This window comes from Camelus ferus, chromosome 14 (assembly GCF_009834535.1).
Source record: "Camelus ferus isolate YT-003-E chromosome 14, BCGSAC_Cfer_1.0, whole genome shotgun sequence".
Taxonomy (NCBI): Eukaryota; Metazoa; Chordata; class Mammalia; order Artiodactyla; family Camelidae; genus Camelus; species Camelus ferus.
The window spans coordinates 64,568,146-64,640,234 of record NC_045709.1 but is presented as its reverse complement, the minus strand read 5'-3'; positions in this window follow the sequence as shown (position 1 = coordinate 64,640,234).

Genomic DNA, 72,089 nt, shown 5'->3' with positions numbered 1-72,089 from the left:
GTTAAATAGGCCTTCATCACATCCTCTTTATTGTTTAAATAATTAATTGATTTCTTTATCTCCAGTCTCCTATATTCTATCCTCTGCTGTGCTTTCAGAGAGACAAAAAAAATCTGTGTGTAAAGTATATATTGAAAATATACAGTTGCAACTGTGTCATAACAATAGTAAATGTTTCTTTACCAATAATTTCTCACTAGGCTTTGGATAAAGCCCAAATTCTCTCCTTTTCATGGTACATATGAGCTCAGCTCTGCTTGCCTACCTTCCTAGCCTTCCCTTCTGCCATCCCCACCCCCACATTGAGCTGCTTCATGGCATGCTAATGTTTTTCCTCTGTTCTTTTTCTTAGGCTGCTTTAAAATAAATTAAATGCCTCCTCTGTTTCTTGTCCAACTGGACAAATTCTAAATATGTTTTAGTACTCAGAACAAAAGTAATTTCATTGAAGAATTATCTACTCCTCTCTTGATTTGGACAAAAAGTTAAATATGATTTCATCTATGCCCAGTATAATATCTTGCACATATGTCTTTTATTACTTAGTATTTTGTATGAAACTTTGCTTATTTATCTGTTCCCATGCTGACCTCTGAGTACCATGAGTATGAATCTTTGTTCCAGTAGCATCTGTATAATGTCACACATATGTCATATGGCAGTGAACATTTGATGAATGAGTGGATGAATAGCTTAAAAAGGTATATGTCAGATTTTCATTTCATTTAGGTGGCTTTTTTCTGGTTAGAGAACTAACCATTTCTGTTCATAATATACTTTAAAAGTAATGAGAAATTTATTTATCAGACCCTTGACTAGAGAAAAATCTTTGAAAGTGTGCTGTTTTGAAAGAGGGAAATGTTTGCTGAGAATAAGAAATAGAGATTATGGTTTTAAGTTACTATATTCTTTCCTGTCCTCAATACTGTTCCTTCAAAATTATTCATATGTTTTGTATTTGGAGGCCAACTAGGTAGATGCCAACAGACCATGCTCACCTCAGATACGGCAAGTGTTATTTCAAAGGATACGGTAGAAGCCAGGTTATCCTGGAGGACATTCTCTGTTGCCAGACAATCCCAAATTGCTCCTTATATTTCATGGCCTTTAAATATGCAAAGTTACTGATCTCTTTAAGGAAGATTTTGAGTCCTCAAAATATTATGCTGTGGATGCAATGAAAAACTCAACTTCATTTAAAAGTTTCTTGTGGCTGCTCAGTCCCTTTGGTCTTGCCTTTAAAACCTCATACATTTCAAAGTCTAGAAGGAACAAATGCAGGAGGCTGAAATCAGGAAAGTCTGATGCAGGGACAACTAATATGTGTCCAGAGAGAACAGCTTCTCTCACCTATGCCTTTGTCAGAGGTTTCTGGTTGATCTCAGTGCTCTTTCATTTTGGGTGCAGACTCACATTCCAAGTTCTTCATAACTGACATCTTTAGCAGCCACCATTGATCAATCTCCAGTGGAAAATAGGAGGAACCCCTTTGTCGTCCAGAAAATTATAGAGAGCTAATCATTCCTTCCTATAGCACTGAATTGTGTAATTTACAGCTTGTAGTCACTAGAGTCACATGGCAGGCAGCACAGACTGTCCAAAGATTTCTGATTCTGAATCAGGACTTCCTGGTTTCCATCCTAGCCTGTGACAGATTGTGTGGCCTTGACATTACTTAACTTCACCTGCAGCATTGGGAAAAATAATAACATCTACCTCATAGAGTTGCTGGGGGAACTTTATGAGTTAATATTTCTAAATAGAAGACAATTATTTCTTAGAGTAAGCACTGAATAAATGCTTGTTAAGTAAGATTAACAGCCCTAAACCTCTCTAAGTTGTGACTCTCCTGAAGACAGTCTTCCTTGGACTGAAAAACTAGTCAAGGTGATGGATTTTTTTCTCTGTATTATAGAGCCCATGTAAATTTATATCTTGTAAATATACTTTAAAATCTTTTTGAAAATTGAATTCCAGAGAAATGTCATCAATTGGCAGAAGTCCAGATATTTCAGTGAAAATGATTAAACGACTGAAGAAACTAATATTTAAAAATGGCACTTGAAAGCTAAATATTTTTGCAAAGAGCTGCATTCAGTGGGTAAATGGACAAGGAAAGTGTGGTGAAGTTGAACTAAGGAAAACACTTCAAATGTCAGGAAAGAAGTACAACTAAGTAATTTATTGGGCTATGTAGTTGAACTCACTCAAGCAGGATAGAATCTTCCAGCATTTAGATGTGTCATAATACTTATGGTATAGGAGCAATTTAGAAGAAAGATATTTTTCTTGTTGTTATCATGTGTCCCCCATATTAGGTGTTAAATAAGTGAATATTTTGGGGGTTCAGCATCTGAGTTCATATATGGGCTTAGAGCAAAAGTAGATTGAAAAAACTTAGCACTTTGAAAAGGGATTACTTTTTTTTTTCTAATTCAATTTGGTTAAGTTTTGGGGCTTTTAGGAATCTAGGTATCTAAAGAAGTTATCATAGTAGTTATAAGAATTAAAAATGTATATTTTAAAATTCAAGATAAGAATAGAGGCAGTATAGAAGGAACAGCTAAGAAAATGAATTGTAGACATTCTGTATATTCTCAACCTTCCAGAAATCCAAGAAAATCATTAAATAAGATAGTATGGAAACTTTTTCAGTAATAGAAATGTTGAGGCTTTGGTCCATGTATAGGATGAGAATTTGAATTTTTTTTTTCAGTGTCACTTTAGGGTGCTGAAGCTTATTTAACTGCTAATGCACCATTAAAGATTATGCCTCTTTAGAATATAATCTTATCCCTATTATAGATTTTCTTGATATGTACTATGGCCTTTGGGAGCACTTGTTTTAACAAATAAACACATGCTTCAGAAAGTACATTTTATGATTGATTTTAAGACAGGGCCAAATGTCCTTGACCAAGGTTTATCTTGAATTACAAATGTACATTTGTCATTATTTTTATTAATGGTAGCATTAGCCTTTGTAAATGGGTTATTTTAATGGATTTATTATAGTCTTTAAATGTTAGGAGTTTTAAATCCTTTAAATTTATTGGCTCTGCTTCTAACTGTGAGTGAAATCTTCTTTCAGAAGAGAATTAACGCTTCAGCTTACTGAAAAATTTAGAATATTATACATTATTGCCCTAACTGAAAACAACAAGCTGGGTCCCTGTGTTAGTTCAGATCCTTTGAGAAACAGTTGCCACAGCAGCACTGGACATGTAAGAGATTTCTTATGGGAAACACTTGTGAGGCAAAATGGGGAGAGAACTAGGAGAGGCTGAGAGAACATTAGACTGTGATGCAGATGTGACCCTATGAGGGAGAGAAGTAAAGAAGGAAGGGCAGGTATAAGAGTCTCAGACTGCAGTGCTGTTCAGACAGTGTTCAGCAAGGCAAAGGGGGAGTCCACAGGCCAAAACCTCCCACTGGAAGAGCCCTCCATATCTCGGGAGTAGGTCTGATTTTGTATGCTTACCTTTTTCCATCACTGGCTGGGAGCATCACTGGAAAGGTGGCCTTAGTGCAAAAGCAACGGATTTCAGAACGTAGTAGCTAAAGCTGTAGACCAGCTACATTCCCTACAGGGGAGATCTTTCATGGTCACCGTCATCTTCCAGGCTGAAACATCTCTCTATTGCCAGGGGAGCATTAGACTTATTATTTATGTCTATTTCCACCTCATCCTTTTGAAATTAGGACAACTAACATTTAATAATCTATTATTTTCAGGCACTTTTGTGTATTTAATCCTTGCTCAACTTTACAGTAGGTATAAATACACCCATACTAACGACAAGAAATTGAAGCTTAGGGATCCTGCCCTCTTTGAATAATACCTCTGGTTCTTAGCTTTCGTTTTTTTATTATAGCTTTTCTGAGAGTGGTATTTCTGAGAATTGCTTTCTCTTATCAAGGAAATGATCTCTGCTAATGTGACAATAGGTGTTAATGGGCACACTCCATTTCCTGACAAAAGGTTCTTTTATGTCTGAAAGGCTTTTGTACAGGAGAGGTACATCCACGGTTATTTGTTCTTTGTTTAATGCTCAGTGCATTAAACACACAAATATAATAAACAAAACATTTAAAACCATTTGTAGCTTTAAAAATGGATTATATGTTTTAAATACTACTAAAAGTAAACCATAATTATGAAATTATTGCAACTGATTCTTATATTTTAAACAGAAGGCAAAGGACACACAAACACAATTATCACTAAACCAATTATTTCATTTACATTCAAACCAATTCTGTGATTTAATAAATTTTTGATTAGTTCTTTATTTGCATAGCTTTCAAACATCATAGCTACAGTTACTTTGATATCTTTGAAAGATTTTAGTGATATTACTTTGATATAATTCCAGAATTGTAGTTACCTTACTTGACTTAAAAGAATAAAGGATACCTTCTCTAAATAGTCAGCTTTGGGGTTCTTGGTTATGACTTGGATCTGCCTTGCTTCTCCCAAGGTGACCCAAAACTGAACCATTGATTTTCAATAGAGCTTCATCTTATATTGCTAAATTTTCACCATTAGGTCAATAATACTTTTTTTTCTTTATTTTTAGGTTTTAGTTGTTTGCAAACTGCTATCTCCTTTGTTTCATGATTATGATATGCTGACCTTATTAAAAACATATGTGTAGCTTATCAATTTTTCTGCCATTTAGTTTCTTTAATTTCATAGAATATTAAGGATTGAGTCAGTTGGCCTAGCCCTTGTTTATAGTACATTTATTTTATTACTCACCTTGGAACACATGGTTGAAGTCTACTTTGTCATTGGCCTGAGTCTGTTGAGTGCTCATTTTTTTTTCTTTAATCTCTCTGGGATGTATGACCAAAAGAACTGATCAGTCTTTCTCATTCTTGGTGAATTCCTACCCTTTCCAAGACTATTATTTATTCACTATTACTTTTCCTTTTCTGTGGGGATAAAACCTGCCATTTCCATAAACAAAGGATGCTGTGGCCATAAAGCCATCAGCCACTGAAGCCAGCCCTGATGGTGTACCCTGAGGGGAATTCAGGATGGAGGAAAATAATACTTGCCCTAGATAGTTAAGATGCATACCAAATGAATGATTTCAATAAGCTCAGACTCTTCCCAAACACAGAAAAGTAGTAAAATCACGAAGTTGAGATGTCTGTTTTTGTGTTTAGCAGTAGTCTTTCGATGTTTGACTGCATTTTTTAGCAAAACTTCCTATATATCCTGGGTCCTCCCTTACCTCTTTGGAACACTCCCTCAGAACTACCTGAGAGGCTGTATCTTGGGCTATAGTCCTCAGTAAGTCTGCTGAATAAAATATACTTAACAACTTTATGTTGTCCTTTTTTTTTTCAGTCAACATCTGCTTGTGCAAAGAGAAGCAAGTCTATAATTTAGAAACAGATAATTAACAGAATACATATATCAAAATGCACCCAAACACAAATTTCCTCTCCTTATTAAGTTCATCCAAACTTACTCGCCCTTTTTTCTACAACTATTTATCTGTGCAATTTATATTAACTTCTCTCATTTGAACCTCACCATGTACTAATGTACTAATGTCATTTTGCAGATTCATCTTGTCCCAGAACTTGTACCAGAAGGTAAAAGTAGTTATTACTTGGCCAGAGGAATAATTTTTATGTTGATTGAGTTTCTTTCACAGCCATGACTCATTCTAGTCACTAGCATCTCTAGGATATTCTAAACTTGTCATGGAATCACTTACCCCCCACAGAACTCTTGTTTCTTTTAGTGGAGAATATTATTAGAGGACAAATCCACAAAAGAAGGTACACATGAGAGTTAATGAAAACCAAAAGTGATGTTTCTGCTACTATTGAGCCAATTTTAGTGACAGAGCTCGAAAAAGTATCCCTATTTATGGTTACGAGTTTTATTGATCTTTCAATTTAACTTGTTAATCACAGTCTGCATTTTTCATAGTTTTTTTTTAATTCACACTTGATTCTTGTCCTCTTGGGAAAGGTAGTTGCATTTTTTTAAAGCCTTCTGCCTTAAAACAAAGGCATAATTCTGATATAAGGAATTTCAGCAACAGTGCTTCACACACACTTCATGAGTTAAACATCAACTTCATTCACTGTAGATAATAATTTCAGTATCACTGCAGACTTAATGTACAAGAAGGAATAGATTCCTATCCCCCCATGAACATGCCATATTGGTAGTACCACTTCATTCATGTGACCTCATGCTATTAAGCCAGCACAGTAGGGATCTTAAATATAAAGAAATTTCAAAATCCCTGGATGTTGAAGGAATAGACATTCTTTATTTTGGAGTCTCGAAAATTGTCAGTGCTTGCACATGAACCTGCCTTCTGCCTCTTATTAGTTTTGTTTCTTGGTGAACAATGCAGGATGGAAGTAGACGATGGAGTGTAAGAATGTGAAGACATTTCTAGCTAGAATCCATCAAAGGATATCAGGGACAGTACAGAGATATATCCTAACTGCAGATGATGGATTAATAAGGGGCTAAATAATTGAGTGGAGAGGAGTTGGAAAGAAGGAATTAAAGGTTAGGTAGACAAGAAAGAATAAAAAGAGCAGTAATATGGCTTTATATTCTCTCAAAGCTGAATCACAAATTTGTAATGAATAAATAACTAAAAAACTGGGATGGTTTCTATAAATACTCTTTCTAGCACTAGAGCTAAAACCTACTTAATTAAGGACCATGTATTTCTTCTATAATACAATTACATATACAAGCAGTTCCTGACTCTCAGAGATTTGACATTCTTAAAACCTACATTTTTATACATCAAACATGTAAAACTCTTTTTTTATTGTATGCTGAATCTGGACATTTATATGGCAGCAGGAAAAAGAACATTTTGAGATATTGTGAGGTGCTACTGCTTGCCAATCATCAGTTTAGTCTTATATGTGGATGTTTTAATGATGGCCATTCTGACTGGGGTGAGGTGATAACTCATTGTGGTTTTGATTTACATTTATCTAATAATTAGCAATATTGAGTACCTTTCTATGTGCTTAATGGCCATCTGGATTCTTCTTTGGAGAAATGTCTATTTGGGTCTTTTGCTCATTTGTTGCTGTTGTTGTAGTTATTGAGTTGTATGAATTGTTTGCATATTCTGGAAATTAAGCCCTTGTTGGTTATATTGTTTGCAAATATTTTCTCCCAATCTGTAGGTTGTCTTTTCATTTTGTTTATGGTTTCTTTTGCTGTGCAAAAGCTTATAAACTTGATTAGGTTCCATTTGTTAATTTTTGCTTTTATTTCTATTACCTTAGGAGTCTGACCTAAGAAAATATTGCTTTATGTCAGAGAATGCTTTGCCTATGTTCTCTTCTAGGAGATTTATGATCTCATGTCTTATATTTAAGTCTTTAAGCCATTTTGAGTTTATTTTTGTGTATGGTGTGAGGGAGTGTTCTAACTTCGTTGATTTACATGCAGCTGTCCAGTTTTCTCAACACCACTTGCTGAAGAGATTGTCTTTTCTTTGTTATATATTCTTGCCTCCTTTGTTAAAGATTAATTGACTGTAAGTGTGTGGGTTTATTTCTGGGCTGTTTATTTTGTTCCATTGGTCTATATGACTGCTTTTGTGCCAGAACCATGCTGCTTTGATTACTGTAGCTTTGTAGTATTGTTTGAAATCTTGAAGGGTTATTCCTCTAGCTTTCTCTACAAATAACAAATGTTGGAGAAGGTTGGAGAAAAGAGAACCCTCCTAGACTATTGGTGGGTATGTAATTTGGTACAGCCACTAAGGAAAACAGTATGGAGGTTCCTTAAAAAAAATAAAAATAGAGTTACCATAAGATCCAGCAATTCCACTTCTGGGCATATATCCAGAGAAAACTCTAATTCAAAAAGATACATGCATCCCAAAGTTCATAGCAGCACTATTTACAATAGCCTAGACATGAAAGCAACCTAAATGTCCATCAACAGATGAATGGATAAAGAAGATGTGGTATATATATATGCAGTGGAATACTACTCAGCCATAAAAAGAATGGAATAATGCCATTTACAGCAACACGGGTGATCTTAGAGATTATCATACTAAGTGAAGTAAGTCAGAAAGGGAGAAAAATACCATAAGATATCATTTATATGTGGAATCTTAAAAAGTGATACAGTTTACAAAACAGAAACAGACTTACAGATATAGAAAACAAATTTATGATTATCAAAGGGAAAAGGGTGGGGGAGGGATAAATTAGGAATTTTGGATTAGTAGATACAAACTACTATATATAAAATAGATAAACAAGGTCCTACTGTATAGCACTGGGAACTATATTCAATATCCTGTAATAAACCATAACAAAAAATATGATAAAGAATATATATGTATATGCATAACTGAATCACTTTGCTATATACCAGAAACTAACACAACATTGTAAATCAACTATACTTCAACAACAACAAAAAAAATCTTAATTCATTACTAAAAACAAGCAAAAAGCCAGTTTAGTCTTTAAGAATCATTATAATCTTGCCCAGGTGGCAGTGTTTACACTATTGTTTGAACTTTAAACTGGATTTACCTTTCTTTAGGTTGGAAAAAGGAAAACAAAACTGACAGTGATAGTCCTCTTAAGAATAGGCCTCATATGTGGACTACAATTGAGAGAAGACAGGTTGTCATCAGCTGCTGAAAGAGCAGCAAGTCTGTACCCTCCATGAAAGCTCAGGGTCATAAATTAAGAAAGAAAAAGGTGATGTGAAAAACGTGAACAAGATGCCACAAGTATATTGCCAATAGTCTGAATAAAATAAATATTTAAGTAGGGATTTCATAATTTTTTTTAGTTCTTTGGGACTAGAATGTCTTTTTTAACATGGGGACTAGTGATTGAACTTATATATACCTTTTTAAAGGTGCTTTTATTATATTATTTCTGAAAGCAGACAATGACCCATACTTGAAAGGGAACTTATAAACTAGTAGTCCCAAGAAAATAAGCCTTTTATCACATTTTCTGGCACATAGAATGTGCTCAGTTAATATTTGTTGGAAAAATAAGTGAATGAGTTTGCACCATAATTTCTCCTGCTAAACACTGCAAATTAAAAAGTCAAGTAACAAGCTAAACTGGGAACTATGTTTACTGCTCTCTAGCCCAGAGATTCTGAGCCTGTTGTCTGACGGTGTTGTTATAGTTTTAGTTCTGACTCTCCATGTTGCAGGGCCTCAATTCTCCTCTGAACCATTATTTGCCAGGACAGCTATAGTTGATGCTACATTTTTTCCTATATTGAGTCTTATCATATATTCAGTTTGCATTAGAAAAATAGAAACAATTACATGAAAAACCAGGCATTTCTCCCCTTTAGGAGAGAATCTGAATAAGCCTCTAACCTTATTTGTCATTTTAGCTATAGAGGTGAGAAGTTATATTCCTTTAAGACATAAATCTGTTCATAACTGACACCACTTGAGGTAAATAACAGGAGGCAATGGAAAACAATTTAAAAAGACAAGTTTCTTAGGGAGCCCTTCTCTTTGGAGGACTCTGAGAAGTGGAAAAAAAGCCATTCTTGTAATTTTCCTTTTTCTTATTTTAGAAATTTTTACATATTTGGGTTAGACACACCCAGAGATGAAATGCACTCCTGATTATTTATTAGCATGAGCAGTGAAAACATAAGACCTTGTTAAATTTTTGTATTTTAGTAGTGGCAACAAAATCAAGCAATGCTTGTTTCAAATATATTTATAGAGAGGTGGTAATTTAATGGAATTAAATTTGTGTTTGTCTCCAGGGACAAATTATTTCCAATCTCCATTTCTTTTTTCCTTTTTTTCCCCAGGAAATAACTTTCTGTGAAAAGGTTTGGATTTATATATACCAAAGTAGCAACAAGTCCATCTACTCTGCAAGCCCTGTGTTAGTTAATGACAGTTCCTTCCTGATGAGAGCTGGAGGAGAGAGAAATTATTTAGTGTGTTGGGAGAAACTTAGTCATAATTTAACTATCTGGTGATTGAAACTATCTGGTAAGAAACATGACTCAATTTCTAGACATGTTATAAAGATAATTTCACTTATTTCCTTGTTCTATTATAAATTATCTTTTATTTAGTTGTATCAACAACCTACCTACTTACGCGTTTTTGTAGAATATCAAAACTGACTTGTTTGCTTCAAGCATAAAAGTAAGTTGAAAAATGAGAAGAAACTAAGGAACAGAAACTGCCTCAGATAGTTTAAGTGATTTAAAGACTCACAGGAATTTCATGGCCGAGTTCAGTTTATTTGACTCTCAGGCTGACGTAACACCACACTGCAGAGGACAGTGTCACAAAAACATGTAGGAGGGTGAAAGAGAGAGTGACGTTTTATGTTTTACTTTTTTGATTCACTAGGAATGTCTCCTCAAGACAAAACAGAAGAGACATAAACAGCATGGGCTTTGGAGAAGGACAGACCTGGCTTGGTACAGGGTAAACTAGAATTTTAGCCTCAGTGCTGTAATCTATTTTGCAAGCTGGTAAAATTATTTTATCCTGAGATTTTTGTAGAGCTTTATTCAAAAGTTGAGTTATTTATTCAACAAATCCTCATGAACACCTACTATTTGCAAGACATTGCACCAATAATCACAAGTAGAATATTCTAAATATGAGTGAAGCAAAAATCTCTGTACAGAATCACCACATCTGGTACGCTTTTTTGTTTTTCAAAGTTAAATCCATATTTAACTGGTTGCCCATATAATCATTAGTGAAAGAAATAACGTGATTTGAAGCCAACAAATGTATTTAAAATAAAGAGAAATTAGGAATATAGAAGTTAGTAGCAAAAGTTTTGAATTATTTAAAACAATGATTAAACAGATTAAAACTGAACAAAGTACTTTTATATTTGATCATGCAAAATTGGATATGTCTAAACCACAATATTTTGTCTTATCGACAATCCGGATCATATTTACTAGGAGGACTCTAAGTAGGCAAGTAAAGGGGATTATTTGAAAATTAATGCATGCAATGCCAGAGGAGATGTTTTTATAAAAAGCAACATTGTTTTGATTTGAAGTCTAAAGTTTTCCATAAAGTAGAGTTTGCAATAAGTGCTTTTGGGTGTTAAATTCAACACATTATGCTATTACAGTGAAAAATCACTTACTTATTTTAGAAATTCTTCCTTCATTTAAATGTGTCATTATTAAAGTCCCTTGGTACATATTCAAATATTTAGAGGGAAAAATAATCTGCAGTGCACCTGGTTGTATATAATTGTCCTTGATTCTAATAGTGAAATTAGCAGAATTGCTCTTCAAAGATGTTCACATTATAGTCACTGATCTTCTTGCTATTAATAGTTTTAAACAGCTATATAGCATTTTTATGGTGGCCTGTTTAAAATATATATATATATATTTGAAAGTTACATATTTTTTACATATGAATTGAGAGAGACTTGTAGAATTATACACTCACCTCTATCCTCCCTAATTAAGCATCATTGTATACACCATACAAAGCTCTTTCTCACTATAAAGTTATAGCAACCTCTGAGGCAAATACACTTTTGTTTCAGTCAAAGTTAATGTGCAAAGACATACTGGAAATAATATAGTTAAGATTCTGATATATTCCACTTGCCTCTGGGAAAAATTCCAGTCAAGATGGCTACTTACACACACCTCCCAGTAGCTGGCCAGTTTTCTCATCTCTGTTTTACCTCTGAACTGAATGATGGTAGTGTGTGATGGAGGTGTGGCAGGAACAGGATGGATAACAAATTAGATGAGGCAGGTGGCAACCAAATTAATATGTAAAGTAGGTGTGAGGAATAGGGAGCATCTGATATCACCTCTTGATTTGTCCACAGGATCCTGATAGTAATGTGTTCTCACAACACCCAGTTTTTTTTTTTTCTGAGATGTAATTGAGATATAATATTACGTCAGTTTAGGTACTGATTTGAGACATTTATATATTGCAAAAAGATCACCACCATAGCATTAACTAACACTGTCATCATGTAACCTAGTTACCATTTTTTTTTTGGTGACAACATTTAAGATTTAGTCTCCTAGCAACTTTCAAGTCTATAATACAGTATTATTAACTTTAATCTCCATGCTGTACATTAGATCCCCCAAATTTATTCATCTTCTGACTGGAAGCTTAAATCCTTTGATCAATATATCTCCATTTCCAAACAACCTAAATGTCCAGTGATGGATGAATGGATAAATAAGTTGTGGTATATATTTACACAATGGAATACTATTCAGCCACAAAAAATGACAACATAATGCCATTTGCAGCAACATGGATGCCCCTGGAGAATGTCATTCTCAGTGAAGTTAGCCAGAAAGAGAAAGAAAAATGCCGTATGATATTACTCATATGTGGACTCTAAAAAAAAGAAAGAGACAAATGAACTTAAATATAAAACAAACAGACTCACTGACATAGAATACAAACTTTTGGTTGCCAGAGGGAGGGGGGTGGGTAGGGACAGATTAGGAGTTCAAGATGCATAGATACTGACAGGTATATATAGAAAAGATAAACAAGTTTATACTGTATAGCACAGGGAAATGTATTCAAGATCTTGTAGTAGCTCACTGTGAAAAAGAATATGAAAATGAATATATGTATATTCATGTATGACTGAAAAATTGTGCTGTACACCAGAAATTGACACAACATTGTAAACTGACTATAACTCAATAAAAAATTGATATCTCCATTTCCCATACTCCTTAGCTGCTGGTAACCACCACTGTAGCCACCACTCAAACCTATTTCTATGAGTTTGATTTTTCAAGATTCCACATATAAGTGATACATACAAGTATTTGCCTTTCTTTTTCTGATTTCATTCACTTAGCATAAGGCCCTCAATTTTTATCCATGTTGTTGCAAATGGCAAATTTCCTTCTTTCTCATGACTGAATAACACTCTCATGTGTGTGTATATTCATACATCTTCTACATTCATTCGTCTATTGGTGGATACTTAGGTTGTTTCCACATCTTGGCAATTTTGCATAATAATCAGGGAAGTGTAGATATTTCTCCCTGATAGTGAATTCATTTCCTTGGGGTATGAGTGGGATTGCTTTTAAAATGTCCATAGTACCTAAATCCATCTGTGATTCAATGTAATCCTTATCAAAATTCCAATGGTATTTTCCACAGAAATAGAAAGAAAGCAGTCCTAAAATCTGTGTGGAGCCACAAAAGATCCCAAAAGAGCCAAAGCAATCCTGAGAAAGAACAAAGCTAGAGGCATCACACTTCCTGATTGTGAACTATACTACAAGTGATAGTAATAAAAACAGCAAGGTACTGACATAAAAATAGGCACAGAGACAAATGGACCAGAATCAAGAGCCCAGAAATAAACACTGCATATACAATCAGCTAATATTTCACAAGGGAGTCAAGAATATTCAATGAGGAAAGGATAGTCTCTTCAATAAATTGTGTTGAAGGAAAAGTGGATAACCTATTTTATACCACTCACAAAAATTAACTTGAAATGAATTAAAGAATTAAACATAAAACCTGAAACCATAAACCATATGGAGAAAAACTCCTTGACATTGCTCCTAGCAATTTTTTTTTAATATGACTAAAAGCACAAGCAACAAAAGCAAAAATAAACAAGTGATAACCTCATCAAATTAGAAAGCTTCTGCACAGCAGAGGAAACACCAACAAAAGAAAAATGCAACCTATGGAATAGGAAAAAGGTATTTCCAAATCATATATCTGATTAAAGATTAATATCCAAAATATATAAGGAACTCCCACAACTCAATAACAACAACAACAACAACAACAACAACAACAACAACAACAACAACAAAACAATTTGATTAGAAAGTGGTAGAGGGAATGTATAGACATTTTTTCAAAGAAGACATACAAATGATCAACTGGTATATGAAAAGATATTCAATATCCCTAATCATCAGGGAAATGCAGATCCAAACCATGATGAAGTACCACCTCGCATCTCTTAGAATGGCTAGCATTGAAAAGACAAGACATAACAAGTGTTGGTAAGGATGTGAAGAAAGGGAACCTTTGTGCACCATTGGGAATGAAAATTGATATGGCCACTATGGGATACAGTATGTTCCTCAGAAAAGTTTTAAAAAGCACCCCATCTTAATTGCTGTAAAAAGAACAATGATTTGTCAACACTGTTTTATCCCTTAAAAATTTTGTCCTTTAACTTGATAGCTCTTATCAAACTATTTCACCCATATTAAACTTTTCTTGATAGTTAGATGTAACACAAGGAACTCCAATAACTGCAAGAAACCAAAAGAACCAGAGGATCATCTGGTTATGTCTGTTATTTCAACTAACTTGTTATTTGACAGTTCAGTTCACCAACCAGACTTGGCTTCTAATGATCTATTTAGGTATTAACTAGGTTTATTGCTGTGAGGAAATCATTCAGTTTCTTTTGGCCTCATTTTCTATTCTGTTAAATGATAATTTTATATTTTAGTTCATAAATTTTTATAAATGCTCTCAAGATCTCAGATTATATGGATGCTTTTTCTCCTTGCAAGTTTCCAAGAACCTTCTCTCATTAGCCCAGACTTTTTAAAGACTATTCTTGGGTTAATGGCATTGGACCTCCAGTTAATTTTTTTTTTTTTAAATATAGAAGTCTGGAGATTAACCAGTAGGTGAAGAGTGGAACTATTTTAAATAGGCCCACAATATTAAGAGAGATTTAAAAATAATATTCCAGGTGCTTGGGAGACATATCTGTATTTGGGAAACAACTGAACTGTTATAATTTGTGCCATATATTTGGCAGACCCAAGTGATGTCACAGCAGCCTTGCTTCACTGATAGGGCTGTAGAGAATTCTCTGGAGAGTTCTGTGAAATCAGCTCAGCTGCTCCTAGGGCCCTCTAGTATTCAAGTAAATTCACATCCTGTCATTTTAAAAAAGGCAAAAAAGGCAAGTATATTCCCCACATGACTGAGCTAGTTTAAATATCAACCCAGGCTTGAAAAAGAAATCAATTATATGACCCCAGCTTTAAGGATGGAGAAATAGATGGATAGCTGGTAATTTAACATCTGAGGAGACTAAATGTGTTGGAGCTGATTTAAAATCAACTAAGGCAGCAGGGACAGATGGCTTCAACTTCACATTTTATGTTTTTAAAGGAAAAAATATTCTATGTCTACATGAAACATTTTCATTTTCTTTTCAAAATGCAGAGCTACTTTGTATGATATGATGACACATTCCAGAACAGCATAGACATGTTAGCCCCCAAGAAATGAAAATTAGTTCTTTATCCATGGGGAAAATACAGGTCCAGTAGCCACAAGTCAAACCTTCCCCAAGTCCCATTAATGTCCTTCAAAACAAACTTGAAGAAGGAAAGGGGCATTTCACTTTTGTGACAATTTAAATCAAACCTTCACTTCTAGAATGGTCAGCAAGAACCAGGTGAGGAAGAATTTGAGTCTGTGTGTGTGTGTGTGAGAGAGAGTATGATGGGTGTTTTCTAAAAGAGATCATAGTTGTGGTTACCAGAGATGGGGGATGGGGTGGAGAAATTGGATGAAGGCAGTTAAAAGGCACAAATTTCCAGTTATAAGATAAATAAGTACTAGGGATATAATGTACAACATGATAAATATAATTAACACTTTTGTATATTATATATGAGAGTTTTTAAGAGGCTAAATCCTAAGAGTGCTCATCACAAAAAAAGACATTTGTTTGCTGTTTTTAAAATTTTGTATCTATGTGGGATGATGGATGTACACTAAGCTCATTGTGATAATCATTTCATGATGTTTTCAAGTCAAATCATTATGCTGTACACCTTAAACTTATACAGTGCTGTATTCCAATTATATCTCAATAAAACTAGAAGAAAAAAATTTAAAAAATAAGTGAAATATTTTAGGGAGAAAAAAATTTACTTGGAAATATACAGATCTCCCCCAGGGATTCTCTGTCCTCAGCAGAGGGTCCTGGCTCTCCTACAGCTTTGCCCAAACATCAAATCTCACTTCCTTGTCTACAATTTGTATTCTATTTTATCATGTCACCTCATTCCAAAGAATGAATCCTTATGTTTTTGAGCATTCCAAAAAATGTGGCTTTTTATTATCTTAGAGTTTGTGTTAAGAGGATTTGTTTGGCAGTGTTCAAATCTTAAGCCAAATTAGTGCAATTTATTTCAATGCACCAATTTCATGGTTCATGAATTCGTTGTTATTATTGCTAACTTTCACTCTAATTTTGTCTGGAAAATGAACAGTAAGTAATATCTGACAAAAACCACATAGAAACTAAAAGCCCCATAGGATGAAAGTGGAAATTTATATACTTTGACTAAATGGACAAACAATGAGTTTATATAATAAGGAAGGTTTTTAATTAGAACAAAATGAAACATTTTTGTAAATGAAAAGTAATTCAAATTAATTGGCAGCACTGAGCCAGTTGCTTATGGTAGAAAATTGTCTTATCTTGTAATGGCAATTTCAGCACAGAGACTGGGGAAAAACATTTTAAACCTATCTCCAGTCTGTTTGTAATATTAACTTATCTATAAAAGAGACATTATTTTCTTTAAAAAATTTACTTCAATTGCATCTATTCTAAACTAAAAATGCTCATGTAAATCTAATTAGTTATAGCTACATATCATTTTGCAATTTATATTTTGCAATTATGTATAATTTTTTATGGTTGGCATTAGTTACTGCCTCATAAGTAGATTTGTTTTCCAAAAGAATCTTGTGTTATGATAGACTGACAAAGAAAGTGAAGAATAAAAAAACTTCTCTTATGTAAAAATAGAAATTTACAAAATGAATTAATTATAGAAATAACTTAGCATACTATTAATTATTTAAAATGCCCCAATTTTTCCTAGTATGATTATATTTGAAATGTTTTAAGAAATATTTGATATTTTAGTATTACTTTTGAAAAGAACAATTTAATATTAAATGCTGCTGACTAGCCCTTATTTTTGCCTTCTATTTAATCTACATATTAAAAAAGATTTTTTTAACATCATTCTCTCTGTCTTCAACTCTCTTCTTTCCCTTAAGTTACCACTGTCCCCTTAATTGAAAAGTCAAAATGATGCTTTGGGTTCTTATATTATGTGCCAATTAAGTCTTTTTTTTAAATTTGAATTTCACATAAACAGTTATTTTAATATTTATAAAATTTATATAATTTTAAAGGTTACTCTCCATTTACAGTTATTACAAAATATTGGCTATATTCCCCATGTTGTATAACACATTTTAAGCCTGTCTGAAACGCTTCGCCTCCCTTGACAATTTCATCAACGACTCTTTCCATTCTCTCTAAATGACCTCTTCAATTTCATTTGTTTCTTTCTCTCTATTCATTCTTTAGAGCTGACCTCCCCTAAGTTTGACTTTTATTTGTCGTATCATATATGCTCCCTAAGCAATCTTATCTGCACTCGTGGTTTCAAGTATAGCCTGTAAATAGGAAATTCTCAAGTTGGTATTATGGTCTTCAGAGCACCTCCTTTTTTTTTCTTGATTCTGTAGTAGAACATTCCATTGGAACATTCCACATAGAAATCTCATTCTTCACACGCCTGAAAGTAAATTGCTTCTTTCCCATAAATCTGTTTCTCTTCTTTATTCCGTATCCTTGCCAGTGAGACCCTTATCCTCTTAGCCCTTTCCCCCAAACCCCATCTTACCACAGTATCATTATCCACCAAGCTGTTGGAGCCAAAAATTAAGGCAGCATCTTCTCTTTCCTTAGTTAACTAAATCAGTAAAGACTACCTTGGGAAAATAATCTAAATATTTCCACTTCTCTCCAGCTTCATAACTACTACTGTGGAACTTAAAGTCCAGAGCTTGGGACCAGTTGAGACATAAAATATAGGAGCTAATTCAGTGGGAATACAAATTCTTTATTACTACTAAACAGGTTGAAAATCTTGGCTTAGCTATGGAGCTAAAATTAGTATCTCTAAAGTTTCCCCCAAATTTAAGATTTGCACAAATAATTTGAGTTTAAGTCTCTCTCACATCTTCCTCATCTTCCTCCCACTTTTAAAGGAGGGAATGGAGAAAAATAGAGGGATAGAGATAGAGAGAGATCAAGTATGTACACATAGCTTTTTATAACATTATGTCAACTCCTCTGCAAGGGCAGAAGTTAGTATTGTTCAGCTTGGCCTTTTTAGACAATGCCTGTATATACTGACACATGATAAATATATGTTGAATGAATAAAAATGAATATATAAAATTTCCTACATTTCTTTCCCTGGCCCTAATTGTTTGCTGATCTTTATGCTCTCATTACATTTCTTTCATATCCCTATTAAAATATTTTTCTTTCTATATGACTGTAATTTCCTTTTTCACTTGTACAGCTCCCCAACTGTTGTGAATTGAATATTGTGCCCCACCAAATTCATAGTTAAAGCCTCAACTACCCCCAATGTGATGATATGAGCAAGGAAGGCCTTTAAAAGATAATTAAATTTAGATGAAACCATGAGGGGGTGGCCCTCATAATGGAATTAGTGCCCTTATAAGAAGAGACCAGAGAGCTGGTTCTCTCCCTCTCTGCCATGTGCAGATACGGCAAGAAGATGGCCACTGGCAAACCAGGAGAAGGGCTCTCACAATCTGCCAGCACCTTGATCTTGGACTTCTCAAAGCCCAGAATGGTGTGAATTCAATGTTTGTTTAAACCATCAGGTCTGTGGTACTTTGTTATGGTAGTCTGGATGGACCAAGACATCGACTACACTGTAAAGCTACATTAAAGTGAAATCAGTGTCTACTCATCTCGCTTTGCTGGAGGACTGCGCAGGTCTTCACATTCACCCATTCTCTCACTGTCTTCTTCCTCATTTAAAAAAGTGTTTACTAAGTGCCTGCTCTGTTACGGGAAATACTTTACACTCTGAAATACAGAAGTAGCTAAGGAACAGTCTCTGCTTTTGGCAAGCATGTCAATTGATAGAGGAATTAGTCTGCAAGTAAATAAGTGTAAAAAATCTTGTGCTATGAGAGAAGATTGTGGATGACACCACAAAGCAGGGAATGTGTTGACTTTGTGCCTGTTGAGGTTAAAAAAAATAAATAGCATTTGCTAAATAGTTTGCTTTCATTAGTGGCTTATTATCATAACAAAAATGTATCTTAATTTTACATGTGAAAATATATTGAGTAACTGCATGTAAATCTTTATACTTACTAATTCTAACTTCTGCCCAAGTTAAGTACTATTATTCTGATATCTAACTCGTTTGTCTTAACTTTTTGAATGAAATAAAAAAAAACAGTAATTTAACATTTTATGTCTTATTCTGTGTCTCATGTGGTTGTACTGTCTTCTCCACAGCACTCATTTTACTTGAAAAAAGAAACCATATCTTGGCAGAAAAATTCCTAAAATGACAAGTGATTTGATATTTTACTCAATTTCAGTCTATAAAATTATTTAAATTCAAAATGCCTTTGGACTAGATATTAGTTAGTGCTCTTTCAAATCTGAGATTCTATGACTCTAAGCTATACAAAGAAACTTTTAGACCAGTTGGATATCATGTAGTAGGAAATGGGGAACTGATTTTTTTCTTTCAGCATTTTTGTTTCTCATTTCTTACAGTTATTTTGTCCCTTGCATATTGGCCTCTTTCCAGTTGAAATAAAGGCTGCCTGCTCAACAGTGATCATATCAAAAGTGTACACATTGTGTTTTCCCTTATGACTTCCCAGCTGTAGAAGCATGTGAACTCCCTGTTTGGTGAACATTGCTACCAACACACTGTAAACACTTTTTGAACCAGGCTGTAGTCACCTCCTTTAGACTATTTCTCAAGAAGGTTAGCAGCATCGATTATAACCTACATCCTTAGGAGTGCTATTTTTGGTGGTGATGGCACAGGCATTTTTGACCCTGCTTTTGGATGAGAGAGGATGAGGAACAGGGTTGGAAGCCTGTATGAAATTATAGGGTATGACATATAGGGTATAACAAAACTCTACTGGGTGTTGCTGCTACTGGGGATAATGGTTCCTGATCAGCAGCAGCCAGTGGGGCACTGTGATATTGGTATTCATCACCTAGACTAGGAGCCTGGCACTTATTAACTCTCTGGCTCCAGGCTGAGCAATTCCAGAGTTGTTCTTCATTATTCTTCTCCATCTCTTGTGGCACAGAGCTAAAAAACTCTTCAGATTTGGGTTTTTTAAATTAAATTACCTAAGTTAGAATGAGGATTAGTTATGAACCACTGGGACCATCAGTCTTTTTTTTATTTAATCATGTCTAACCATCATATTGTATTTGCTTCTAGTAGCTGGCCTTATAAATCTTAATTAAAGGCTTTCCCAGACACTGAGTTTAAGCTGTCACCCATTATAGGTTCATTGAAATGTCCATGTCCATTAAAAGCTTATCTAAATGCAGCATCTGTTACCTTTGCAGGGCATGCTGCATTTCTCTCTACAAGTGTCATTAATGTGGGGAAGGTGGATCTCTGCTGGCAGCATAATGTTCCCTGATGGGTGGTGGTAAGCAGCAATGACTGGCTTTTTCCTCTCCACAGCCTTAATTTTACCTTACAAAATCTTGAAACGGTGGTTTGCTAGATACAGGATGTCTAGAAGAGGTCAAACAAGGCAAACTTTGGTTCTCATTCCACATCATGAAAAAGATGAAATACTCATGATATTTTTCTTACTTCATTCACATTTTAAGAAGCAGCCTAAAATAAAAAAGTTTAATTTATTGGCATGATCCAGTTAAAAGTTTGCAAATTTAGGAAAAAAAGCATACCTAAATTCTCAAACAAAAGGAATGTGTGTTGACTCTAAATTGTGCTTCTGATATTTTCTTGTAGAATCAGATGTAACTTAAACCCAGTATGTCTGCCTTGGCTTTATTGCATGATGTTTTAGGTATTTGCTTTCTATAACTGGATTAGACTAGGAAATGAACTTGAGAAGGTGAGAATTTCAGATGATGATCTAAAAGTATGACTAAGTGAGAGATTTAAAAGTAGAGAGCTGAAAATTATGTAAAATAAGCCTTCAGAATACTGCAGCATCAAATATTACCATTGCAGTGACACCAATCAAAAATATTGTCAAGCTCTTTAGTCACGGGGAATAAAAGAATCAAATAGGGTACTCAGATGTAGATCAGTGACACATTCCAGCACTAAACAATTTAGATACTATTCAAGTTTTGCAGTTGCTGCCAAACAGGTCACCATAAAGGTTAAAACATTTACTAGTTGTGACACTTTGTCTTAACCTTATTAATCCTTCAGAGGCCCTAGAGGAAGTAGCTAATGACTGAGAACAAGTTATAATTATTATGGATGTGTTTCATCTAGTTGCAATCCCTTCTCAGTTATTCAAGGAGCTTTTTTCAAGTAAAACCTTTCAGATCCTCTTGTGTATCATTCATCCGTAAGAGTGTTGGCACTATTTCTGCTGATTGCAAGGGGGCAGAAGGTCAGTATCAAATTCTCCTCTCATTTTCTGTCCACCTATAATCAGAAGCCCTTTCAGGGCAGGACTTTCTTGTTTACTTACTTCACCTACATCCTTAGTACATGGCACAGGTCTCTACACAGAGGGATTTGTAAATGCAATTGGTGGAAATATTTTTGAGGACACATTTTGTGAGTGAGGGAGTTAGTAAAAAATCTTTTTTATTCTTTGGAAAGACTATGATTAGGCTTAAAGGTACATTACCTAATCTAATACACCTATATTTTAGCAATGCTTTTAACAGTAAGAAAGCAACAATATTTCTCTGTAATCATGTTGCTTATGCTTGTAGAAAATAAATTGTATTGTTACTCTTAAATTTCAGAGCAATTTCTACTACATTTTAGTAACTGTTTCAATTTTTTTTCAAAAAAAATTTTAAAGAGGTCTTTACATAATGCTGGGAGAGATGTTTATACAGAGGCAGTGAATTCATGCAATGTTTTATACCATCTTCATGTAGTAGATATATATTAGGTTTATTTAAAGAATAATTACTATGTAAATAACACTGTTACCTCATTCATTTATTCATTCATTCAATCAACAAGCATTCATTCTAAGCTCTGGGTGTAGCAGTGAATAAAATTGCTTCTTTTCCTCATAGAGTTAATATGCTCATGGGTAGGAAATATGTAACCAAAATAAACAAAATATATAGAATATAAATTATGGTAGTGTCTGAGGAAAATACAAAGCAGGTAAGGGTGATAGGGAGCTTCATGTAGAGATGCAGTAACCTTAGATAAGGTAGTCAAAGAAGGCTTTATTGAGAAGATGACATTTGATTCAAGAGCTGAAAGAGGTGAAGAATCTCACTGTTCAGCAATCTGGGGACTGAGCATCCTGGGCTGTAGATCAGGAAGCTTTGAGAGGTAAGAGCTGTTTGACAACCAGCATAGGCCAGTGTGGCTGGAGCTGAGAAGGGGGAGAGTAGATGAAGATAAGTTCAGATATGTAAGGAGAGTGGTTGTGTAATGTTATTCATTTCAAAAACTTTTTTCTTTTATTCCAAGTGAGGTGAGAAGCCACTGGATGGTTTTGAATATAGGTTACATATGCTGCAAATACAGTAGATTTTAAGAATTTAGAGTGGCTGAATACTGTAGTTTATTAAAGAAATCAAGAGGGTTATTAAAAAATGGAAGAATGTTTAGAAAAATACTTTATTCTTTGGAATTCTTAGGAATGATGATTTATTATTAATATCCCCTGGTATTACTATCAGAAATAGATTATACAGAATTTCTTATATTTTATGCAAAATTTAGATGTAATATAAATGTAAAGGAATGCCATACATAGGTAATATTGCTATATTGTTCCTTTATTTTAATAGGCATGATGTGGATCAAAATATGGAGGATCCTAAATGGTGTGCAGCAGACTCTCTCTGAAACAGGTGACTCTCACAGTCTCAGGTAGAAGCCCGTTTTCTTTTCTGGGTGGTTGTATAGACATTAGCACCAACAATACCCTTTAAAAAGGATTGCTAATGACATTTGACAGGAGCAACTGAAAAGTATAGGCAATAGTCAAACCAGAAGTTTTCCTTTTGGAGGAAAGAACTTTAGAATCATAGGAATCTATAGTCTTCTATTCACTAAGTTTGTGACAATGAACAAGTTCCTTAACTTCCTTGAACTATAGTTTTCTCCTTTCTAAAATGGAAATAAGAATTTATTTCATTATGTTGTAAAGATTCAATAAAAAATATCTATGGATCTCCCTACACAGTGTTAGCACTGTGAAGGAAACAATAGATTTCAATTTATTTCCTCTTTTCATTCTAACCATCTTTTAAAAATTTGTATTTAAAAATGTATTTTTTTATTCAAGTATAATTAACATACAACATTCCATTAGTTTCAAGTGTACAATGTAATGATCCAACATTTATATACATTGGGCACTGGTGACACAGTCTATGTCTCATCTGTGACTATAAAAAAAGTTATAGATTTTTTTTCTTGTGATGAGAGCAATTATCATAATTGTAATAAAATTTTATTGACTATAGTCACAATACTGTAAATTATATCTTCATGACTTCTTTACTTTAAAACAGGAAGTTTATAACTCCTGATTCCCTTCACCTATTTCAACCACCTCAACCCCCCTCCCATCTAGCAATGCCCAATTTATTCTCTGTATCTATAAATTTCATTTTGTTAATTTGTTTTGTCTTTTAAATTCTACATATAAGTGAAATAATTTGGCATTTGTCTTTCTCTTTCTGACTTATTTCACTTAGCATAATACCCTCTAGATCCATCTATGCCGTCCCAAAGGACAAGATCTCATTCTTTATTATGACTGAATAGTATTCCATTATATACATTACCACATCTTCTTTATCCATTCATCCATTGATGGACACTAAGGTTGTCTCTATATCTTGAATATTGTAAATAATGCTGAAATGAAAATAGGGGTGCATGTATCTTTTTGAATTAATATTTTCATTTTCTTCAGATAAATATCCAGAAACAGGACTGCTAAACTGTATGGTAGTTCTATTTTTATTTTTTGAGGAACCTTCATACTGTTTCCATAGTAGCTGTACCAATTTACATTCACACCAACAGTGCACAAGTATTCCTTTTTCTCCATATCTTTACCAACACTTGTTATTTGCTGTCTATTTGAAAATAGCCATTCTCATTGTGAAATGATTATAAATCAATAAAAAATGTTAAAAAAAAAGAAAATAGCCATTCTGACATGGTGTGAGGTGATATCACATTGTGGTTTTGATTTGCATTTTCCTGATGAGTAGTGATGTTAAGCATCTTTTCATGTACCTGTTGGCCATCTGTATGTCTCCTTTGAAAAATATCTATTTAGATCCTCTACCCATTTTTAAATCATATTATTTGTTTTATTGTTACTGAGTTGTTTGAGTCCTTAATATATTTTGGATATTAACCCCTTGCTAGACATTTGATTTGCAAATATCTTCTCCCATTAAGTAGGTGGCCTTTTTATTTTGTTGATGGTTTCCTTTGCTTTATAGAAACTTTTTAGTTTGAAGTACTGTTTCTTTATCTTTCCCTTTGTTACCATTGCCTTTGGAGTCATACTAAAAAAAAAAATCACCAATTGTGATGTCAAGGAACTTACTGCTTGTTTTCTTCTAGGAGTTTTATGGTTTCTGGTTTTAATTCAAGTCCCTAATCAATTTTGAGGTTTTTTTTTTTTTAATATATGGTCTCAGGTAGCTGTCTAGTTTCACTGTTTTGCATGTGGCTGTCCAGTTTTTCCAACATTTACTGAATAGACTGTTCTTTCTCCATTGTATATTCTTTTTTTAAAATTATATTGACTGATAGTTTACAATTTTGTGTCAATTTCTGGTGTACAGCACAATTTTTCAGTCATACATGAATATACATGTATTCATTTTGATATTTATTTTCATCTGTGAGCTACTACAAGATCATGTATGTATTTCCTTGTGCCATACAGTATAAACTTGTGTATCTATTCTATAGATACCTGTCAGTAACTACAAATCTTGAACTCCTAGTCTGTGCCTTCCCACCTGGCTCCCCCTGGCAACCACAAGTTTGTATTCTATGTCTGTGAGTCTGTTTCTGTTTTATATTTAAGTTCATTTGTCTTCTTCTACTTCCTTTTTTTTTTTTTTTTTTTTTTAGATTCCACATAAGAGTAATATCATATGGTATTTTTCTTTCTCTTTCTGGCTTACTTCACTTTGACATTCTCCAGGGACATCCATGTTGCTGCAAATGGCATTATGTTGTCATTTTTTATAGTTGAATAGTATTCCATTGAACAAATATACCACATCTTCTTTATCTAGTCATCTGTTGATGGACTTTTAAATTGTTTCCATGTCTTGGCTATTATAAATAGTGCTGCTATGAACATTGGGGTGCAGGTGTCATCCTGAAGTAGATTTCCTTCTGGATACAAGCCCAGGAGTGGGATTCCTGGGTCATATGGTAAGTCTATTCCTAGTCTTTTGAGGAATCTCCACACTGTTTTCCATAGTGGCTGCACCAAACTGCATTCCCACCAGCAGTGTAGGAGGGTTCCCCTTTCTCCACAGCCTCTCCAGCATTTGTCATTTGTGGATTTTTGAGTGACGGCCATTCTGACTGGTGTGAGGTGATACCTCATTGTAGTTTTGATTTGCATTTCTCTGATAATTAGTGATATTGAGCATTTTTTCATGTGCTTTTTGATCATTTGTATGTCTTCCTTGGAGAATTGCTTGTTTAGGTCTTCTGCCCATTTTTGGATTGGGTTGTTTATTTTTTTCTTATTAAGTCAATAGTATAGAGCTACAGTCATCAAGACAGCATGGTATTGGTACCAAAACAGACATATAGACCAATGGAACAGAATAGAGAGCCCAGAAATGAACCCACAAACTTTTGGTCAACTCATCTTTGACAAAGGAGGCAAGAATATACATTGGAATAAACACAGTCTCTTCAGCAAATGGTGTTGGGAAAACTGGACAGCAGCATGTAAAACAATGAAGCTAGAGCACTCCCTTACACCATAGACAAAAATCAACTCAAAATGGATTAAAGACTTAAACATAAGACAAGATACAATAAACCTCCTAGAGGAAAACATAGGCAAAACATTATCTGACATACATCTCAAAAATTTTCTCCTAGAAGAAATAAAAGCAAGAATAAACAAATGGGACCCAATGAAACTTACAAGCTTCTGCACAGCAAAGGAAACCAGAAGTAAAACAAGAAGAAAACCTACGGAATGGGAGAAAATTTTTGCAAGTGAAACCGACAAAGGCTTGATCTCCAGAATATATAAGCAGCTCCCTGAACTTTATTATTTCCTTCCATCTGCTATTTTTTTTCTTCTCTTCTTTTTCTAATTCTTTTAGCTGGTAGGTTATATTGTTTATTTGAGATTGTTCTTTTTTTGAGGAAGGCCTGTCTCACTACAACCTTCCCTCTTATCCCTGCCTTTGTTGAATCCCATAGATTCTGTGTGGTTGTGTTTTTATTGTTGTTTGTCTCAAGGCATTTTTTAATTTCTTCTTTGATTTCATCATTGACTTAATGGTTTTTAAGTATCATGTTGTTTAATCTCCATGCTGTCATTTTTTTCTTCTTTGTTTTTCTGCAGTTGATTTCTAGTTTCATGGCACTGTGGTCAGAAAAGATGCTTGAAATAATTTCTATCTTCTTAAAATTGTTGAGGCTTCTTTTGTGCCCAAGTATGTGATCAATCCTAGAAAATGATTCATGTGCATTTGAAAAGAATTATATTTTATTTTGGGGGGATGTAATATTCTGAAATTATCAACCAAATCTAGGTGTTCTATTGTATCATTTAATTTCTTTGTTGCCTTATTTACTTTCTGTCTGGAAGATCTGTCCAGTGATATTAATGGGATGTTAAAGTCTCTGACAGTGATTGTATTCCTATCAATTTCTCCCTTTATATCTGTTAGTATTTGCTGTATGTATTTAGGTGCTCCTATATTGAGGGCATATATGTTAACAAGTGTACTATCCTCATCTTGTGTTACTCTTTTAATGATTATAAAATGTCCTTCTTTCTCTTTCTTTATTGCCTTTGTTTTTTTGTTATTAAGTCGTATGAGCTGCTTATATATTCTGGAGATCAAGCCTTTATCAGTTTCATCAGTATTGCTACTCCTGCTTTCTTGTCCTTCCCATTTGTGTGGAATATCTTTTCCCATCCTCTCACTCTCAGTCTATGTGTGTCCTTCTCCCTAAAGTGGGTCCTTTGTATGCAGCATTTTGAAGGTTCTTGTTTTATTAACCAGTCTGCCACTCTATGTCTTTTGATTGGAACATTTAGTCCATTGACACTACAATAATTAATGATAGATGTGTGTTTATTGCCATTTTGAACTTAGTTTTGCAGTTGATTTGGTATTTCCTCTTTTTTCCTTTCTTTTTCCTTCTGTGGTTTGATAATTTTCCTTTGTATTATCTTGGACTTTTTTTTTTTTTTTTTTTTTTTTTTTTAGTTTTTGTTATTCACTTGTAAGTTTTTGGCTTGTGGTTTCCTTTTTTTTTTTTTTTTGTACATCTATTAATCCATCACTATAACTGTTTGTATTAAACAGGTAGTAATATAGCTCAAACCCATCTTACTGAGAACAAAAAAAAAAAAAAAGAAAGAAAGAAAGAAAAAGAAAAAAAAAGCTTTATATTTTCTTGCTCCCTCTCCACCTCTTATTGATTTTGATGTTCTCTTTACAATTTCATGTTTATCCTATTGTAATTCATGGTAGTTATCACCTTTCCAGTTATGATTTTCTCCTTTCTGTAGCAGCCTGCCTCTTTTCTATTTAGAGTAGACCTTTCAGTATTCCTTTTAGCATAGGTTTTGTGTTGCTAAACTCTTTTAGTTTTTGCTTGTCTGTGAAATTCTTTATCTGTCCTTCTATTTGAAAAGATAACCTTTCTGGAAAAGTATCCTAGGCTGCATCTTTTTTTTTTATTCAGGACTTTGAATATATCTTGCCATTGCCCACTGGCCTGTAGTGTTTGTGTAGAGAAATCAGCTGAAAGGCTTATGGGGTTTCCTTTGTAACTCACTATTTGTTTTTCTCTTGCTGCCTTTAGAATCATTTCTTTATCCTTAACCTTGCCCATCCTGATTATGTTATGTCTTGGTGTGAGTCTGTTTGGGTTCTTCCTTTGGGACCCTCTGTGATTCCTGTATTTGGATATCTGATTTCTTCTTTAGGTTTCAGAAGTTTTCAGTCATGATTTCTTCAAATAGCTTTTCAATCCCCTTTGCTCTTTCTTCCCCTTTTGGGACCCCTATTATGCATAGGTTGACATGCTTTATTTTATCCCATAGTTCCCTTGAATTATTTTCATTGGTTTTTGTTTTTCTTTCAGCTGTTCTGATTGGTTGATTTCTGTTGTCCTGTCTTCTAGGTCACTTATTCATTCCTCTACATTATCTAGCCTCCTTTTACAGCTCCTCCTTTAGGTCAACTGTACTCTCAGCAAATGAGTTTTCCAATTTTAATTGGCTCCTCTTTATAGTATCTATTTCCTTTTTGACATATTCTCTGTCTCTTAACACAATCTCTTTTAGTTCCTTCAGTATTTTGATCACTCCTTTCTTGAAATCATGATCTAGTCAGCTATCAATGTCTATTTCACTGATCATTTTTTCAGGGGATTTCTCTTATTCTTTTAATTGGGAGTGGTTCCTCTGCTTCTTCATTTTGCTTATATCTCTCTGGCACTATGGCTTATGGATTATCAGCTATCTACTGTGGTCCTGAAGGAGAATTTTATTTATTTATCTAAAACAGATGCAGAAATAAAACTTAAAAAAATAAATTTAAAGGAAGAAAACAAGTTTGAAAACAGTATAATCAATAATAGAAGAACAAATTGAAGCAAAATAAAAACTCAAGTTGAGACATATTTTAAAAACCTTAGAGAAAAAAATATATTTGAAAACTGAGTACAATAACAGAAGAACAAAACAAAGAGAAATAACAATAAAATTGAGAGAAATTTTAAGAATATAATAATAATAAAAATACTTTAAAAGAAAATTTTAACAGGGTTTAAAAATAGAAACATAAAAATTTTTAAAATAAAAATTAAAAAAGTAAAAGAAAATAGAATAGAAAAAATAAACTGGATGTGTTCTCGTGGAGACTGCACTTTTAATAATTTTGTCGAGAAGTCCTTCTTAAGTATGGGTGGTTGCCAAGTCTTATTTCAGTGTCTTTTGCTTGTTATCCCTTTGGTTAGGGGTGTGGCCATTGACCTTAGTCAAAGTCTGCCCTTGTTACTGAATGGGGTGTCCTTTTTGTTTTGTGGTTGTCACTGTTCCTGTCCTTGCCCTGTTGTATGAACTCAAATTGCTGGTTCCAGAGGCCCTACGGTTGCACCTCTGTCTGTGCTGCTCCCAGTGCCGGTCAGTGGGCAGGTTGTGCCCCCTCCCAACACCTCAGTCCTGGTACCATTCTCATGCATGGTAGGTGGGTAGGTTTTGCCCCTTCATGATACTAGGGAAGCTGTGGTCAGGTGCCATGCTAGTACAAGGTATGCTGGTGGAAAACGGAACAGCACTAGCCCCTTCTCTGTGCCAGAACTCCATTCCTTGTTCTTTTTTTTATAGAGGCTCGAGTTCACGGAGGCATTTGGGCAGAATGATTCTATCTGCCTGGGACTATAAACAAGTGTCAGCCCTGTCTATGAGGTTGCTAAGCCCCTAGGTACAGATTCAGGTTTCAACCCTGCCCCTGCCTGGGTGTTAAGCACCACAGGATATGGTGGCTGTGGATGAGCCTCACCTCTCTTCTCCTGAGAACATGCCAGTGACGGTTCCATGGGTCTTCAGAGACAAAGGCTATGGCACCCCTCCCTCCAGGGCACACCAGCAGTGTTGCTTTCCTTTTTTTTGTATTTTATGGGGGACCCAGTTTGTTCTGCTCTATATATCCTCCCAGCCACAGTGCACAGCACACTGCAGTCCCCCAAGGTTACATCTGCAGAGCTGGCCTGAGTCCTTTGCTGGGCTTGGGTCATCTGTCCTGTCCCCCACCTGCCAGTTTGCCTCTAGGGCTAGACATCGCAGAGACCCTTTGTGCCCATTTACCTTAGTTCTGTTGGTCAAGGGCTATTTTGTACAGATCCGAGCCTCAGAGGTTCCTCCTCCAACCCGCTGACCTCTCCATTGGAGAGGGGGAGACCCAACACTTGAGCACTATTCCTCTTTTGCCACTTCTCTGCAGGACTAGTCCTGCACTATTTTGCTTTTTCTTCCTTTTTGTTTTTTCTTTTCTCCTACCAGATTCATGGCATATTTTGTATTTTGAAAAAGGTGATATTCTGTCAAAGTTCAGCAAGTACTCTGATTGACTTGGTGGGTCCATGGATGTCAGTCTTGGTGTATTTTTGGGAGAGGGTGAACTATGAGTGTACTATTCCACCATCTTCCACATCACTCTCTCTATTGTATATTCTTATCTCCTTTGCTGTGAATTAATTAGCCATATAAATGTGGGTTTATTTCTAGGCTCTCTATTCTGTTCCATTGAACCATGTTCCTATTTTTATTCAAATACCACATTATTTGATTATTGTAGCTTTGTAATTTAGTTTGAAAACTGGGAGCATGATGCCTCCAGCTTTAGTCTTCTTTCTTCAGATTCTTTTGGCTATTTGGGATCTTTGTGGTTTCATATGAATTTTAGGACTGTTTGCTTCATTTCTTTGAAAAATGCCATTGGAATTTTGATAGGTATTGCTTGAATCTATAGATCTCATTGGGTAATATGGACACTTTTATAATAATAATTCTTCTACTCTATGAGTATTGAATATCTTTCAATTTATCTGTTTTTTTTTTTTTTTCAATTTCTTTCATCAATGTCTTGTAGTTTTCAGTATTTAGGTTGTTTGCCTCCATGGTTAAATGTATGTCTAGAAACTTTAGCATTTTTGATGCAATTATAAATGAGGTTATTTTCTTAATTGTGGTTGAAGAAGATGCTTTATATGATTTTCATCTTCTTAAGTTTATTGAGACTTGTTTTGTGGCCTAGCATGCAGTCTATCTTGAAGAACATTCCATGTGCGCTTGAAAACAACGTGTGTTCCAGTGTTTTTCAATCAAATATTCTCTGTATATCTATTAAATTCATCAAATCTTAATGTGTCATTTAAGGCCCATGTTTCCTTATTGATTTTTTTTTTTGTCTGAATAATCTGTCCATTAATGTAAGTGGTATGCTAAAGACCCCTTCTAGTATTGTTTTACTGTCAAATTTCCCCTATTTTTGTTAATGTTTGATTTGTGTATTTAAGATCTCCTTTGTTTGATGCATATGTACTTACAATTGTTATCTCTTCTTGTTTGAATAATCCCTTTATCATTAAGTAATGCCTTCCTTTGTCTCTTCATCTATTCTTTTCCCTAATTTAGTTATCATTCTTACTACTAATGCTTTGAACTCTTTCCCTGGTAAATTGTTTCTGTTTTATTAGTTGCTTTTTTTTTTTTTTTTTTTTTTTAGTTTTTTGTTTTTCTTTCATTTGAAATAAATTTCCCTGTCTTCTCATTTTGCATAACTTTCTTTATCTCTATGAAATTGGGTGAAACAGTTGCCTAGTGCTGTCTTGAAGGGGTTTCCTTGTGTAGGAATGTCCCTATAGTCTACATGTGCCCATTGGCTTTGGTTGGAGAGTTGGATCTAATGTGAGCACAAGTTACATCTTCCCCCATGGTGTGCTGGCAGCTATCATCTTGGTAGAATGTGGAGCTGGAGATGGAGGGGCTGGAGACAGGGCTTCTCTTCTGCTCAGTGGCCTACACCACCCTTGGGGGTAGGTGTGAGTCCCAAATTACTGAAGGAGAAGCCCTGAGGGTTGGCTTGAGTTGGCTCCATTCCCTCTGAGTATGTACTCTCCTCCCTACCAGTACTGGTACCCTCACACTAGAGGGAACAATGCTGGAGCAAGAAAAGCTGGAGTGAACACCCAGCATGGATTGGGGTATGGCTGTGATGGTCCTGGCACAGCCAGAGTCCCCAGTCACTCCTGATCCACTGCCTTCATAGGTACTATCAATGGCCACTCTCATCCTGTTTAGATGCCATTCTGTGTCTGAGCTGGTTCTGTCAGTCACAACTGGATAATCCACATGGCCATGGCAGCACTTGATCTACTGTGGAATTGCACTATGAAACAAGAGGGGCTAGAGTGGGCCCTTGGCCCAGGCTGTGGTGTCTGCCAAGACAGTGGCAGGAAACTAGATAGAGTATCACTCTGCTTCCTCTGGCTTGTTCCCAGGAGTAAGCAAACACATATGTGCAACTTATGAGCAGAGTCTAGGTTTTTTACAGCTCTACTCTCAGTCCGACTGGTTTTCACAGCTAAGTGGGGTAAACATCCTAGTATTGGACTTCAAGGCTAGGGCACCCAATATATAGTTTGAAGGGCTCACTCTGCAGGGAAGATCTAAGAGCCTGTATAACCCTCCTCCTCTTCTGTGTTCCATCCCAGAGCACAAGTCCCAATCTTATTGCTTTTTTTCCCTTCCTACCCAATTCCATATGGATTTTTCTTACAGCCTTCATTGTATGAACCTTCCTGCTAGTCTCCATTTTGTTCCCAGTGAGAATGTCCTCACATGTAAATGTAGTTTTTTTGTGTGTGTGCTCATGGGGGGAGGTGAGTTCCACACCCTCCTTCTCTGCCATCTTGACCCCATCCCAAGCTGATGTTTCTTTACTGATTTTCTGTCTAGATGATCTATCCATTGATATTATTGGGGTATTAAAATCTTTTACTGTTACTGTATTTCTGGAAATTTCTCCCTTTAGGGCTGATAATTTCTGCTTTATATAATTAGGTGCTCTTGTGTGGGGTGCATCTATACTCACAAATGTTGTATCTTCTTGTTGGATTGACACTTTTATCACTATGCAATGCCCCTTTGTCTTTTATTAGCTTGGTTGCAGCCTATTTTGTCTGTTATAAGTATAGTTACCCCAGTGTTCTTTTGTTTTCCACTTTCATGAAACATCTTGTTTCATGCATTCACCTTCAGTCTGTGTGGATCTGACATCTGAGGTGAGTCTCTTTTATCCAGTCATTTGTGATGGACATTTAGATTGTTTCCATGTCTTTGCTATTGTAAAGAGTGCTGCTATGAGCATTGGGGTGCATGTATCTTTTTGAATTAAGGTTCCCTCTGGATATAAGCCCAAGAGTGGGATTGCTGGATCATATGTTAAGATAGTTTTTAGTCTTTTGAGGAATCTCCATACTATTTTCCATAATGGCTGCACCACACACATCCCACCAACAGTGTAGGAGGGTTCCCTTTTCTCCACACTCTCTCCAGCATTTATCATTTGTGAAGTTTTTTGCATGGCCATTCTGACTGGTGTGAGATGATACCTCATCATAGTTTTTATTTGCATTTCTCTGATAATTAGTGATATTGAACATTTTTTCATGCACCTATTGGCCTCCTTGTATGTCTTCATTGGAGAATTGCTTGTTTAGGTCTTCTGCCCATTTTTGGATTGTGTTGTTTGTTTTTTTCTTATTAAGTTGTATGAGCTGTTTATATAAGCCCTTGTCAGTCTCATCTTTTGCAAATATTTTCTTTTAAATTTCAAACCTATTCTGTAGGTTGTATTTTTGTTTTATTTATGGTTTCCTTTGCTGTGCAAAAGCTTATAAATTTAATTAGATCTCATTTGGTTATTTTTGTTCTTATTTCTATTTCTTGGGTAGACTGCCCTAGGAGAACATTGATAATAAGATTTATGTCAGAGAATGTTTTGCCTACATTTTCTTCAAGGAGGTTTATAGTCTCTTGTCTTATATTTAAGTCATTAAGCCATTTTGAATTTATTTTTATGGATTGTGTGAAGGAGTATTCTAACTTCACTGATTTACATGCAGCTGTCCAGTTATCACAACATCATTTGCTGAAGAGACAATTTTACTCCATGTATGTTCTTGCTTTCTTTGTTGAAGATTAATTGGCCAAAAGTTTGTGGGTTCATTTCTGTGCTATTCTGTTCCATTGATCCAAATGTCTGTTTTTGTACCAATATTTTGCTGTTTTGATTATTGTAACTCTGTAGTTTTGTCTGAAGTCTGGGAGTGTTATTCTTCCACCTTTGTTCTTTTCCTTCACTATTGCTTTGGCAATTCTGGGTCTTTTGTGATTCCATATAAACTTTAGGATTATTTGTTTCAGTTCTGTGAAAAAAGTCCTGGGTAAATTGATAGGGACTGTATTAATCTGTACTACTGTTTAGTGTAGTATGGCCATTTTAACAATATTAATTCTTCTAGTCTGAGAACATGGGATATCTTTCCATTTCTTTAAATCATCTTTAATTTCCTTAGTCAATGTGGTGTAGTTCTCTGCATATAAGTCTTTTAACTCCTTGGTCAGATTTATTCCTAAGTATTTTATTTTCTCAGATGCAATTTTAAAAGTGATTATTTCTTTACTTTCCTTTTCTGATATTTCATTGTTAGTGCAAAGAAATGCCACTGATTTCTGTATGTTAATCTTATATCCTGCTACCTTGCTGAATTCTTTTATCAGCTCTAGTAGTTTTTGTGTAGAGCCTTTAGAATTTTCTATATACAGTATCATGTCATCTGCATATAATGACAATTTTACCTCTTCTCTTCCAATTTGGATCCCCTCTTTTTCTTTTTTCTTGTATAATTGCTATGGCCAAGACTCCCAATAGTATACTGAATAGAAGTGGTGAGAGTGGGTACCCTATCTTGTCCCAGATTTTAGTGGGAAGGCTTTCAGATTTTCACCATTGAGTATTATGGTGACTATAGGTTTGTCATAAATAGCTTTTATTATGTTGAGATATGTTCCCTCTATACCCACTTTGGTTAGAGTTCTTATCATAAATGGGTGTTGAATTTTATCAAATGTTTTTTCTGCATCTATTAGGATGATCTTGTTATTTTTGTCCTTTCTCTTGTTGATATGGTGTATCATGTTGATTGATTTGCATATGTTGAATCATTCTTATGTCCCTGGGATGAACCCAACTTGATCTTAGTGTATAATCCTTTTATGTGTTGTTGGATTCTGTTTGCCAATATTCTGTTGAGGATTTTTGCACCTATGTTCATCAACATTATTGACCTACAGTTTTATTTTTTGGTAGTCTTTGTCTGGTTTTGGTGTCAGGGTGATAGTAGCTTCATAGAATCAATTTTGGAGTATTCTTTCCTCTTCAATCTTTTGGAGGAGTTTGAGAAGGATTGGTATGAGCCCTTTTTTGTATGTTTGATAGAATTCTCCAGTGAAGCCATCTGGTCCTAGACTTTTGTTTGCAGGAAGGTTTTTATTGCTGATTGTATTTCACTTCTAGTGATTGGTCTGTTTGAGTGATCTATTTCTTTTTGATTCAGTCTTGGTGGACTGTATGTTTTCAGAAACTTGTCCATTTCTTCTAAGTTCAATGAATTGCAATATAATTGTTTATAGTATTCTCTCTCTCTCTTTTTGTTTTTTGCATTTCTGTGCTATTGGTTGTAATCTCTCCATTTTGATTTCTTATTTTGTTTATTTGTGTGCTCTCTTTTTTCTTCTTGGTAAGCCTGGCCATAGGTTTGTCAATTTTATTTACTCTTTGAAAAAAACCAGCTCTTGGTTTGATTGACTTTTCTAGGCTTTTTTTTTTTTTTTAATCTCTCTTTTGTTAATTTCCTCCCTGATCTTTATTATCTCTTTCCTTCTTCTGACTTTAGGTTTTGTTTGTTCCTCTTTTTCTCTTTCTTTTAGATGGTATGTTGTGTTGTTTATTTGAGATTGTTCTTTTTTGAGGAAGGCCTGTATCACTATCATCTTCCCTCTTAGGACTGCTTTTGCTGCATCCCATAGGTTTTGTGTTGTTGTGTTTTAATTGTCATTTGTCTCAAGGTATTTTTTAATTTCTTCTTTGATTTCATCTTTGGCTCATTGGTTTTTTAGTAGCATGTTGTTTAGTCTCTGTGCTTTCATTTTTCTTTTTTTCTCATTTGTTTTTTTGTGATTGATTTCTAGTTTCATGTCATTGGGGTCAGAGAAGATACTTGAAATAATTTCAGATCTCTTAAATTTGTTGAGGCTCCTTTTGTGTTCAAGTATGTGGTCTAGCCTAGAGAATATTCCATGAGCACTTGCAAAGAATGTATATTTTTGGGCGGGAGATATAATGTCCTAAAAATATCAACAAAGTCCAACTGGTCTATTGTGTCATTTAGTATCTCCATTGCCTTATTGATTTTCTGTCTGGAAGACATTTCCAATGATGTTAGTGTCGTGTTAAAGTCTCCTACTATTATTGTATTCCCATCAATGTCTCTCTTTATGTATGTTAGTATTTGTTTTATATATTTAGGTGCTCTTATATTGCATACATATATGTTAATGTGTGTAATAGCCTCTTCTTGTATTGCTCCTTTGATCATTATATAGTGGCCTTCTTTATCTTTTTTATGGCCTTTGTTTTAAAGACTATTTTGTCTGATATGAATATTCCCATTTTCTTCTCATTTCCACTTGCATGAAATATCTTTTTCCATCCTCTCACTTTCAGTCTATGTGTGTCCATCACTCTAAAGTGGGTCTCTTGTAGGCAGCATATTGTAGGGTTTTGTTTTATTATCCAATCTACACTCTACATCTTTTGATTGGAGCATTTAGTCCATTGAGATTTATAGTAATGATTAACAAGTGTGTGCTTATTGCCATTTTGAATTTTGTTTTCCAGTTGTTTTGGTATTTCTTCTTTATTTCTTTCTTTTCCTTTCAGTTTTTCTTTTTGTGCTTTGATGCATTTTGTGTTGTATTACCTTGGTTTCTTTTTGGTTTTTTGATGACTCTGTTGTATGTTTTTGACTTGTGGTTATGCTAGTTTTACAGATATATTAACCCATTACTATAAATGTTTACTTTAGACTGGCAGTCATGTAGACTCAAACAAATCCTAAATATAATGAAAAAAGACAAAGAAAAGAAAAAAAAGTGAGAGAAGAGTCTGTTTTTCGCTGTTCCCCTCTCCCACGTTTTATGATTTTGGTGTCTTATTTATTTTTTTTTTACATATTCATGTTTATTCTCTTGCAACCCATTGTATTTATCACATTTCCAATTATGGTTTTTCATTTTGATAGCTTCCTGCGACTTTTCTATCTAGAGTAGACCTTTCCGTATTTCTTTCAGTATAGGTTTAGTATCACTAAAGTATTTTAGTTTTTGCTTGTCTGTGAAATTCTTTATCTCTTTTTCTACTCAAAAGGATATTCTTGGTAGATAGAGTATCCTAATTTGCAGCTTTTTCTCATTTAGAACTTTGTATATGTCTTGCCATCCCCTTCTGGCCAACAGGGTTTGTGTAGAGAAATCAGCTGAAAGCCTTATGGGGATTCGCTTGCAACTCTGCTTTTCTCTTGCTGCCTTTAGAATAATTTCTTTATCTTTAATGTCAGCCATCTTAATTATAGTATGTCTTGGTTTAGGTCTGTTTGGATTATTCTTGTTCGAGACCCTTTGTTCTTCCTCTACTTGGATGTCTGTTTCCTTCTTTACGTTTGGAAATTTTTTAGTCATGATTTCTTCGAATACCTTTTCAATCCCCCTTTTTTTCCCTTCCCTTTCTGGGACCCATATTAGGTGTAGATTGGTGTGCTTTTTATTATCTCTAAGTCCCTTTTATTGCTTTCATTTGTTTTTATGTGCTTTTCTCTGGTTTTTTGCTTGGGTGACTTCCATTACCCTGACTTCTAAGTCACTTGTTTATTCCTCTGCATTGTCTAGTCCGCTTTTGACTGCCTTTAGCTCAACTCTTTTCTCAGCCATTGGTTTTCTGCTTTTAATTTATTCCTCATTATAATATCTGTTTCTTTTTTTATGGTATTCTCTGTCTATATTCATAGATTGTCTTATTTTCTTCAGTGCTTTTATCACCTCCTTTGTGAAGTCATGGTCTACTATACTATTGAGGTCTATCTCATTGTTCTTTCAATGGATTTCTCTTGTTCTTTTAATTGGGAGTGGTTCCTCTGCTTCTTCATTTTACTTATATTTCTCTGGCTCTATGGATTTATTTTTTATTTATCTATTTATTTAAACACTTTTTATTGAGTTATAGTCATTTTACAATGTTGTGTCAAATTCCAGTGTAGAGCACAATTTTTCAGTTATACATGAACATATATTCATTGTCACATTTTTTTTTTTTTTTTGCTGTGAGCTACCACAAGATCTTGTATGTATTCTCCTGTGCTATACAGTCTAATCTTGTTTATCTATTCTACATATTCCTGTCAGTATCGACAAATTTTGAATTCCCAGTCTGCCCCACTTCCCCTTGGCAATCACATTTTTGTATTCTCTGTCTATGAGTCTGTTTCTGTTTTTTCTTTCTTTCTTTCTTTCTTTCTTTCTTTCTTTCTTTCTTTCTTTCTTTCTTTCTTTCTTTCTTTCTTTCTTTCTTTCTTTCTTTCTTTCTTTCCTTCTTTCCTTTCTTTCTTTCTTTCTTTCTTTTCTTTCTTTCTTTCTTTTCTTTTCTTTCTTTCTTTCTTTTTCTTTCGATTCTACATATGAGTGATCTCATATGGTATTTTTCCTTCTCTTTCTGGCTTACTTCACTTAGAGTGATATTCTCCAGGGACATCTATGTTGCTGCAAATGACATTATGTTGTCATTTTAATGGCTGAATAGTATTCCATTGTAGAAATATATCACATCTTCCTTATCCAGTCATGTGTTGATGGACATTTTGTCTGTTTCCATGTCTTGGCTATTGTAAATAGTGTTGCTATGAACATTGGGGTGCAGGTGTCTTTTTGAAGTAGGGTTCCTTCTGGATATATGCCCAGGAGCGGGATTCCTGGGTCATATGGTAAGTCTATTCCTAACTTTGGAGGAATCTTCATACTGTTTTCCACAGTGGCTGCATCAAACTGCATTCCCACTAGCAGTGTAGGAGGGTTCCCTTTTCTCCACAGCCTCTCTAGCATCTGTCGTTTGTTGACTTCTCAATGACGGTCATTCTGACTGGTGTGAGGTGATACCTCATTGTAGTTTCGATTTGTATTTCTCTGATAATTATTGATATTGAGCATTTTTTCATGTGCCTATTGATAATTTGTATTTCTTCCTTGCTGAATTGCTTGTTTAGGTCTTCTGCTCATTTTTGGATTGGTTTTTTTTTTTTTTTTTATTAAGTCATATGAGCTGCTTATATATTCTGGAGATCAAGCCTTTGTCCATTTCACTTGCAAAAATTTTCTCCTATTCCATAGGTTGTCATTTCGTTTTTCTTATGGTTTCCTTTGCTGAGCAGAAGCTTGTAAGTTGAATCACATCACATTTGTTTATTCTTGCTTTTTTTCTATTGCTTCAGTAGACAGCGCTAGGAGAACATTGTTGAGATGTATGTCAGATAATGTTTTCCCTGTATTTTCTTCTAGGAGGTTTATTGTATCTTGTCTTATGTTTAAGTCTTTGATCCATTTTGAGTTTATTTTTGTGTATGGTGTAAGGGAGTGTTCTAGCTTCACTGATTTACATGTTGCTATCCATTTTCCTTACACCATTTGCTGAAGAGACTGTCTTGATGCCACTGTATGTTCTTGCCTCCTTTTTTGAAGATTAGCTGACCAAAAGTTTGTGGGTTCATTTCTGGGCTCTCTATTCTGTTCCATTGGTCCATATGTCTGTTTTTGTACCAATACCATGTTGTTTTGATTACTGTAGCTCTATAGTATTGTCTGATGTCTGGAGAGTTTTTCCTCCAGTCTCTTTCTTTTTCTTCAGTAATGCTTTGGCAATTCTAGGTTTTTTGTGGTTCCATATAAATTTTATTGTGATTTATTCTATTTATGTGAAATATGTCCTGGGTAACTTGATAGGGATTGCAGTAAATCTGTAGATTGCCTTGGGCAGTGTGACCATTTTAACAATATTGATTCTTCCAATCCAGGAGCATGGGATATCTTTCCAATTTTTTTTAAGTCTTCTTTAATTTCCTTACTCAATGTTTTATAGTTCTCCATGTATAAGTCTTTTCCTCCTTGGATAGATTATTCCTAGGCATTTTATTACTTTGGGTGCTATTTTAAAAGGATTGTTTCTTTGCTTTCATTCTCTGTTGATTCATCATTTTTGTAAAGAAATGCAATTGATTTTTGTACATTAATCTTTTATCTTGCTACCTTGCTGAATTCTTTTATTAATTCTAGTAGTTTTTGTGTGGACCGTTTATGGTTTTCTATATATAGTATGTCAGTCTGCATATAGTGACAATTTTACCTCTTCTTTTCCAACTTGGATCCCATTTATTTATTTTTCTTGCCTGATTGCTGTGGCTAGGTCTTCCAAGACTATGTTGAATAGGAGTGATGAGAGTGGGCAGCCTTGTCTTGTCCCAAATTTTAGTGGGAAGCTTTTGAGTTTTTCACCATTGAGTAATATACTGGCTGTAGGTTTGTCATAAATAGCTTTTATAATGTTGAGATATGTTCCCTCTATACCCATGAGAGTTTTTATCATAAATGGGTGTTGAATTTTATCAGATGTTTTTTATGCATCTGTTGAGATGATCATGTAGTTTTTGTCCTTTCTTTTGTTGATGTGATGTCTTACATTGATTTGTGTATGTTGAACCAGCCTTGTGTCCCTGAGATGAACCCCAGTTGATCATGATGTATAATCTTTTTTATGTGCTGTTGGATTCTATTTGCTAATATTTTGGTAAGGATTTTTGCATCTATGTTCATCAGTGACATTGGCCTATAATTCTCTTTTTTGGTAGTGTCTTTTCATGGTTTTGGTATCAGGGTGATCGTGGCTTCATAGAACAAATTTGGGAGTATTCCCTCCTTTTCAATCTTCTGGAAGAGTTTTAGAAGGACTAGCATTAGTTCTTCTTTGTATATTTGGTAGAATTCCTCAGTGAAGCTATCTGGTCCTGAACTTTTATTTGTAGGGAGGTTTTTTATTGCTAATTCGATTTCATTGTCTCTATGGATTTAGAAGCATCAGTTATCTATTGTGGTCTTGAAGGGTTGTTTTATTTTGTGTTTGTTTTTTTCTTTTTATTTAATGTGGGTGTGTTCCTTGTAGACTGTGTGTGTCTAACAGTTTTGTTGCAAGGGCTCTTCTTAGTATGAGTGTTTGCCACATCTTTCTTCTATGTGTGTTAGCTGTTATCCCTTTGATTGTGAGTGTGGTAGATGTTGTGGTGATCCAAGCCTGCATTGATTGTTGTTGTTTAGAGGTCCCTCCTTTTTTGTTTTGTGGTTTTCACAGGCTTGACAGGGGCCAAGTATGTTCCCATGTTGTTGGAGTATAGACTTCTAGATCCATTTCTGAGCTGAAGTGTCTGGTAGGTAGGGTTTGAGCACTTCAGCTGGGAAGAAGAGTCACTTAGTGTACCTCTGCAGGAGATATCCTTTGGGAATTGCCCTCTGTGGTGTTGTCTGTGTTTTGTCATGTGGGATTACAAGGTGCCCTTTTTTGACACTACTTTGTCCCTGTCTTAGCTGGGGGAATGTCAGTCACCCACTATGGTGTCCCTCAGGTTCTGGGCTCCCAGAACCACCAGTGTAGATCCACTTGTCATAGGTGATAAGACCTGCCATAGCAAGAATACAAACAACTGAATCTGTGGTATGCCACAGGATCAATGCAGACCCTAGCCCCACCTCCACATATGGTACAGTACAATGGCCTGTTGTAAATACCCATATTCACCCCTGCAGTATGCCAGAACTCCACTCAGTGCCTGTTTATCCTAGAGGTGCAGGTTCACAAAAGCACCAGCAGAACAAATCCACCCTTTCTTCTTGGGACTGTAAACAAATTTCAATCCCATCTGTGAAGTTGCAGGGCCCATGTGTACGGATTCAGCTTTCAGCCGTTCCTCTGCACAGCAGTGATGGCTATGACCAAGCTCCATCTCTCTTCTTGTGAGAACACACCTACAATGGAGCCAAGTGGAGACAGCAGCTATGGAGCAGCTGCATTGTGCCCCTCTCTGAAATGCACACCAGCAGTGGTGCCTTTTTATGGGGGGTCCCAGGCTGTTCCATTCCGCACACACCCCCAGCCAGAGCTCATTCCACCCTCCAGTACCTTTAGGCTGCCTCTGTGCAGTGGACCCCCGCCCTGTCTCCCGGCTCACCACTGATCTCCAGCAGCAAGTCTTGGCTTATCCTTGCTGGCTCGTATCTAGGGCTGGGGATTGTAGGGGCCTTCCATGCCAGTTTCTCTTAGTTCTGTCTGCCAAGTGGCTGCCACTTTCTCCTCTGAGCCTCAGAAGCTCTACTTCTGTCCCTGATGACCTTCCAGCTGGAGAGAAGGTAGCCTAGCATGAGGATGTCTTTCTTACTTTGCTGCTCCCTCCTCACAGGACCATTTCCACATCAATTTTATTTTTTCCTTTTTCTTTTGCTCTTACCAGATTTTGTGAGATCCTCTGGTATTTTAAAGCAAGAGACACTCTGGCAGAGTTCAGTAGGTGTTCTGTGTGATTCAGTGGGTCTATAGATGTTATTACTGGTGTATTTGTGGGAGAGGGTGAGCTGTGAGTCTCCCTACTCCACCATCTTGGCACCTTCCCTCTTCAATTTTTTAAATACTTTTTTTCTTTTTGATGTTATGTTTGGGTGAGTTTCATTGCTATGTCTTCCAGATAATTGATTCTTTGCTTTATGTGTCTGTTGCTGAACCCCTCTTGTATATTTTTCAGTTATGTTCAGCTTCAGCTGTATGACTTCTGTTTGATTATTTTCTAATATTTTCTATGTCTTTGTTGAAATTTTCTGTGTATTCATTCATTCTTCTTTTGAGTTCAGCAAGTATCTTTATGACAATTACTTTAAGTCTCTATCAGGTAAATTATTTATCTTCATTTCATTTAGGTTTTTTCCTTCAGTTTTTATCTTGTTCTTTCACTTAGAAAAAATTCTTCTGTTTACTCATTTTACTGATTCCAAGTTTGTTTCTATGTATTAGGCAAGATAACTATCTCTCCCATTCTTGAAGGAGTGGCCTTGTGTAGGAGATGAGCTGTATCATTTAATCTTACTGGTTGGTTGTCTCTCAAGCTGTCTCTCCAATTGTTTCAGTCTTGTGAGGCCTGAATTGCAATTTGCCCTGCCCACCACAGCCTGATGTTCAAAGGGCATGCCCTGTTTGGGCTGCACATGTCCAACCACTTCTACAGGGTCCTGCAAGAAACTTGGGGGATGGAGTGTTTGCCTGCCACCTTGGGTGAGGTCTCAGTTGTGGTATGGGGAGCAGGACACTCACCTTCCTGCACTAGCAGGTTAGATTGAGAATTCAAAAATGGTACCCACTGGTAGTGGTGCTAGCAGGGTAGAGGAGGAAGGTAAAAATGTCTCCCACCAGTACCTCTTTCCCAGGAGAGAGTCCTAAATAGACTTCATCCTCTCTGTCAGACACTAAGATTATCTATTGAACTTCCTTCACACATTATCTATGCTCTTTTCAAACTGGTGCCTTTACACTGGGTCACAGGGTAAGTGAGTCTGTACATGGGACCATCAAGAGCCAGATGTTCATTTGCCACAAAGACCAGAGTTCTTTGAATGTAGGCCCCATTGATTTTCAAGGTCAGATTTTTAGGGGGCGTATCTTTCCATTGTATGTCTCAAGGGTTGGGATGTCTTATGTGGAGCACAAACCCCTGGACCCTCATGGAGATGCTCTGAATTTGTGAGATCCATCCCACTTGATGGTCTCAGTGCCAGGGATGTGGTTTTTGGCAAAATCGTTGTCTCTGCCTCTCTTGTCTTGATGTGTTCTTTTTATTCCTTTTTTGTGGATTAGGTGTTACCTAGTTCTCGGTTTCCTTTCAGAAAGAATTTTTCCATATGTAGCTGTAGATTTACTGTATCCATGGGATGAGGTGAGTTCTGGATCTTCCTATACCACCATATTGAACCACTTCTCTCCTTACAATCTTATTTTAATCTTGTGTTGGGGAATTATTATCTCTTTTTCCTTCCCACTTTATTAAGCTATAATTGATGTATAATATTGGGTAAGCTACAATGTACAATGTAATGATTTTATAGACATATGTAATGCAAAATGATTGCTACAGTAAGGTTAGCTAAAACATCCATCACCTCATATACTTACAACTTTTTTTGTTGTGGTGGTGGTGAGAACTTTTAAAATCTACTCTCAGCAACTTTCAAATATACAATGCAGTAATGTGAACCATAGTCACCATGCTATACAATACATCCTCCAGAACTGATTCATCTTATAACTAAAAATTTGTACCATTTGAGCCACCTCCATTTCCCCCACCCTCCACCCTCTTCCTCTGGCAACTACCAATCTATTCTCTGTTTCTATGAGTTGGTTTTTTAAAGATTCCATGTATAAGTGAATCATACAGTATTTGTCTTTCTTTGTCTGATTTATTTCTCTTAGCTTAATGCCCTCAGGGTTTACCCATGTTGCCACAAAGGGCAGGATTTCCTTCTTTCTTATGCTTAAAAGTATACATTATATATTTATCTCCCATATTCTCCTTATCCATTCATCCATCGAAGGACACTTAAGATTGTTTCCAATTTTGGCTATTGTAAACAATACTGCAGTGAACAGATGGTATAGATCTCTCTCCCCAATAATGGTTTCATTTCCTTTGGATATGTACTCAGAAATGGAACTATTGGATCATGTGGTAGTTCTCTTTTTACCTTTTGAGTAATCTTCATACCATTTCTCCTAGTGGATATACAAATTTACATTCCCACCAACAGTACATAAAAGTTCCTTTTTCTCCCCACAACCTCATCAGCCCTTGTTTTCTCCTTTTTTTTTTTTTTATAATAATCATTCTAACAGATGTGAAGTAGTATCTCATAGTGGTTTTGATTAGCATTTCCCTGATGATTAGTGATGTTGAACATCTTCTCATGTGTCTATGGGACATTGGCTATTTGAAAATCTTTGGAAAAATGTCTATTCAGATTGTTTTACCATTTTAATTGAATTATTACTATTTTTGCTATTGAGTTGTATGGGTCCTTTATATAGTTTGGATATTAACCCCATATCAGATTTGGTTTGCAAGTATTTTCTATTATTTTATTTATCCTGATCATGTTGATTCTTCATCTTTCATATACTCTTTAAGAACTGTGACATTTATGTATGGAAGGAACCATAAGGATTTTCTACTCCAACAATTTGTCTGAAACTTACTTGCCAACTAAATCTGACTGTATTTTTGTCAGTTTTGAACAACACTGGAGATTGAGAACTTAGCTACTTTTATGAGGTTGTCCATCTAAGACATTAACTTTGCATTAATTAGGCCAACATCTATTTTGGTGGGGGGCAGTCAGAAGAAAACTGACATCTTTTAGACAAAGCAGCTTTACAAATTTTGAAGGTAGCTAAGATATTGGTAGAATTTTCTCTTCTGGCAAACATGTTCTTTAGCTAATCTTTGTACAATGTGGCTTTGATTCTCTTCATCTTCTTGGTGACTTTATTTTGAATGTATTCCAGTTTGCCTCTTTTCTTGAAGTGTGTAGCTTAGATGTGGTTTGATATAGAGGCATAATATGACAGAATTATTATTTTTCTTGATCTGGATGAAATATTCTATCAATGCAGCCAAGGATTGCATTAGCTCCTTTGGCACCCACTACTCAGTGTTAATTTATATCAAGCTCTCTGTCAATTAATCCTACTGGGACATTTTAAATTATATCTTGTTAAGTTATGCCTCTGACATCCATATGTTTAGTTGATGTTTGGAATAAAGAAAGTGATTTTACATTTTTTTTTAAATTACAATTTATCTTGCAAGTGCTTTGTTCCATTTTGTGGGATCTTTTTAAATCCTGATTCCATCATCTTTCAGGAATTAATAGCTCTACAACTGAACTCAAATAGGTAGTAATGCTCTTTTAAGGAGTGTTCCTTCAAAGACTGCCTTCTGAAAATATAAGGAACTTTAAGAGATGGTTCAGCATACAGGTTAAAAAAACAGATCTGGGTAGTGGCCAGACCTGATTTTAAGCCCTAGCTCTGCCACTTTTCAGCTGAAATCATTCACCTAGTTAACAGATTGAGCTATGTGACACACCATCCTAGGCACTTAAGATACATCAGTGAACAAAACAAATAAAAATACTTGCCCTTCAGGAGCTTATAGGCTAGCAGGAGAAGAAACCTTGGAAAAGTAATACATACTCTTTAAATGTAAGTTTTCTTAACTGAAAAGTGAGGATAAATGTATTACTTCATAAACATGGTATATTTGTCGAGGTCCCCAGAGAAACAGAACCAATAGGATATATGTATAGTTGAAGAGTGTATGTATATAATTTATTATAAGGAATTAGCTCATGCAATTATGGAGGCTGACAATCTCTAGATCTAAAGTCGGGAAGCTGGAGATCCAGAAAAATCAATAGTGTAGTTTCAGTCCAAAGGCTGACAGGCTGAAAACCCATAAGGAGCCAGTGTTTCAGTCTGGGTCTGAAATCAGGAGAAAGTTAATGTCCCAATTTGAAAGTAGTCAGGCAGGAGGAATTCTCTCTTACTTGGATAATAGTCAGGCTTTTTATTGTATTTAGGCCTTCAATTGCCTGAATGGGTCCCACTCACATAAGGGAGAGCAATTTGCTTGACTCAGTCTACCAACTTAAATGTTAGTCCAAACACGCCCTCACAGAAACATCTAGAACAATGTGTGATGGAACATCTGTGTACCCTGTGGTCCAGTCAAGTTGACATATAACATTAACCATCACAAATAGTGATGAGGATTATAGGACTTATTGTACATAAAGGATTTAGCATAGTGAGCTCTCAAGAAATGATAGCTATTATGCACATGAAGTATTTTTTTCAAACCATCTCTTCAATATTAAGAATGGAAGAATAGCTCCCTAATGCTGACAGAGTCATTTTGGCACTCTACTGGAGTGAGACTCCATCTGCTGTTTGGTCTTGGGAAGCAATCAAGTTCACATGGTGTATGGTTGGCTAATAGTTATTTCTAGGCTAGTGCCTATTTCAAGGATCTGTGAGAACTTACTATCTGCCTCACATGTGTGAGGCAAGGGAATCACCTGCAGACAACTTGCTGCCATCTGGACAAGCCTATCATGATGAAATAGTTATAAAGTTGTCTGGTTCTTTCAATATTTTTTGGCAGCTCGTTCCTTTTCAAAGAAAATATAAGATTTGGAAAGATTTAAGAAAGACTGAAAAGTAGATTTTTTTTTAACCTTTTCTTCAAATTCATTGCAGGAGTAGTTCCCTTTACTTACAGCTAACTCAATAATTAGCTATCATTTCAGGGTGATACTGGCTCATAACACTGCCAAATAATTCATACACATAAAAGTGGCATTTGTCTCCTTTACTTGTTACTGCCAACACCTGTCAAACTCAGCAACAGCTTTCAGCTCTGTTAAATGTTGTTTAACTGTGAGGGATCTAAAATGAAACTGAAGCACCTTTCCTTTGATAGTAAATCAAATATGAATTTAATGCTTTACTCAAAGGCAGCATGGTTAGTAAGGCTTGAAAGTAAAAATGACAGATTTTATGCTTTGACTGGTGAGAATTTAACTGGAATTCTGATTATCATTTAAAGGTTGAGATCTAATGACTTTTAGGAATTACATTTGAGAAAAATATTTTGGAGTAAATTACATTGAACCTGCATTACTAAATAATGAAAATATTTTAAAGAAAGATTACTTCCTGGGGGAAAACATGTATTACTGAATCATAAGCTATATATTTGTTTTACCTTTTATTATGAAAAATTTCAACCTCATGAAGGATAGAAAGAAAGATGATACCCACATTTCCATTGCCTATACTAAAATTAAGTAAGTATATAAAGTATTTTGCAATATTTGCTTCATCCACGTTTTTGCACTTCAGTTTTAAACTTATTTTAAAAATATGTCTGTATTTTAAGGAATATTTTAATTAGGTATAAAATAAATCTTACCTTTTCCCAGTTGATTTCTGTAAGTGTGGATCATTTAAAGGAGAAAAAAAATTTACTTTTTTCCCCTAGAAACAGGTACAAATTCACCAAAGTTGAGCAATGTATGGAAATAGGTAGGCTTTATTGTCATATTTAATTATTAGTGAGGAACTAGATTGCTTCTGTAGTTTTCTCTACTTGCCCACCCATCAATGTCCATTCTTTCCAAGTAGGTAGATGTGTGTGATAAGAATCTCAATAAGCAGAAGCAAGATATAATGCTATTCTAGGAAAGAATCTGACAAAGATACTACAGGACACCCCTGTGTGAAAAAGAGAAGTGAGGTCTAGCTGACCAGGGAGATGGGTGAATTTACAGTCTCAGGGGAAAGCGCAGTGGCAGCGTTAGGGCCACGTGGATAAGGTATGAATCCTGGGTCTGATTCTAAGCAGTCATGTGCCTGTGGGTAAACCACAGCTTAGCCTCAGGTGTCTCCACATGTGTAATACAATTATCATAATGTCTGCCTCACAGAATTGTTTTCAGGATTAGCTATATGGGTAAAGATTTGTTTTAAGTACTCAGTAATGGCAGCTGGTTGACGTTGTTTTTTGAAACAGTAAAACAGGAGGATCATTCATGGCATTTGGAAGACATGGGGAAGTGGAGGTGATGTAAAGTTCTCTCCTGCCCATTAATTTGCTGTGTGCCCTTGGGCAAGTCCCTCAGTCTTACAAAGCCCCAGTGCCCTTGGCTGGTGAATGGGTCTAGTACTGTTTACTCCCTTAGTACTGATTTGGGATTTAGAGTTTTAGCACTTTACTGGAGTAAGAAAATTCTAGATTCAGGTAGTCATAATGTTGTTGGTATGTAGTTGACAATAACTTTGATAACTTATATTCAGTAACTTATTATTGAAGATCTGTTCCTGAAAATCTGTTTAATTGACCAATTTCAATATCTCAAGGTACAATTGCAATTTAATGATAGGGGGTTTAGTCTTCTTGTTTTTTTGGCCAGTATTTTGATAAAGATATAAAGGACAGGTATGTCAAATTTAGACCAGATAACTAAATTTAGACTAGAAAATTCTCAATAGGATAGAACTACAGTTTAAAACCAACAAAATAAATTTTTTGGAGGAAAGACTGATAAACATAATAGTTTTAGCTGACTCTAATTTTCTTATGAGTCATCCTTGTGACTGGTCATTAAAAATAATTTATTCTATTTTAAGCTAATTAATCTAGGTGTCAGCATGGGCTAAGGAATATAATAGTTAGTTGTTCTGTATTCAAGTTGGTCAGACCATATCTGGAATTTTATGTTTATCAGGTTTCCACATTTTACAGAGGACATTAAGCAAGCTAGGCAGAGTTTCTCAGCTTTAGAACTGTACTGACATTTTGGACCAGATGATTCTTTTTTTTCTATTCTGTGCATTGTATCCCTGACTTGATGCCAATAGAATTTCTACCATTCTCAAACCAGTGTGACAATAAAAAATATCTGCAGACATTGCCAAATATCCACTAGGTAGCAAAATCACTTCTGGTTGAGAAACAATGTGCTGGAGGATGTAAAAAAAAAGTCCTAAGGAAACTGAAAGGTTGAACTATAATTATGAGGAATGACAAGGCCAGGTGACCTTTATTCCTAGGACTGTACTGATTCCATGATTTTATCTTATATTTCTCTGTCTTTTAAATCTCATGTTTTGGCAAGTGGGGATTATGTTTCAGTCTTTTATTTTTGTTTTTAGCGTGTAGAATCTCTCTTGGTACATTGTAGATTCTTAATTTTTTATAAAATAAAGTAATCTAAATGAGAAGAAATGACTTGATGTGGACCATTACCAGAGACACTTTTAGGTACCTGAGATGCCAGAAGGAAGATCATATTAGATTATTCTACGCAAGAGAGATGGGCTGCTTCTTTAGAGGGCAGAACTAATAGCTATGGATAAAAGTTATGGAGGCATAGATTTCACTTCATTTTAAGATTAAACATTTAAACAATATCATACTTAGCACCAAGTATTTTTGAAATCATCTTGATTATTAACATTGGAATGACAGTACTGTGTAATAGAAATGTAGCTATTGTACTGTTAGGAATTCTGAAGTTATGTTATATACATTTGTAAGATATAAAAATATGGATCAAATACAAATTTCTGGTCTCCCCTATTTAAAATTGTCTAAATTTATACTAACAACTATTAAATACTTGAGAATAAAGCATGAAGATTGAAGCATAAGAAAGAAATTTTAAAAAGCAAAAAAGAAACTCAGAGGAAGAAAAAAGAAAAGAATATCACTTTTTAATATATATTTGGTAACTTTTTAATATATATTTGGTAACTTTTTTTGGCTTGATCATAATGACAGGAAATACATATTGAGTGCCTACCATATTACAGTCATTGTGTTATGTCTTAAATACATTCTCATTTAATTACTACAACACCGCAAGTGAAATAGGTACTTTTACTTTTCCTATCCACATATGAAGAAAAATAGTTTGTAATTATAAAAGGTAAGCCTTTTAAAAACACTAGAAGAACTTATAAATAGTGTATTGCTTTCAAAGTTGTTGCTATTGAAAGTAGATATTGAAATTTGTGTTAATTTCAATAACATTTCCAGTCCTATTAATAATTTTGAATTAGCCTTTGGCGTCTTTTTTTAGTTAAATGTTTACTCTGTGCATCTGAATACATATCCAACCTAAATTATTAAGCATGGGACTCATTCACAAAAATTTTAGTTATTTAGTTCATATATTCATATAGTTCATATACAGTTCATAAAACCGTACTCCTTATCCTCATTTTTCTGAGAAGTTTTCCATATTTTGGTCAGTACAAAAACAAATTGAAATATACTTTTAGTTTCCCAAAACATGTACAAAAATAGCAGAGAAACTCAGATTTATGAGATTATTATCAAATTATTTTTGATATTGACTTTAGGTCTTCCTTGGAATCTAACCTGCAGTCAGACTTCAAGACCAAAGTATCTTGAGATGTAGGAAAGGAGCTTTGTATGTGAAGAAGAGTTAGCTGTAGAAAAGTTTTGGGAGACATTTCCTGGAGCAAACACAAAAGCAATGGAGATTATTTTACTTGGAGAAAAGCAGCCCAAGAAGAAGGACCTAGTAGCGTTCAAGCCTAGAGAGACATATGTTAATGAAGGATATTTCCTATTCTGTTAAAGAAAGAGTAAGAACATTAAATATAAGTAGGAGGGTCTGGGTAACAAATTATGAAGGACATCTTGACCATAAAGGCCATTACTAAGGGAAGTTGAATATGACAAAATTCGTTTTCTTCAGTGTGACCATCTGTTAGCACTTACTTCAAATCATCACAGTCTGCTACCAAAGTTATCTTTGAGTTAGAAACATCCATTTGCGCTGTATCCCTTCCATATAGAATTTTATTTATATGTGGGGATTAGCTTGAAATCCATACTATTTTCTAAGGATGAATAAAAACTCAATTCTAAAATATTTATTAATACAAGGATCATGAGGCTAATTATCTAGGAAAGTCAGAGAAGGCTCAAGGAGACCCATGTGAGTACTGATGGGTTTATTTTGGTGACTTGGGTATATAGCTTTACTCTTCATCTTTTGAGTAGAGTTGCCAGCTTTAGTAAATAAAAATATAGAATGCACAGTTAAATATGAATTTCATATAAACAGAATAATTTTTAGTATAAATACATTCCAAAGACTGTACATATGTAATAAAGTAGTTTTTGTTGTTTATCTGAAATTTAAATTTAACTGGGAATCTGGCAATCCTATTTACAAGAGGAGCATAAGTAGATTAATCTGGAAGTTAAGATAGCTTAAATTTTCAGGGCCCCTCATCTGAAGGCTTTTTATTAATCTAATGTTGTATTTGTGATTTACAGTATTTTCTTTATAAAGAGCCTTCTCCCTAGTTACATAAACCTCAGGCTCCACAAAACCCTGATCTGCCCTTGCAGGTAGTAATACAAGGAGACAATGTAGCCAGGGTGAAGGAAGAAGTAAATTTCACAGGCTTGAGAGGATGGCTGATGCCCTTGTCATATTTGGAAATTATTTTGCAGGAGATAATTGGCAGGCATCTTTGTAGTTGAAACTTCACTGCTACTATGTAGGTAAGATACAGAAGAATACGTTTTATGCTGTATTAATAGGACCTCAGAGTGAGCAATCTAAATGCCCTGGGAAATTTAGTAAAAATTCTTTTTCCATGAATACAATCAGCAAATAAAGAATCAACAGTTTCTTTTTCAATCACCTAACTAATTCAACTCTTCAGATATTGTAGACTTTGATGCCTAAAGGAAATTTCAAAATAAAAATGAGAAAAGCAACAGAGAAGTGGCCACTAGAGGAGCATATCTGGCTTGCTGGTGGGGTCTATCTACAAGAAGGGAAAAGCTCAGCTTCTGTTTCTCTTCTTGATGTAATGTGCGGCTTTGTGTGATAAGCCACAGAAGACATGACTGAACTCTAGCGTGCTTATTAATAGAGGCCTTGAGGGTGATAATTCTTTTTTAATCACTTCAGACATTGCCTGGTTCAGAGCCCACTGTCTAGGGACGCTGAAAAGTTTTTGACTGGGTTTTCAAATCATCTTTTGTGACTTCAGGGAGGACACAAACTGTGTAGAGAAGTCCCCATCAGTGTCTGATATCCATTAAGGAATCATGTAAGGAAATTCTCAATTCCTCTTCACTGAAGAAATTAATTGAGTAAATATTGGTTGTGTGTCTCTTTCATACCTGACATTGTGCTAGGAATAGGATTAGAGTTTCCAGTATCCAACTGTGAACTGATTGAGTAGGCTCATGCTTTTTAAAGTACTTACTTAGGCTTTTAGACTGCATAAGTGAACAACACATATTTGGAAAAATAATGCTTACTGTACACTATCACTACTATGGCATTGGTGATTGTTGCTGATTTTTCACTCCTTTGTTTGTGTCGTGTTCATGCCTCCTGCTAGTATATGTGAAATATATACTACAGCCCCAATGACTGGGCTTGACTGCTCTGACCACTGAAATGTCAGTGGGCATGATGCAGCAGAGGCTTCAGATGTGTCTGTGTGGGTTGGCTTGCCTTTTTGTACTACCGTGACTCACCATGATAAATAGATGCAACCAACAGCCACTGGTTTTGGAGGAATGATGAAAACACACAAGGGAGAAAAATCACTGATTGTGATTGTCAGTCACTGAGATTTAGGGTTATTTTCTATGTAGCATTTTGACAGTGATAGTTGATTAATGCAGGCAGTAAGACAAATATATATATATAACATAAGGTAGGTTGAGATACATTTATAAAGAGATACAGAATGCAACATGATTTTCAATGGTGGAAAATCATACCTTTGACTGTGGTGTCAGCAAATGTTTAGGGAAATTAATCTTTGAGCCAGGCCTTGAACAATTTCAACAGGCAAAAATGTCATGGGGATTAATACATTGTTGAGGTAATCTGCATCCGTGGGTGGTGCAGAATTGTCTCATCTATAAAAGATCTTTCTGTCCTGGGAAACTGACTATGGTGTTGACTTCCCAGGGAGGCTGTAAAGTGTGTCTTATGGTGTTATGCATCTCCTATTTGACTCAAGCCTCTGAAGCCATCCCAGAGTCTCTGGAGATCTTCCTTTTGTTCATGTAAGGGCACTGGTGGGAAGTAAGGGATAGCCCACTGCTGTGTGCTCATTCACTCCAGCATTCTGCAGTCAGCCAACAGAGCAGGCAAAGGCTTCTGCAGTCCATTCTGCCTGATCTAAAGAACCACCAGGTCTCTCAAGTTTGACAATGGCTTATTTCATGCTTCTGTTATGTTTATTCTTCTTCATATACTTTCTTATTCTGAACAGGGACATTTTGACATCAGTATTATCATTTCCATTTTACGGGGGGTAGAACTGAGGACTGGAGAGGTTAGATGACATGCTCAGATCACACATCAACTGAATCACGGGGCTACACCAGGTCATTAGGTACTCAGCGCTCGATAGGAACCTGGAAATTCTAGCCCACATAGTTCTCAATTCACTTATTACATCATTGGAACTTGGCTTAAGATTTAATTAGTTTCCAAATCATTTTTATAATTAGAGAGTAAAGAAGATTATTCAACAATTGATCTGATGATTCATTCATTCCTGCTCCATTTATTTGCTCCCAGGTACAGTGCAAGTGTCTCATTCATTATACTCTATAAGGTTTTATTCTTCTTTGCCTCACAAATAATATCTCTCCTTATGCAGGCTGTAGTAAGCATTATCTGTTAAAGTGCACCTGCTAGGGACTTTAAAATTGGAATTCAGAGCCTGGAAGCAGGGGGTCCTTTATAGATAGCCTAGGACTTTGAAATTAGTTTTTCTTTATGATTCAGCAGGCCTTGAATCTTGCAACCTTGATTTAATATTTATTGAGCTCCTACAAAGTGCTAAGCCTTCAGGATGCTGGATAAATTCCATTTTCGGGATTAAGTTTTTACCTGATTTAATTTTTCTTGTTTATATTTATTTAAGCACTAGCCATATTGTTACAGATATACACAGAGATCCATTTCACATGCAGCATGGTCAAGGAATGAAGGAAAAGAAAAACTCACACACACTCATGCACACAAACTATGAATGTTCTGTAGAAACAACACATCCATTGATTCCATACAACTTGCAGCTCATCTTTTTCCTTGCACTGGGGATACTACTAGAAACCGACAATGCTTTGGTTTCCAGTTTTATTCTAGAAGGTAAACAATGACAGCTGAGGGTGTACAGCTTTTGTATTATTATGTTAATCAGAAAAACTATTTCAGGTCCACTTCTCCATTATACATACAAACAATAATAATAACCTCAGTGTTCCCACTCAAATGTATTATCTTAATGTTGAATCATAACAACTTTTAATTTGAAGACAAATTATGGAAGGATTAATAAATAACAATTGTTGTCATCTTTAAAGTCCCTTCTCTTTATAGATAAGTTATAGCCATTTACCATCCACAGCTTTTCTGTGAAAGTGTCTTGGGGGGTCCCAGGCCTGCATTTAATGTCAGAGAAACAACAGGCAATATTCAAAGTCAGTAGAACTGAATGTCTCCAGTTCAACAATGTGGAACTGAAGATCATTAGCAGATTGAAAAATTACAAAATAAAGTTTCTGAAGATATTTGGAACACTGAGCATTCTGAAGAATAATCTGTAATAGGACTACTGGTCAGTGTTCCATAGAATATCTGCTTTGAAATTAACTGGTGGTAGTTTATTTTTAGAATCCTGATTCTTTGTTCAGTGTGTTTTGGGACAGGCCAGATGTTAGTCCAATTTCTACTTCTTTAGCATTGAAGCTGTGGATGCAATAAAAAGAGAACTCCTTAGCCTGAAAAAAATGAACTTATTAAAATGGCCCTTGTACATAATGAGATATAAGGAATGCAGAAAGGTTAACAGGATAAAAGTAAAGGTAAATTTCTAATATTTTTCTCCAGCATTAGAATTCCTCCTAATATCCCAGTGCATCATTTTAAAAGTCCCTGATGTAAATGACCCCCACTTTAGAAGCCAGTGCTGTGGATTCAGTAGCTCAACTTCGTGATGTTTCAGATGATCTGGAGGGATCATAGAATTTGCATTTGTTATTACTGTATGGCTACACTTAGGTCTGTAGTCATTTTCTTTTGTTTCTAGAAGATGGCTGTTATAGAAACTTAAATCTAAACATTTAAACGTAAAAAAAAAAATTATGTGTATGCCTCCATCTCTACCCAGGTAATGGGAGAAGCAGAGGAGGCCAGTTTGCAGGGAGAGAAAAGAGGGGAGAGTTCAGCAGAGAGGTAAATGGAACAGAGTCAAGAGATGGGGAGCCAGCCCACATCCCCCGTCTAGTTGCTCCTAAGACCCAGATGATTTCTAAGTTTGTGTAATAAAATCCTGTGCCATTAAACTGATTTCCACTTTTTGAGTTTCAGTTACTTTGAATGGGTTTTTAGTACATATTTCTAACCAAAGAGCTTGGGAGAGGAAATTGAGCAGCTTCCACAGTCTCGGGCACTTTGGGGGGTGCAGCAGGTCATTCATTCTTGGTCCTGACCTTGTGAAGAGGGGAAATTTAATAAGAGCAGGAGCGACCCAGCTGTGGAAAGCCCACAACCTATAACTTAAATTCTTCAGTTCTGTAAGTAAAGAATTAGTTTATACCTTCCATATATAAGATTTTTTTTTTAAAATTCTTGCTTCTTAAAGAGAAGATTCAGTTTTAATAAGAGGTTTTCTGGAAGCAAAATCCTCTGAACATAATTTTAATTGTCATAATAGCTCTGTCCATAGAGGTTCTTGCTTACCTAAAGCACCAGTGGCCTTAGATGTTGCCTGCCTTAGTAAAAATGCCCTGCTTACTTCCTTAACACCTGGTAGTGGCTATTTTGGGACAGGAGTCAACAGGCCTAGTGAGCTTTTTCATAGTACCAGTTTATTTGATTAGATCCAGAAGGTTGAATAAAACGTTTATATAATCAATATTTTAAGCTGATTGTTAACCTTGTACATTTCCAGCCCAAAGCTTTTTAAACCTCCAACTGAAGGGAAGAAGTGAGCAGAAACGGCAGTGGTCACAAAGGTTAGGCTTTTACTGCTCCTGCTCTGCCCAGCACTGCAGGTGGCTGGTCCATGCTGGGCATTTTGGCCAAAGGCAGCTTCCAGAGCTTCCCTACGCCCCACCTGCTGTCCTCTGCACTGAGATCAAAGTGTGATGACATTTTCATGCTCTAGCAGACTCAGGGCAGAAGTCATTTTGTCTAGAGGTGCCCCAATTTTTCCCTGGCCCAACACTAGTGCTTAATCTTACAGAGGAATAAGATCAGCCACTGAACAGTTCTATTAGAAAATGAGAGGAAAAGTAAAGAAGTAAAATCAGAGCAAAACTAGAAGGGTTTTAAAACAATCATTTCTCTGCCTGAGCCATTTTCAACAGATTCTAGAAGGAGAGCTCAAATGTTTTTACTAACATGATTTATAAGAATTTAAGGAGGAGATGAGGGGCATTTCTTGATATTTATGATGGAAACTCAGTCTTTTTCTTGGTTCAGGGTCTTCTAAATTCCCCGTGGAAGTACTATCAGAAAAATGATAACTACAAGATAACTTTGAATCAGGGGCCATATGTTTTGGTCTTCTTATTTCTTCTCTGAGCCTTAAAATCACTCTGGAATTCAGATAACAATATTAATACCATAGTTCCTCTGAGGTACTTTAGGGACTAATCTTATGTTCTTTGTATTTTGTCTTGAGGAGTCCCTTTCATTTATAAAGCTCTTATTAGGTGACAGGTACTTTTCTAGATGCTGGGAATAAAGTAGTGAGAAAAGATAAACAGCATCTTTATTATGCTTAAATTCTAAAAGATACAGAAAAACATGTAATAAAGGATAGGTATAAAGTGTTTTTCACAAAATTATAATGGACTAATGTGATAAAGTGACTGTGTGGCTAAATTAGGTTGGTACTTTTCTCTGAACAGGTGGCAAAAGTTAAATATAAAAGAAGAGGAGGAACCAGCCCTGCAAAAATCTTGAGTAAGAGCAGTCCAGGTAGAGGAGTCAGCTAGTGTAAGGCCTCAAGTAGAAATTGGTTGTGTTTAAGGGATTGTAAGAGGCTGGAACAGAATGGGTGAGGGAAGAGCATGGAGCAAGATGAGCGAGACAGGTAGGCAGGGTTCAGTTTGCACAGGGTGGATGAATCAGGTAAAGGAATTTAGGTTTTGTTCTAGTGCAACGGGAATTCCTTGAATAGTTTTAAACAGAATGATATTATTTAAACACATTTATTGTATTTTAAAAATCACTCTGCTTCTTTGGAAGGTGGATTATAAGAAAGGAAGCAATGGCACCTAGAAACCAGCTAGGAGGGTCTTTTAATAGTTAATTCAATAGGTAATGATGGCTTCAGTTATGATATATGAAGGAAACATGGAGTATATGTATATGGGCTCTGGATGTGCCTTTGAGATTGAATTGATAGGATTTGTCAGTGTACTACATATGTGTGTATGCTCACGTGTGGGTGTACACACATGTGAGAGCATGCACACTTCGGGACTGATACAGTTAAGAGATGAACAAAGATAATCCCTAAAGCTTTTAGCCAAAACAATTGTGGGACAGGCTGTGAAGTGAGCAGAAAACCAAGACACCAACATCACAGCATCCGAAAAAAGTGAATGTATCAAAGATGGAGCCAAATGTGTCACCAACTGCAGAGGTCAAGAAAATATAAAGATAAATTAGTATTGAGAGGAGGTGGAGGTCACTGCAGCCTTGATGTAGGAAAGAAAAAAATAAATCTTCAAGGAATGTTGGAAACAAAACCCTCCTTCTCTGCTTCATTGTTTTCCTGGTAGGATGTAAAAGTTAAAGCCAAGCTTAAAAGGGGAATTTATAGATGTAAAAGAAAGAGAAGCTAAAAGTAATTAGTTGAGCATCCATTTAAAGAATTCAGAGAAAAGAACAAGAAAACAAGTCTAAAGAAAACAGGAACGAAATGATAAAAGGGCAGAAATTAAAGAAATCAAAAGTCAACATAGAGCAGAAAAAATAAACAAAGGTAAAAGTTGTTCCTTGGAGCTAAAGACATTGACAGACTTATAGAGAGGCTCATAAAGGGGGAAAAAGGAAGGAACAAGTGATCAATATTAGGAATGAAAATGTTAGGCATTTTAGATAGAAATGAGCACTGGGCAAGGGGAAAGAAGGGGGAAAGAAATAACCCAGAAAATAACAGTATATCTGCATTCAGGGAAAGGGACTCCAGAAATTTTTACTTTCTCTAAATGAGGGCCAGTGAAAGAAGCCAGTCAAAATCAAAGCGCTGCAGCTGCGCATGGGAGAGGGACCTGGTGTAACCTGACCCAACGAACCTGCCCAAAAGGGGATGAGTGTGCCAGAGAGCAGGGAACCTGAGTTGTCAATCAATCAATCAATCATGAAACCAGGATATAAAAACAGGAAAAACAAAGAAACAGCTCCATTTTTCCTCTCTTGGATTGGCCCACTCCCAATTCTCAGGAGTGAACTATCTTTTACTTTTTTTTACTTCACTAATAAAAATCTTGCTTATATCATGCTTTCTGTCTCTCATCAAAAATCTTTTTTTCAGATGACTAAGAATCAACATAATTCTTATTTTCCTTTTCCTGGTAACATGGAAATGCTAAACATTGCTGTCACAGTCCCGGCCTAAAAAGAGTGACATCACTACAAATACTGCAAACATGCTGACACCTCTGCATCATGAACTTGAAAATTTTGATGAAATAAATAAATGTATAGACATAAGTATAGATAAAATTAATGTTCCTGTAACTATTAAAGAAATCAAATATTGAAAAGTAATGCACACATAAAACTTTACAGATGGTGAAATAATGAAAATGTCTCACTGAGTTTAGGAACAAGGCAGAGATACCCACTTTCACTGGTTTTAATCATAACTGTATTCAGTCTTATTTAGGACAGCAAGGGAAGAAGCAACCATCATTAAGGATTAGGGTAGAAGAAACAAAACTTCATTAATGTAGATTAAATGATTGCTGTGTACACAGAAATGCCAACATAATTTACAAATAAATTATGAGAAAAAAATAAGAGAATTTAGCAAGATTGTAGGTACAAAGCCAATAGCCACAAATGTATTTCTGAAGACATGAAGCAAACAGAGGGAATATTAAAAATGTGAAAAAACAGCAGAGAAGATGTCACTCACACTCCAGCAAGAGCAGAAGTAGCAGGTACCGAGTCAATGCAAATGGGAATGAAGCTTTGAGTCAGTGGGGTTACCATCTTCCCAACCAAGGAAGGTGGTGCAGCTTGCCAGGGACCAAGAGCCTATTAAGGCTTCAGTGAACTTATTTGGAGAGGGACTACCCCACGAGGAGATCATTTTAACTTTTCTTAATTATTAGTAATTATATTAAGTGTATATACCATTATAATTAAATAATTTAATTAAATTTAATAATTTAATTAACATAGTTAATAAAAATATTTCTTAAAAAATATTCAGAGAAGATTCCTAATTCTAGTGAAGATGCCAATGTGATTTTCTTCTCTTTTCCTGCTGGCTATGCCAAATTCAATAAGATGCCTCAGTTGTAAGACAAAGTACTCCATTATTTTATGCAGTAATAAGAAAGATATGTGCTAATTTAGCAATGACAAACAAAATGTTTTTTAGGCTTATTTAGTTACAGATTTAAAAGTATATATATATGTATATATATATTTATCTATCTATCTATCTATACATATATATCACTCTTGTGCATATCTAAAATCAAAAGTTGTAAGCAAAGAAAATCAGTAAATATTCCTAAAACGTCTTCACATTTGAAGGCCACCACTCTTGTATCACTTTTCAACTCAGCAATGTCTTCCGTATCTTGGGACAAGGTATTATAACTTATGCCATTAAGAGCACTGTAGGTTTTCATAAAAGCACTTTGAAATTTTCTTCCAAGTTACTAACTTACAACTTTTTTTTTACTTTTTAAAATTTTATTATTTAAAAAAATATTTTTTGAAGTATAGTTGGTTGATGATGTGTCAATTTCTGGTTTATAGCATAAAGTTTCAGTCATACATATACATACATATATTCCTTTTCATTATAGGTTACTACAAGATACTGAATATAGTTTTCTGTACTATACAGTAGAAACTTGTTGTTTATCTATGTTATATATAGTAGTTAGTATCTGCAAATCTCCAACTCCCAATCCATCCCTTCCCACCCCCTTCCCCCCGGTAACCATAAGTTTGTTTTGTATGTCAGTAAATCTGTTTCTGTTTTGTAAATAAGTTCATTGGTGTACTTTTTTTTTTTTAAGATTCCACATATAAGTGATATCATATGGCATATTTCATTTTCTTTCTGGCTTACTTCACTTCATATAACAATCTCCAAGCCCATCCATGTGGCTGCAAATGGCATTATTTTATTCTTTTTTATGGCTGAGTAGTATTGCATTGTGTATATATGTATGTGTGTGTGTGTATGTATGCATGTGTATATGTGTGTGTGTGTGTATATATGTGTATAAAACAACTTCTTTATCCAGTCATCTGTTGATGAACATTTAGATTGTTTCCATGTCTTGGTTATTGTAATTAACGCTGCTATGGACATTGTAGTGTATGCATTTTTTTGAATTAGAGTTTCCTCTGGATATATGCCCAAGAGTGAGATTGCTGGATGATATGGTAAGTCTATTTTTAGTTTTTTAAGTAATCTCCTTAATGTTTTCCACAATGGCTGCGCCAAACTACATTCTTACCAACAATGTAGGAGGGTACCCTTTTCTCCACACCCTCTCCAGGATTTATTATTTGCAGACTTTTGAATGATGGCCATTCTGACTGGTGTGGGGTGATACTTCATTGTAGTTTTGATTTGCATTTCCCTGATAATTAATACTATTGAGCATTTTTTCATGTGCCTCTTGGCTGTTTGTATGTCCTCATTGAAGAATTGTTTATTTAGGCCTTCTGCCCATTTTTGCCTGTCACATAATTTGCAAATATTTTCTCCAATTTTTTTGTTTTGTTTATGGTTTCCTTTGCTGTGCAAAAGCTTGTAAGTTTAATTAGTCCCATTTGTTTACTTCTGCTTATATTTCTATTGCTTGGATAGACTGCCCTAGGAGAACATTGCTAAGATTTATGTCAGAGAATATTTGCCTATGTTTTCTTCAAAGAGGTTTATAGTGTCTTTTCTTGTTTTTGTGTTTAAGCCATTTTGAATTTATTTTTATGGATGGTGTGAGGGAGTTATCTAAGTTCATTGATTTACATGCAGCTGTCCAGTTTCCCCAACACCACTTGCTGAAGAGACTGTCTTTGCTCCATTATATGTTCTTGCCACCTTTGTCAAAGATTAATTGACCAAAAGTCTGTGGATTTATTTATAGGCTCTCTATTCTGTTCTGTTGATCCATAAGTCTTCTTCTGTGCCAATATCACACTGTTTTGATTACTACAGCTCTGAGGTCTGGGAGTGATATTCTTCTAGCTTCATTCTTTTTCTTCAGTGTTGCTTTGGCAATTTTGGATCTTTTGTGATTCCATATAAATTTTAGGATTATTTGTTCTAGTTCTGTGAAAAATGTCCTAGGTAATTTTATATGGATCACATTAGACCTGTATATAGCTTTGAGTAATATGGCCATTTTAACAATATTAATTGCTTCGATCCAGGAGCATGGAATATTTTTCTATTTCTTTAACTCATCTTTAATATCCTTAAACAATGTTTTACAGTTCTCTGCATATAAGTCTTTCACCTCCTTGGTCAGGTTTATTCCTAAGTATTTTATTTTTAGATACAATTTTTAAAAGGATTGTTTCTTTATTTTCTTTTTCTGTTATTTCATTGTTAGTGTAAAGAAATGGAACTGATTTCTGTATGTTAATCTTGTATCCTGCTATCTTGCTGAATTCATTTATCAGCTCTAATAGTTTTTGTGTGGAAACTGTAGGGTTTTCTACACATAGTATCATGACTTCTGCATATAGTGACAATTTTCCCACTTCTCTTACAATTTTTATCTTTTTAATTTCTTTTTCTATGGCTAGGATATCCAATGCTATGTTCATAAGTGAAATATATCCATAAGCGGTGAGAGTGGACATCCTTGTTTTGTTCCAGATTTTAGCAGAAGGCTTTCAACTTTTCATCACTGAGTATTATGAGTTTGTCATAAATAGCTTGTATTATATTGAGGGACATTCCCTCTATACCCACTGTGTTAAGACTTTTTATTATAAATGGGTGTTGAACTTTATCAAATGCTTTTTCTGCATTTGTTGAGATGATCATGTCATTTTTGTCCTTTCTTTGTTTGATGTGGCATATTATGTGGATTGATTTGCATATGTTGAACCATCCTTGTGTATTTGGGGTAAATCCAACTTTATCATCATGTATGATCATTTTTATGCATTGTTGGATTCTGTTTGCCAATACTTTGGTGAAGATTTTTGCATCTATATTCATAAAATATATGGCCTGTAATTTTCTTTTTTGTTAGTGTTTTTGTCTGGTTTTGGTATCAGGGTGATGGTGGCTTCATACAATGGGTTTGGCAATGTTCCACCCTTTTCAATCTTTAGGAAGAGTTTGAGAAGGATTGGTATGAGTTCATTTTTGCATGTGTGGTAGAATTCCCCAGTGAAGCCATCTGGTCCTGGACTTTTCTCTGCAGGTTTTATTTATTTATTTATTTATTTTTGGTTGACTCTATTTCACTTGTAGTGGTTTGTCTGTTTAAATTATCTATTTCTTTTTGATTCAGTTTTGATGGACTGTATGTTTATAGAAACTTGTCCATTTCTCTTATGTTGTCAAATTTGTTGCCATATAGTTATTCATAGTATTCATTTATTTATTTATTTATTTATTTATTTATTTTGCTATTTCTGTGGTATTGGTTGTAATTTCTCCATTTTCATTTCTTATTTTATTTGTGTCCTCCCTCTTTTCTTCTTTGTCTGGCCAACGATTTGTTAATTTTGTTTAGTATTTCAAAAACTAACTCTTGGCTTGATTGATTTTTCTTTTATTTTTTAATCTCTATTTTATTTATTTTCTCTCTGATCTTTGTTATTTCTTTCCTTTTGCTGACTTCAGGTTTTGCTTTTTGTTCTTTTTCTAATTCTTTTGGAGATACATTAGGTTGTTTATTTGAGACTGTTCTTATTTTTTGAGGAAGGCCTGTATGGCTATGAACTTCCCTCTTAGGACTGCTTTTGCTGCATCCCATAGATTTTGTGTGGTTGTATTTTTACTTTATTGTTGACCGTTGTTTTCTTAATAATGTGTAGTTTAATCTTCATTCAGTCATTTTTTTCTCTATCTCTTTTTATTCTCTGTAGTTGATTTCTAGTTTGATGGCATTATAGTCAGAAAAAGATGATTGAATTAATCTCAAATCTCTTAAATTTGTAAGGCTTATTTTGTGTCTAAGTATGTTGTCTATCCTCAAGAGAGTTCCGTGTGCACTTGAAAAGAATGTATATTTTGTATTTTAGGGTTGTAATGTTCTGAAAATATTGATTAAGTCTACCTGTTTTATTGTGTCATTTAGTATCTCCATTGCCTAATTGAATTTCTGTGTGGAAGATCTGTCCAATAATGTTAGTAGGGTATTAATGTCTCCTACTATTCTTTTATTTCCATCAATTTCTCCCTTTATGTCTGTTAGTATTTATTTCATATATTAAGGTGCTATTACATTGGGTGCATATATGGTAACAAGTGTAATATCCTCTTCTTGGATTTCCTTTGATCATTATATAGTGTCCTTTTTTACATTTCTTTATGGCCTTTGTTTTAAAGTCTATTTTGTCTAGTATGAGTATTGTAACCACCAATTTCTTGTCATTTCCATTCACATGAAATATCTTTTTCCATCCTCTCACTTTCAATCTGTTTGTGTCCTTCACCCTAAAGTGTGTCTCCTATATGCACATACAGTAGGCTTTTGCTTTATTATTCAATCTGCCACTGTATGTCTTTTGATTAGAGCATTTACTCCATTGACATTTATGGTAATGATTGATAGATGTGTGTTTATTGCCACTTTAAACTTTGGTTTTGAGTTGGTATTTCTTCTTTGTTCCTTTCTTTTTCTTTTTGATTTTCTTTTTGTAATATGATAATTTTGTATTACCTTGATTTCTTTTCTTTTTGGTTTTTGTGACTTTATTGTATGCTTTTGTTTTGTGGTTATCCTGTTTTTCAAATATGTTAATCCATTACTGTATTTATTTGCTTTAGACTTGTAATCATGTAGGCTCAAACACATCCAAAAAATGGGAAAAAAATCCACATTTTCATACTCTCCTCCCACATTTTATGATTTTGACATCTTCTTTTATATCTTCATTTTATTCTTTTTTAATTCAATGGACTTATCACATTTCCAATTGCGGTCTTCTTTTCCATTAAAAGAAGAATGTCAGTATTTTTTTAGGATATGTTTAGTATTGCTATATTCTTTCAGTTTTTCCTTGTCTGTGAAATTTTTCATCTCTCCTATTCTAAAATATAGTCTTGGTGGGTAGAGTATTCTAGGTTGCATATTTTTCTCTTTCATGGCTTTGAATATATCTTGGCACTCTCTTCTGGCCAGCAACATTTCTGTAGGGAAATCAGCTGATAGCTGAGTCCCTTGTAACTTACTCTTTTTTTTCTTGCCTTTGGAAGCCTTTCTTTATCTTTAACTTTGGCCATCTTAATTCTAATATGTCTTGGTGTAGGCCTCTTTGGGTTCTTCTTATTTGGGACCCTCTGTGCTTCCTGTACTAGGATATTTGTTTCCACCTTTAGGTTTGGGAAGTTTTCAGTCATGATTTCTTCAAATATTTTTTTGACCCCTTTTCTCTTTCTTCTCTTTCTGAGATGCCTATTATGTGGGTCCCATATCCATATGCTTTATATTCTCCCATTGTCCTTATATTGCTTTCAATTTTTATTTGCTTTTATGTCTGCTATTTTGATTGTGTGATTTCTATTATCCTGTCTTCTAAATTACTCATTAGTTCTTCTGCATTATTTAGTCTGCTATTTACTGCATTTACCTTGGTTTTTATGTCATCAATTGAGTTTTCTGATTTTAATTGAATTCTCTTTAGAGTTTCTATTTCCTTATTACATTACTTTGCATTTCTATCAATAGCCTCTCTTATTTAGTGCTTTTATTATTTTCTTTCTGAAGTCAGGGTCTAGTAGACCGTCAAGATCTATTTCATTGTTTTTTCTTTCAGGGGACTTCTCTTGTTCTTTTAATTGGTGTGGTTTCTTGGCTTCTTCATTTTCACTCCTATTTCCCTGATTCTACGAATTTAGGAAAAAGTTATCTAGTGTGGCATTGAAAGGCTCCTTTTGTGTCTGAGCATCCCTGTGCAGACTGTGGGCACCTAATATTTTTGTCATGAGAGCTATTTTTATTATGAACAATTGTTGTGTAATTCCTCTGGGTATGCTGGCTGCTTTCCCCTTGATTGGGGATGTTGTTGGTTCATGGTATGTGGTAGATGGTGTTGGAGCATTTCTGCCAAAAGAGGAGCCACTGAGTATTTCTCCATAGGAGATATCCACTGTAAAGTGCCCTCTATGGTGTCACTTGTCATTCATGAAGGCTTACAAAGTATACTTTGTTGAGGCTACTCTTGTCTTGTCAGCTGTAGGAATGTCAGCATCCTGTCCTACTGTCCTCCAAGTTCTGTGCACACAGAGCCACTTGTGCAGATCCACCTACATCAGGCACTAGGATTCACTGTAGTATGCATGCAGTCACACACCCAGATCCATTTTGAGCCACATGGTCAACCCATATGTTAGCTCCATCTGCTGTTAATGCCAGACCAACACTGCTGTGTACCAGATCTCCACTCAGTTGTTCCACTGGCATGGGTCTACAACAGCACCATGGAGGAAATCCACTACAGCCACCTGGGGCTTGACTGAAATCTCAATCCTGCCTGGGAAGTTATGCGAACCCTGGGAATGGATTCAGGTTTCAACTCCACTTCCACCCAGGAGCCATGCACAAGCAATTGTGTCCCTCCCTCCAGAACAAGCTGAGAAGATTTCTATGTCTAGATCCTGCCTCTCTGTTCATGAGACCATAGTGCCAGTAATGGTTCTGAGAAATGCCCTCTGGGTTAGTGAGAAGGGTGCTATGGCTGCATTGTGCCCCTCCCCACATTTACACCAGTAGTAGTGTTTTCTATGGTGGACTCAGGCTGTTCTGAACATACTACCAGCCTCAGCCTGAACAATAGTCCAGTCCCCTGAGGCTGCCTTTGTGCAGTCAACTCCAGTCATCTTCCCATGTCCATACTCTAATATTTGAGCTCTAGCACCCAGTCCTTGCCCACACTCTTCAGCTTGCGTCTCAGGCTGGAGATCTCAAGGACCCTCTGTGCTGATTTCTCTCCATTCAGTCTGCCAAGTGGCTGTTACTGTCAACTATAAGCTTCTGAAGCTCTCTTTCTGTCCCAGCTGGCCTCTCTGCAGGAGAGGGGGCTTCCTAGGGTGAGGGAGCTTTTCCTCCTTTGCTTCTCCCTTTCCAGGTTACAGGTCCCACTCTGATTTCTTTTTTCTTTTACCCAATTTTGTGAGGATTTTTCTTGTAGTTCCAATTGTAAGAGATATTATGCCAAAGTTCAGTAGGTATTCAGAGAGAATTTTTTCATATGTATCTGTAAGGTTGACATATTTGTGGAGAGGGTAAGCTCTGCATCTTTCTACCCTGCCAACTTTAAGCACCTCCCAAGTTACAACTTTTGAAGCTGATGTTTTTCTGTTTGACTAATTTAGAGTTTTATTTTATCTTTACTGAATCATGTATCCCTAGATATTAAACAGCTTCTGTTCAATCAGCATAAAATTTCTCCAAAATGATGTTTTCTATCTTAATGATATTGTTTATAGATATATATCAGTCATACCAGCCCTTGGTTGTTTTTAAATGCCTTTCCTTGATTTTAAGGAATTTTGTACTTTGTCTTGCCTTCAGTTGTATTGCTTCACCTGCAATACCAATAGTACACAGTTCATTTGAATGTATGAAAATATATGCTACTATGATTAAGTCTGCATAACATAGACAATGGAAATTTATAATGATCCCACACATTTATAAACTCCATTGGTTTCAGAAATGTTAAAGTGTTAAAAACTGCATTTTTCAATCAATACAACATGTATTTACTGATGCTGTTCTGGCTCCCTTTGCATAGGAAAATTTCCCCATGAAACAACATATTTATTGCTGTATAATGACATTATTGCCTTATTGACTAAACACGTATTAGCTAATTTATGTTACAGAAACACAGAGCAAAGCAGAATATGTTAACTTTCCCACTTTTCCTTACAGCTAGGAAATGTCCACATGACAGTTTCAGCCAATGAAATGTAAATGGATTTTTGCTAAGATTTTCTGGGAAAGACTTTGCATTCCCAACATGATATACAAAGTTGGTACAACACTTACCCATTTATCTGGCTTTAAATGTAGACATATTGTTTGGGGCTGCTGTGTCATCTTGCAGCAATTGGGCAGCATGTATTTAAAGAAGAGCCAACACAAGATGGAAGAACAGAATGATAACATACTGGGTTCAGGGTAATTTCAATGAACAGACAAAGTAATTCCAGCACCTACCCATCTCTAGACTTTTTATATGAGAAAAAGAAACTCTTATCTGTTCAAACCTCTATTAGCATCTATTGGTTATTCATAGCTAAGTGCTTTACTAATACAACTTTTTATTTGACATGTTCAAAGGACCAGTTTTCTGCTTTGATTTCCACTCTTAAATACAACTATGTGCTATACCTTGTTCTTCCTTGGACTTGTTCTTCCTGAATTACTCTTATCACTCCTCTTCTTTGAGAGGTTTTCCGTACTAAATTGTTGGTCTTAGCTTCTCCAGGTCTTGCCTGCCCCAGTTACCTAAGTCCTGAGAATTGACTGCCAGCTCATTTCTCTGTCACACTGATCCATTCTTCTGATTGGAAGCACTGGGATTAACCATTTCCAGAATTGATCTAACTCCTTAACTTCATTGCATATCATTTGCTTACTTTCAAGGAATAGTCTCTCAGAAAATTTACTTCAACTGACCAACATCAGTTTGGATAATCCATTTGGCTTTCTCTGGAATACTGAATGAGTAAAATGCCTCCAAATAAAATTGTTGTGGAGAGTCTTAAATTCAGTACAGAAATAATTTCTTCAGGTAAGGCTGAAATAAAATTCTCCAAGGTGGAGCACTAGGGTGGTTATTCCCAGGGGAAGCACCAGAAAGAAGAAGAGATCGGATTTCTGTTAGAGGCAAAATAAATTTGATTGCCTTCAGGTCAGAGCAGATCAATATTCATAGTGGCCTTTATTTTTGTTCCATGACCCAGGCACAAATTCTTGATGTATACTCTTTCAATCAAACCTCTCAGACAATAGTTAAAGGGACAATGATAACTGCTTATATTTGCCAACTAAAATTAGAATTTTGCAGGTTTAAATTTAATTGCACAGAACTTAATGTCTAAATATTTATTTTAATTTTCTGGTAAGAAAACCAAATCAAAATTCCTTTGATATTTTTATAATTTTCTTCAATCAATAAAGAGGAAAAATTGAGGAGATAATATAACTCTGACAATTATTTTGTTGCTTGCATTTATATCTCAGTAGATCTAAATCATAGAAAGAAATAATAATAAAGTTTTAAGAACTTAAATTTCTTTAAAATTTTCAAAGACCAGAAATGGAAAAAGTAATATTATATCTGGAAGTTTGGACACTAGCTGAACTTATCAATGTGGAAAAGCTCTGGGCTGCTAGAATATCTAAGATCCCAGTGCTTTCTTCAGTTGCATGGCTGCTTGAGAAACTCTGGAATTCTGGAATTACCAATTTCTTTCATCAGAGACCTCTTGTGTGAGAGAATGAAAAGAACTGTGTGGTTCTTGATTCAGTTTCAGATAACAGGGATTAAAAGATTTGAATCACAAGGAGAAATGATAACTGTCTGGCTCTAAAAGAGGGCTCCATTGAGTCTTTCCTGACTGAAGAGAGTTGAAATGTCTAATTCAATGTCCATTCAGAGAACGAAGTTTGTAACCAACCGAGTAGGACACTGAGAAGTGCCCATCAGCTCTACTCTACCCCAGCTCCAGACAACCCCTGATCAATTATTTGATAGAAGTGACTGTAAAATGACTGAAAGGTTAAGAATATCCTTTGGGTTTCTAATTCTAAGGAGAATGGACTCTTTTCCATCTTACTAGGTAGAGAAGTCAGTGTTAGCAATGATGGAAGAAGCAGGTAAAAAGTCACCGAGAATACAGTATATAAACCAATTGGCTCCCTCCCAGGAAAAATAATTCACATTGGAATGGAGCAAGAAATCAAACATGGTTCGAATTAAGAGCATTCTCACTTCATCATCACATTGCCTGGGGAATTATAAACAGCATTTAACTCTTTGCTAGAATAAACTGTATTTCTAAGAGAATATTTATCTCTCTCAAAAAATTGATTTCCAGCCTACATGTGATATATAGAAAATCTATTCCATATTACTACTTTAATATGTTACTATTTTAATAATGTTCGTCAATAATTAACTTTTTTTCTTAATTTTTTTTTCTATTTAAAGAAAGAAAAGAAACTCCAGTTTAGAAGAGGCAGTCAAGGTAGGAGATTGCTTTTCAGAAACAACTTTTGCCCCTGAAGAGACCCTTTTAGCCTCAGAAGCACATCATCTGCGACAGTATTATACTGCCTCAAGAGAATAACTAGAGGGGGATTGTTTTGGGAAACAAACACAAATATCCCCATTCAACTTTACTCTCAGAATTTACTGACACTGGATGGAAAAGGAACTGAATTTTAAGAAATAAATGCCTCATTTTCCAGGGCTCTATATCCTTTCCTTTTTCAGTTTTATAGCAAAGCAATTTTGATGAAGGCAAAGATAGAATAACCTCATTAATATCTTAATATCAAAAGATCAACTTCTGATGTATTTTATAGGCATAATGAAAATGTATTTCAGTTAATGCTTATCTTCTTGACAATGTAAACTAGGTAACTTACTACATAACTATATCTATAACTATCTATATCTATATATCTATATAGTTCTTACAAAAGTTAGCTTTGGTCCTTCAAGATGATAACACCAATTTGACAGCATTCAGCAGTTTTTTTTTAGTATCTGATTTAATAATAGCTGACTTAATAATTTAGGAGATTTGAATATTCATAGTACAATCTCATGAAGTTTATTCATAGTAAATGTGGGCTCAAGATATTCTTTCCATATGGATGATTTCTCTGGAACACTATTTGAACCAAAATTTAAAAAGAATCTCTTCTTTTAATTTATCATCTCAACATGATAATGCAAAATAAAATAAAAAGATATGGGTAAAGTCTAAGGAAATTATACTTAAATAGCCAACTAGACAATCGTAAGATACATATTTTAGATGAGGTGTAAGGAATCCATTCCATTCTTCAATTTAATTTATTCCTCAATATTAATTTTCCAGGGTTTGATTATACACATAATTTAAAAAATGAAATTTTATAAATATAAAGTCAAGTTGGAGTGAGTATCTTTTTAGTTCTGTAAATGACTTCATGATGTGTACATTTTATTGTACTTCAGTTATCAAATTTTCTGGGAAGTGTTCTAGGAGAACATTAATAGATCATAGTTCTTTACCTCTTCTCTATTTAAGCAGATAGGAGGCTATATACCCTGTCTCTTGTTTCCATGAAGATGATCAGGAAAGTAAAACATTATAAAATTATTCAGACATCCTCTATTTTTAAAAATAGGAATTATAATGAATCCATTAAGAGGTTGTAGAATCAGTGATCATAGCCAATGATGAATAGGGTGTGGGGACATTTTTCATGCTTACTTTGTACTGTTTGTACAAAAGATACCAGATTAATCTATATTGATTACCAGCATGTTGTTAGCTCATCTTTGTAAATCTTTAAACATAGCCCTATGTTTTATAGATATTAAAGTTTTCATTCCTTAGTTTTAAAAATACTGGAATGCTGTCTAATTTCAAACAATTGACAAATCATGCCAGACTTGAAAAATGCTATACAATTTTCTAAATATTGATCTGAGTAGTCAGTATAAATACTTATAAACTCTCATAGCTAATTCAACAAAGATTTTCTGTGAATGAGCTTTAGGCACTGGTTAACCTATATTTAAAAAGGAAAATATCTCTGTTCAAATTTTAGCCTGCTACCTTTTGGAACAATGATTCCCAAACTTTCTTTGAGCATCCTTTACAAGAATTTTGAAAAACTATATGTTCACACAAATAATATTAAGTTGTCACTTAAGATGTAATTTTTAGTATATTGCAAATGTTGGCTT